Raw genomic sequence first — 72,089 nt, 5'->3', positions numbered from 1 at the left:
GCATGCTTACCATGTGGCTAGATGCTTATGTGATATTAACTGCCTGAATGTCTGTGAGTGAAGGTTGGATTGCTTGAGTTGGAACAACTCATCAAAATCCGTGTTTTAGCCTACTCGCGAGTAGCAAATTTCAAAACATTTTCCAAACCAACGGATATGGGATGCTTTATTTCAAACTAGGCGATCTAGTCTATACTTGTATGCTGTGCGCATCACATAGTAAATCTAGGCTAATAACCGGAGTAAGAACGCATAATGTTTTCAAAACAAGATATCATGATTAGTAGAGGCCGATCTTCGGATCGGGCGAGAGGGGGTGCTCATAGCTGACCTTCCCCAATCGTACCCAAGTTCCCGAGCCGAGACAACTCTGGTGATGACGGACACGTGGCCTCAGGCAAACGAGTCAGGGTTTCCTAAATTCTCTCAAAATAAATTATTTAGGGGGCGACTCTGTATCTGGCAAAGCAGTCCATGTTTGGCACTTCTTTACAAAAATCTGTTTTTCAAAACGATTTGCCGGATTTGGACTCTTTGGTTCAGATTAAGAACCGTGACAATTAGAGTCCGAACTGTAGTGAGCCCAAAACGAACAGAACGGCACTCATCCTCCCAGGGCGTTCGAGGACGTCTACAGTTTCTGGCGACTTTGCTGGGGAGATTAGAGAACTTGACTCGAACTCGTGATATCTTGTTTTGACTACACTTATGTGTTTCTTTGCATTTCATGTGCATTGGTGCGCCTAGGACACCATGTTGGCCATCTGCTATTCCTGAGCGGTTTGCCGGAGGCTTGACTTTGTCAAAGCATGCCATAAGGCTGACTGGTTGCGGGCTCTGCCAGTATGGGAACACAAACCCCGATTATTACCGGGGCACCCTTTTCGACCATTCGACATAGTGCATATTCAGAATCCATAGTGACCATTCCAAACTAGAACAGGTTGCTTACCCGATGTAGGTTGTTTGAAACCGCTGCGTGCGTAGTGAAACCCTAGCTCCTGACAAAATAGGACAGGGAAACCCTACCCCAACATAGGGGTGTTTTGGCTCTCACTTATCTGCTATGTGCTTTAGAGTGCGAACCTACAAGAAGGCGTATATCAGTTTGCAAGTTTGGGCATCAGGCCTACAGGCATCAGTGTTTTTCGGGAATCAGTTATCTGCGGGTATCAGATTCAGACTTAGGGGCAATGATTTGGAAACAGTGATCAGTGATTGAGGAATAGTGTATTCAGCTTATCGATAGTGTGTTGTGATACCTAACTGTATGTTGTGTGTTTATTTTACGCTGTTATGCTGTCCGTTTATCTGGTTGTTTTATTTTCTTATTATCCCTTTATTTATCTTTTTGCTAGGTAGTTTAGCGCGATTGCTTCTAACCCAGTAGATATTCCCCAAGCACTCTAGACTAGAGGTCGTCGACTCCATCGATCTGAGGATCTGATAGACGGACAACCAGTGTACTACCCACTACCCCCGGTTACTAGACAAAGGGCAGTTAGGCAGAAGATATCAGTCCAGCGATCAGTGTAGAGGGCTTTGTCTACCCCACCTAAGCACAGTAGGGATCAGGGCTTTGTTTCTCCCACGGAGAGGGAATATACACTGAAAATTCAGTCAGATCAGAATAGTATGGCAAGCTTAGAGGAGATGGTGCGCCAGCTCCAAGAAAGCATGAAAACTATGAAGCAAGACGCTGTCCAACAGGCGGAGTTCGCCAAGCAATAGGGCACGGTTATGACTGAACAAGCAAAGTTAATCGTGAGGCTACAACAGCAAGCCGGAGCATCTGCTTCGCATCAAGCTCCTCCCCCGCCAGGAGTTCCAACACTCGGGGAGACAGCTAATGTTCAGAATGATACAGACATTCCCACAGGGCCACCTCCGCCCCCGTTCCTACCCCAAATCCTACCCTAGTTATCCAAAACGCCCACCAACTTACCGGACTCCCCCTTTGAGTTCGAGACAGATCCCACAACATTGAAGTTGAGCAAGCTTGAAAAGCTGTTCAAGAGATCCCAGGGGGTCAAGACCATCCCTGACAATGAAGATAGACATACCGACACAGCTGTGACGCTGCCGGATAGATTCAAGATGCCGCACATCGACCGGTTTAATGGATCCGGCGATCCTATGGTACACCTGCGTTTGTTTTCAGACATCTTAAGGCCGATGGGCCTCACCAGACTGCAGAAGCTATCTCTATTCGGCCGGACCCTATCGGGTGTGGCGACCATCTGGTACGCCAAACTAAAAGATGATGTCAAGAGAAACTGGGACGAGATGGCTGAGGCCTTCATTACGTAATACTCATATAACACACAAATCGAGGTTACGACCCGTGATCTTAAGACAACGAGGCAGGAGCCTAAAGAGAGCTTTTCAGAGTTCGTGACCCGATGGAGGGCTAAGGCCTCAATGATGACCCTAAGGCCCACGGATAAAAATCAAATTCGGATGATTGTGCGCAATCTCCAGCCTAAGCTGATGCAGAAAATGATTGTGCTCCCCTTCCCTACCTTTGCTGATCTGCATGAGATGGGAGTACAGATTGAGGATGCCTTGAAGCAAGGCTTAATTGATAATGATCGGGAGCAACCCAGAAGAACTTTCAATCGCAACACCAATGCAGGCCCGAGCGGCGTTACAACTGCAAGAACCTCAGAAGTGAGCATGGTCACCACCATCCCCCCCCTCCATGACCCATGGCAGCTACGCCTTTCTCTGGCACATCCAGAAGCAATACACAAATAGCCAGATACCCACCCAAAAACCAAAGAACCTCTGCACCACTATATATGCCCCTGTCCAAAGCTCTGGGGGTCTTAATTAGAAAAGGGCACTTGAAGCCCCTAGAGCCGCGGCCATTACCGGAAAGACTTCCCCCTACCCACAACCTAGTGAAATATTGCGCATTTCACCAACAGCACGGTCATGACACCGACCAATGCTTCCGATTACGTCATGAGGTTCAAGATCTCATCGATAACGGGGGTGATTTTGCCTCCCGAGAAACCTAATGTTACAACAAACCCTCTCCCACCACACAACCAAGCTTCACATCCCAAAAGAATCAATTTTATCCAGACTAGGGTCGTGTCTTATGATCCTAGCATATATATCACTCTTTCCCACCTACCTAAGCTGGAGGTGTTCCTTCCTGACTGCACTGACTTGTGCATGTTGGACATCTCCAAAACCCAACCTGAACCAACAGTGGTGACTGTCGAAGATAGAACAGGGGAAGTTTCAGAGCAGAATGGGATTGTTGAACCTGAATCTGAGGAATCTGGGAGTTCTGCTGAGGAAGCCTACAATCCGAGTCATTATATTCTGTCAGTAGGTCAGGTTCGGCCCGTTGTAGGATTGCCAGAGAGGGCAGAGCTGTGTATGATCTGAGGGGATGGATTTGAGCAGGGGACAGATAATTTGACGGCTATGGGAAAGGACCTTGCCAACCTCCAGTTTTTCAATGACCAAGATCCAGGGGACGCAACAATCAACTGGTTTGATTATGAGGAATCAGCGGAGGCTACCGGGTGGTTGGATGATCAACCGGATGTTGTGGAAGAGTTCTAACCAGAACAATGCCCAACAGGGGCGAGAATGTCAGTGACGGCCGGAAGGGCCGAAGAGCAGAGTACATCGCCGGAGAGTGCCGGTGTCAAGAATTTCATTCAAGATCAGAGCATTTTGAATACAGAAGTTATTGAACAGTCAGCTGTACTGACACAGTTGGAACAGGAAAGGTTTGAGGATTCTGAAAGAATCAGGAAAGCTAAAGCCCATGAGGGGATTGAAACTGCTATGTACACAGAAACAGAGAATGCTGCGAGCATATGGATGGAGGGTACTGCGAGTATGAATGTAGTCATACCAAAGCCGGACAGGTATCTGTCGGCTGCCGATGGAATGTGGTGGGAAGACGAAGATCTATGTCTTGCCCACACGGATGAGGACTAGGGAAGTAACCAGCCAGACGATACCTGGTACATCGGCGAGGTCGATCATATGACAAGGATTGGACGGTATTTCAAGCCTCCACATCTAGATCAGCCAGAGGCGTCTGGGAAGGATAAGGAAGCTGAAAACAGAAAGAGAAGCAACTTGAAGAAGAAGCTGTACTGAAGCAGCTAAAAAAGATACAAGCAGACATCTCCATCTGGGGACTGCTTATGGCATCGCGGGTGCATCGACAAGCTATCTTATCGGCCATGGACAAGGCCAAGCTCTCAATAGAAACCACGCCAGAGCAGTTGGTGGGATCAGTTTTTTCGGGGGGAGCTACCCTGATGCTGACTTTTTCTGACAAGGAATTGCCACCTAAGAGGGCGAACCACAACAAGCCACTCTACGTTTCGGTGGAATATAGAAACAAATAGATCCCGGTGGTTCTTATTGATACCGGATCCGCCATCAACGTCTGCCCAGCAAGGACAGCGTATGCAATCGGTTTAAAAACCACGGACTTTGTGCTAACAGCCCAGGTGATTCGGGCATATGACAACATGAGCAGAGAAGTCATGGGGACAGTGAAAATTTAGACCAAGGTTGGGCCGGGACAGCATGAGATAGATTTCCATGTCTTAGAGGTTCTTGCAACTTTCAACCTGCTTTTGGCGCGGCCATGGCTGCATCAGGTGAAGGTAGTATCATCCACCTTACATCAGATGGTGAAATACCCCCATGGGAAGGGAGTAGCCATTGTTTTTTGGAATTCGTCGATCCATCCACCACCAGAAGTATCCACGCCAGTTTTGGAAATTGAGCACGGTATGAAGGATTTGTTCATGTCAGGTTTTACCTTAGTTGAGGCTCGGGTTGTGCGGAACATCATGGCCACTAATGAGGGGGTGTATGTCAGTGCTCAAGCAATATACCTCATGAACAAGCTCCAACACATCCCCGGGACGGGATTGGGAAAGAGCGGCCTGAAGGGCATTGCAACGTTGGCCGAAGTGCCACACAACCCACACACTTTGGCTTGGGTCATCTGCCCACCAAAGAGGATTGGGTAAGGAAAGGTAAGGAGATGGCTGGGAGAGCCAAAGCAAAATAGATAGGAAAGCCTTTCGAGTTGATGCCCCGGCCCATCCAGGGTACCCTAAACGGACGCTTCGTCCGGGAGGGGGAGGACTTTCCATTTTGTGGCTTCCCAGAGCCATGGTTGAACGCGGAGAGGAAGCGCGTGCCGGTGTTTAAGATCTTCTTCGACCTGCAGTTGTCTGAGGATGACGTTTCCGAAGAGCAGACGGACCCATTAGCTGAGGCTGAGCAGAGTAAGAAAGTGGAGTCTGAGTACTTTGAAATTGAAATGGGGGTAGCACTGGCTTGTCTACTTTCAGATCCTCCGATCGAATAGAAGTGCTTGGGGGATAACTTCTCGGTGTCCATGATCGGGAATGAAACGGCTGCGGGCCTACCAGCAAACATTTTGGATGCATCCATCGCACCCTCTCTTATTTGGCAGTATGAAGAGGGATTTTTGTCAAGCAGCGTCGGGTCAGGTAGTGAGCCGGAATCTGATTCCACCGAGTCTTGTGAGTCGAAATCAGGTTCCAGCTCAACTGAGTCTGAGTCCGGTATTCCTGGGGGTGATAACCCGGATGCCATAGTCCTATCTAGGTCGTCTTTTTCTTTCTCTTTTGAGTTTGTTGTAACAGAAGAGTCGGATGGTTTGGATGTGCTTAATGAGAATGATGTGGATATGGTTTCTGAGTACTTTTCTATACCTTTGATTTATTGCTTAAATCAGGACTTTCAAAATTTTGATAAAAACGACGAGGAAGAAATTCCCCCGATTTTGCAACGCTTAATTGAACAAGGGAAGGAAAGATTTGTTAAACCTTTAGTTTATGAAATCACTACTGTGAATGTTGGTACTGAGAAAGACCCGCAACTGGTCCAGATCGGGTCCATGCTGTCTTCGGAGGAACGCGAGCGCTTAGTCGCTTTATTAAAAGATTTCAAAGACGTTTTTGCGTGGTCCTACGAAGACATGCCTGGAATCGATCCTGAGATTGTACAGCACCGGATCCCTCTTGACCCCGAGGCCCGACCCATCAAACAGAAACTCAGAAGGATCCGCCCCAACTGGGCTATCAAGATTAAGGAAGAGGTCACCAAGCAAATTGACACAGGTTTCCTACTGGTATCCGAATACCCGACTTGGTTGGCCAACATTGTTCCAATGTCGAAAAAGGATGGCAGGATCCGGGTATGTGTGGATTTTAGGGGCTTGAACAGAGCTAGTCCGAATGACGACTTTCCCTTGCCCCATATCGATGAGTTGGTGGACTTCACAGCGGGGCATGCTTTGCTTTCATTCATGGATGGCTTCTCAGGTTACAATCAGATAGTGATGGCACCTGAAGATTGGGAGAAGACTGCTTTCACCACCCCGTGGGGGACTTACTGCTACAGAGTGATGCCGTTTGGGTTGAAGAATGCTGGAGCTACATATCAACGAGCTGCGACCACAATATTGCATGACATGATCCACAAAGAGGTTGAGGTGTACGTGGACGACATGATTGTCAAATCCAAAGAAAGAGAGGGCCACTACACCGCCTTGCGAAAGTTCTTTCAAAGGATCAGAGAATTTCAGTTGCGGCTGAATACTCAGAAGTGTACGTTTGGTGTTACAGCGGGAAAGATGTTGGGGTTTCTGATTACACAGAGAGGTATCGAAGTCGACCCTTCCAAAATCAAGGCCATCTTAGAAATGCCACCACCAAGGACTGAAAATGAGGTGCGAGGCTTTCTGGGTAAAGTGCAATTCATAAGACGGTTTATCTCAAAATTAACCTTGACTTGTGAACCACTTTTTTGTCTCCTGAAGAAAGGAATGAAGTTCCAGTGGGACGGCCGATGCCAAGCTACTTTTGAACAGATTAAAGAATACTTACAGAACCCACCCGTGTTGTCACTGCCAAAGCCGGGGAGACCGTTGATATTGTACCTTTTAGTGACTGAGACTACAATGGGCTGTATGCTCGCGCAAGAATCAGAGAACAAGGTGGAGAGAGCCATCTATTACCTGAGTAAGAAGATGCTAGAGTACGAGACCTGTTACACACCGTTGGAAAAGGCTTGCTTAGCCTTGGTATGGGCTACCAGGAAGCTGCAGCACTACCTGTTAGCTCACTCCGTAATGTTGGTTTCACAACTGGATCCCATCAAATATTTTTTTGAGAAACCAGCACTTACGGGTAGGCTGGCTCGTTGGTTGTTGTTGCTTTCCGAATTCGATCTGAAATATGTGACGCGCAAGTCAGTTAAAGGAAGAGCAGTGGCAGAATTCTTAGCCGATCACCCGGCAGAAGGGGGCGAAGTAGTTGAGTACTTATTCCCAGATGAGGCCATTTTGCATATCGACGATGAAACTTGGACGATGTACTTTGACGGAGCGTCAAACCAGTACGGGTATGGGATAGGGGTGTTGCTGATAGCACCCGACAATTCTCGTATCCCTCTAGCCTTCAAACTCCGATTCAGAGTCTCAAACAATGAAGCAGAATATGAGGCGTGCATTGCCGGTTTAGAAGCAGCCCTAGAACTAGGGGCAAGACGGTTGGACGTCATCGGGGACTCGAACCTTGTTGTGTCTCAAGCAAAAGGAGATTGGAAAGTCAAAGAATAAAATATGATAATGTACCACCAGACCTTGGACTTGTTGATTCCTCGGTTTGAGAAGTTAAACTTTGTTCATCTAGTAAGAGAGAACAACAGGTTCGCAGATTCACTAGCAACTCTATCTTCCATGATAGACATCCCGTTTGGAGTCCGGATGCGTCCAGTCATTATTGACCAGAAATTTGCGCCAGTCTACAAGTCGATTGCTGCTATAGATGAGGTTCAGGACGAGAACCCCTGGTATTACGACATTTGGAACTTCTTAGAGAAGGAGGCGCATCCACCAGGGGCAAATGCCAAAGATAAAAGGGCAATCAGAAGAATGGCCGTTCAATTCATCATCTATGGGGGTAAGCTGTATAAGAGAGGTCATCTGGGAATGCATAAGTTGTGCGTTGAAGCTAAAGAATCGAAGCGCCTAATGGGGGCCATCCATGGAGGGGAATGCGGTGTACATGTGAACGGGGTAATGCTAGCCAGGAAGATCCTTAGACAGGGTTACTACTGGTCCACCATGGAGGAAGATTGTATCGACTTTGTTCGGCGATGCCATAAATGTCAGATCCATGCAAACTGCATGAACATCCCGCCATCAAAGCTGTACAACATGACTTTGCCATGGCCATTTTCAGTTTGGGGAATCGATGTGATTGGGGCTGTCACTCCGAAGGGGTCAAACGGGCATGAGTTCATCCTGGTCGCGATAGATTACTTTACAAAGTGGGTTAAGGCCCAATCCTATGCGGTGTTGAAGGCATCACATGTTGCGAAGTTCATCAGAAACAACATCATCTGCCGCTATGGGGTTCCAAATGAGATAATTTCAGATAACGGTTCTCACTTCAAGAAGGAAGTGATTAACTTGTTGGAGAAATACAATGTGGCTTTTCACAAGTCATCCACATACCGGCCTCAGACCAATGGAGCGGTTGAGGCCGCCAACAAGAATGTCAAGCGCATTTTACAGAAGATGGTGGAAACCTACCAGGACTGGCCAGATAAGCTGTCGTTCGCTCTGTGGGGCTACCGGACTTCAATTAGAACTTCTACTGGGGCAATTCCGTACTCATTGGTTTATGGGATGGAGGTTGTTCTACCTTTTGAAATTGAGGTTCCGTCTTTGAGAGTGCTGGCTGAGTGTCAGATAGCCGAGGCAGATTGGCAGCAGAGCAGATTTGAAGAACTCATGCTCTTTGATGAGAGAAGACTGAAAGCACTGTACCATGTTCAAGGTTATCTACGCAGAATTGCCCGGGCTTTCAACAAGAAAGTTAAGTCCAAGAATCTAAAAGAAGGAGATTTGGTGCTTAAGGACAACTGAGCTCCCATCCATGACCCAAGGGGCAAGTTCAGGCCCAATTAGACTGATCCCTACATCATTAAGTCGATCTGGTCAGGTGGGGCTGTGATTCTGATGGATCTAGATGGCCTAGAGTTCTCACAACCGATCAACATGGACAAGTTGAAGAAATATTACCCCTTAGAGGCTCGCTAGGCCGAAAACCCGAAAGGGCGACTTAGGCAAAAGTTAGAGCACAAAAAATTAGAAATTATAAAAACTGAGCTAGCAAGGTTGAAAACCCGCAAAAGGCAGCCTTGGCAAAAGTTAGAGCGCAAAAGGAGAGTGAAAATACCCGAGTGAACCCGAGCCTGAACTATGTAAGGCTTGATTCCTATCTTTTGGATACGTAGGCAACTTCATCTTGAAATTCAGCCATAAACTTTTTCCCGATCAACTTTGTCCATTTGATCACCTCGGCCATCTTTGTCTATTCAACATTCAAGAGTTTGGTTATGATCTCCGGTGCAGTGCTTTTTAGACTAGGGGCAACTTTCTGCTGCCAAGAAGTGTTGCGGTACTATTCAGACTAGGGGCAACCTTCCAGTTGCTAGGATCCGAGGTTGTGCATCTCAGTGACAGATTACAGGCATGTCCAGTTCTGATCCATATTGAAAATGACTTTGAAAGGTTTTGATAAAAGTTGACTTTGTTCAAATTAATCTTTTTACAACTTAGACCATTTTTGGACCAACGCGGAAAATTTTTAGTACCCACAACCTTCAATTTCATTGATTTCAATACAGAGTTCTCCTGCTCTTGCATACAAATTGAAGTTGCTTTTTTTATTACACTCAATAAAGAAAACTTGAAAGTTTTAATAAAGCAACAAATCCGGGGCATAGATGAGTCAGGTGCCCCTGCGCCCCCTCCCAGAGCTGGTCGAAGCCTCTGATGCCAAGATGGGCCCAATCTATGCCTCTTCATTGAGTCAATCTATGCACTCATCAGACAAAGTGCAACTGAAAGTGGGAGCGGGGGCTAGGAGCTCTCTAGTCCTCCATGCTGTAGCATACCGGGCAAGCTGTGCGCCTCAGACCGGGAATGTAGCCGGGTACTCTATCCTCTCTGGTGGACAAGTTTGATCATGACCGAACTGGCGCCAGATCTAGAACGGAAAATAGAAGACACAGTGTGTCATGCCAATCAATTGAATCCCAGGTTGACGGGTCATGCTGTAGCTCATCACTGGCAGGTTGGGCCAAGGGCACCGCCAAGCAATGCGGTCTGTGGACAAGCTGCACATCCAATCAAACCACCATCCCTCATCAAGGGCATCAACTAGGCGTTGCCGAAAGAAGTAACCGCAAGCTGAGTATGCTGGGCAAGAGTCCACAACCTGCAACTTGTCCATCAACCACACCTGGAAAGGGATGAAAAACGAGAGAATAAAGAATAGAGAGATGTATGATGTGAGAAAAGTGAGAAAAGTGAGAAAAGGGTTTTGTGAGAAAAATCGAGCTTGAGGGTCGAGTGATGCAAGCCATACAAATGTGAGATTGGGTTGGAAACATTACCTGCAGCAGTAGTGGACTCCCCGCAAATCTGGTTGTCTCTCGGTGATAAAAGGCATCCAAGCCCATCAACGTCTCAGCCAGAGTCATGGCAATGCAGCCCTTGCCCTCCTTCAAGCCTTGGGCAACCTCAATCAACCGGACGTTAGATCCTCCGGAGCCCGAGGCAAACAAGAAATAGGATAGCATGCACAAACAAAGAGCATGTCGTCGGAAGCCTTGCCAATGACGGTCACTGCGGTCACCGGCGTCAGAAAAGCGGCAAATTAAACTCGGAATATCCAACGTCCCGTCACAAATCAAAGAGCGAGCATCGGGTATTGAAATCCCACACATTTGTCCTAAGGCTTGGGCGTGGCTGAAGCGAAGTTGGGGCAAGATTTCCTCATCGCGCTCAGGCTCCATTAAAGCTTGGAAATCTTCGAAGGTAGGACATACCTCTTACCCGCTAAAGCTAAAGACATGTGTTACCGGATTCCAAAACCTTGCCGCAGCATGAAGAAATGGAAAATGTAGCGGAGTGCGACTCAGAGTGAATAGTGCATTTATGTCAAAGCCCTGAAAATTCAGCTTTTCCGAGCCATCCAAGCTGGCAATCCAAGCTGTGAAATTTTGAGCAAGAAACTCTTCCATTTGGAGCAAATCAGTGTGGAATTGAGAAAAACTACGAAGCTGAAGCCTTTTGCGGGGGATAAGGTTGAGTGGAGGACAGATGTCAGCATTCTGCTGGTCTCTGCCATTTATGGCCGGCCGGCCACATATAGTGTCGACCAACCACCATTTTTGGCCGATGGCCATTTCTTGAGGCCGATGGCTTTCCCTTGTGGCCGGTGGTATTCCTTCTTGCTCCCTGAGCTGTTTACATGTTGAACATGCTGAGAATTTGGGGAATGCCACCACTTCCAATGCCCTCCGATAATGATTTTTTGCGGCGTCACGCCCATTTGCTTATCGAGTTGTTGTAAATTTGCTTATCGAGTTGTATTTCACATTCCTTAAGTCTTTGTGTTGCTTATCGAGTTGTACTCACACTTGGCTAGCTTATTGAGTTTCTTTGTCTTGCTTATCGAGTTGTAAGTCGGTTCACTACCTGATTATTGCGATACAAGTGCTCAATTTTCAAACCAATGTCAATTTCATTCACATTGTTATGTGATGCCACGAGATGCGATGCATAAAACGTACAAATGTAACACCCTTTCGAACAAAATGGTTGTTTCATTCCCACCATGTATTTTGCAAAGAGTACACAGTTTTGAAAAAAAAGAAAGAGAAGTAAAACCTGCCTGAGGTAGTGCAATGTGCTTAAACTACCAGTAAAAAGAAAAGTAAAGCAAAAGGAGAGCAGGGCAGCAGAGTATCGGAATTGATACCGAGAACCTCCCCTTGCGGTCAATGCACCTCTCGCGTCCTTGTTTGGGTCAACTATGTGGTTTGGCACCTTCATTACTCGAGACAGTGCAAGGAAGTGCACTTTTGGAACGTTAGTAGACCTTCGAGTTAACCTCAAGCCATGACTTCTATGAGCGATGCCCAGTGCGTGCGAAGAGCACCCCTCCCCGTATCCTTTGTGTCTCTTGCAAATTCCGCAAATCGCTTCAACTATACTGTGTTACAGTGCTTTGCATTTTAACATCATGAATAACATGTCTTTACCATGCTTCAAGTTGAATCTGCCCCTCTTTCCTTTCTATACACATTGCATGCGTTATCGCATTATGCTTTACTTATATGTGTTCAAGTTCCTTTCTATACACATTGCATGCGTTGTTACGTGTGCTTTACTTACATGTGTTCAAGTTCCTTTCTATACACATTGCATGCATTGTCGCGTTATGCTTTACTTACATGTGTTCAAGTTCCTTTCCATACACATTTCATGCGTTGCCGCGTTATGCTTTACTTACATGTGTTCAAGTTCCTTTCTATACACATTGCATGCGTTGTCGCGTTATGCTTTACTTACATGTGTTCAAGTTCCTTTCCATACACATTGCATGCGTTGTCGCATACGCTTTACTTACATGTGTCTATATCTTCACACATTGTGCACGTTGTCACGTGTTCTTTACTTACATGTGTTTAGGCCTTCATAGCATTGTTATGCTTACCTTTAGTCGCATTGTTATGCTTCCCACTCGATTTGCGTTGTCACGCACTTTCAATTGCATTGTCATGCATACTACTAACGATATTACACCTGTTAAGTTTCTCTTTTACAGGCACGATATTGTACGTACGGTTCATTTGAGGCTGGTGCAACCAGACGAACCGCACAGGTATTGTATTCTTCGCGTGAAGCGTAGCGAGGATCACATAATTCTCTAGCACCCTTTCTGCATTGTAATGTATTTGAATTTGTATTTGATTGCTTAAAACTGTTGCATGATATGCTTCGTTACAGCTTTCTTTGCATGATCATAAGTTATGTTCGGCATCTTGCATTGTCAGTTGCATTTTGCCCCTGCCCTCGGGCGCATATCTTATTTGTAGCTTGTATGTTTGTCTAAGTCTTCGGCCTTGTCAAAAATAGGCCGTCTCTAGGCTTTGACACTCACTCCCGTCATTGTTATAACTTTCAAGTTCTGTCAAAGAGGGGCAACTATAGACACCCCATTTTTGACCGTCCTCAAGACTTGGACATCACCGCTTGAACACTCGGTGATCATCCATATTCGTGTTTGTTTTGAGTTCCCGGAGGTCTTGGCTACGCGCCTTGTCTCAGGATCTCTCGACTTGCTTGTTCTGTGCTTGGTTTTACACCAAGGACTTGTTTGTTTTTGCACTTGAGGGTAGAGAGTAGCTTGCTAGCCACCCTTGACACCCACCGGCTTTGGCTTGAGGCCACCGGTCGTGTATTCTTGCTACCGGCCATGGTGAAATATACCATAGGCCGGTCGGCACTTGGTGTGGTTGGCCGACCATCTGTATGGCCGATGGCCTCTTTTGCTGGCCGGTACCACCTTTTTTCTTTTTACAGGCATAATGCATGCCAGCTGTGCCAGCTAGAATGCACAGACCCTCCTCCCCATGCACGAGTGTGGCTATTTTGCCCCTTTTGCACCTTTTTGGTCTAGCTTCTTGAGGAAGCTTGGACCTTTGTGTTAGCTTCCTCAAAAAGCTTGGACACCTGTCCCAGCTTCCTAAGGAAGCCTTGGCCCCTTTGCCTTGGCTTCTTTAGGAAGCCTTGACCCCTTTGTTAGCTTCCCTTGGAAGCTTACCCTTTTTCCATTGTCTATATAAGGAGACCTCCCCTCTCCTTTGTTTTGGTTCAGCAAAATCAGACCTAGAACATATATATTCTGATACATACATCTTCTCTCTCTATATCTCCTTCTCTCTCTTCATTTGTCTGTGTTTAAGGGCCTAAAAGGGTGATTTGTTCTTACTTTTATACTAAAACACACACCATTACACCATACTTTGACTTTGGGAAGTGTTGAGGATTTATTCTTGAGGTTTTAAGCTGGTTTTGATCAGAAAAAGGTGGCTGGACTTGCTGTTCTTGAGGTGTTCTTCAGGGTAACACTTTTGCTTTAGATTCCCCAATCTTGCACTAGCTTTTGACCTGCTTTTCATACTGATTTGAGCTTTGTGTATAACTGAAAAAAGTCTTGTATTTGCATGGTTAAGATACTTCATTAAGGTCATTTTATTGTTTGGGGTCGATCTCCCCCTCTTAGGCCTTGTTTGGCACCTTTTGTGCTCTCTTTGATAAGCTTTGGGGACTTTTGTATATTGGCCTTCTCACCCCTGAAATCCAGTGGATTTTCAGTGGTGAAGAAGGGGTTTTGAGGTCTTGCATAGGGGAGGGACACCCCTCTCCCTTTGTCTCTCTTCTATCCTTGTTTTTGGCTCATAAGGGTAGCATGCATGATTAGTTGTTCTTGACTTCATTTCAGAGGTTTTTGGGTGTTGTTGGGTCATATTATGCCTCTGTTTTTGGTCGGATTAATGGCCTCTTTATGTTTAATATACTTTCTTTATATTCCTCTCTTTGGCCTAGAAGTGCATCATGCATTTAACCTACCATGCTCTCACGTTTTGGCCTAACTTTGTGAAGTTCTTAGCCATATCTTACCATGCTAAAGTAGTTAATTATTTATTCGATATGTATTATTCATTCGGACCCTCCGAGTGAGGGCACAACTGTAATAAGCGTGCGTGTGTGTGATGCATGTCTTCCAATCCCCACTTTTTTCTCCCTTTTACTTACCTGCTTTCAATGGTTAGTATTAGGGCATGTTTCAATTAGCATACTTATACTCACATGTTTGCATCATTCATTTGTCTTGCATGCACCGGGCTCGGTGCATCATACTAACTGCATTGTACTTCAATTCCAAATTGAATACATGGTATATGTGCATCTCATATGCTATCTTAGAATAGTCGAGCCTATATCTTAGTTGCATTTTGCACGTGTTGCATTAGCCATCTTAACATGAACTAGGATCATGCATTGATTACTAATTAGTTTCTGTTTTGGCTTGGAGTACACTGTAAGTATTTTGTGCTTTAGCATCTCGCACGAGTGTGAATGTTAACATGACAGCATGCTTACCATGTGGTTAGATGCTTATGTGATATGAACTGCCTGAATGCCTGTGGGTGAAGGTTGGATTGCTTGAGTTGGAACAACTCATCAAAATCCGTGTTTTAGCCTAATCGTGAGTAGCAAATTTCAAAACATTTTCCAAACGAACGGATATGCGATGCTTTGTTCCAAACTAGGCGATCTAGTCTATACTTGTATGCTGTGCGCATCACATAGTAAATCTAGGCTAATAACCGGAGTAAAAATGCATAATGTTTTCAAAACAAGATATCATGATTAGTAGAGGCCGATCTCCGGATCGGGCGAGAGGGGGTGCTCATAGCTGACCTTCCCCAATCATACCCAAGTTCCCGAGCCGAGGCAACTCTGGTGATGACGGACACGTGGCCTTAGGCAAACAAGTCAGGGTTTCCTAAATTCTCCCAAAATAAAATATTTAGGTGGCGACTCTATATCTGGCAAAGCAATCCATGTTTGGCACTTCTTTACAAAAATCTGTTTTTCACAACGATTTGCCGGATTTCGACTCTTTGGTTCAGACTAAGAACCATGACAATTAGAGTCAGAACCGTTGTGAGCCCAAAACGAACAGAACGGGACTCATCCTCTTGGGGCGTTCGGAGACATCTACAGAGGCGCGCAGCTAGCTCGGTATGCCGCAACATGGAGGACGAGAGAGCTTCTGGCCCCCGCTCCCACTTTCAGCTGCACCCTCTCTGATGAGTGCATAGATTGGCTCAATGAAGAGGCACAGATAGGGCCCACTTTGGCATCAGAGGCTTCCACCAGCTCTGGGAGGGCACGCAGAAACACCTGACTATGCCTCGGATTTATTTGCTTTAATCAGAACTTTCAAGTTTTATTTATGAATGTAATAAAAAGCAACTTCAATTTGTATTCAAGAGTAGGAGAACTCTGTATTAAAATCAATGAAATTGAAGGTTGTGGGTACTGAAAATTTTCCATTTGGCCCAAAAATGGTCTAAGTTGTCAAAAGATTAATTTGAGCAAAATCAACTTTTATTAAAACTTTTCAAAACCATATTCGATATGGATCAGAACTGGACACGCCTGAGATCTGTCACTGAGATGTATAACACGGATCCCAGCAACTGGAAAGCTGCCCCTAGTCTGAATAGTATTGTACCGGAGATTACAACCAAGCTCTTGAATGCAAAATAGACCAAGATGACCAAACATGATCACATGGACAAAGTTGATCGGGGAAGTGTTTATGGCTGGACTTCAGGATGAAGTTGCCTACGTATCCCAAAGATGGGAATCAAGCCTTAAGTAGTTCGGCTCGGGTTCACTCGTGTATTAACACTCTCCTTTTGCGCTCTAACTTTTGCCAAGTCCGCCCTTTCTAGGTTTTCAACCTTAGGAGTTCAGTTTTTATAATTTCAAATTTTTCATGCTCTAAGTTTTGCCTAGGTCGCCCTTTTGGGATTTCGGCCTAGCGAGCCACTCAGGGAAAGTATTTCTTCAACCTGTCCATGTTGATCGGTAGGGAGAACTCTAGGCCATCAAGGTCCATCAGAACGACAGCTCCACCTGACCAGATTGACTTGACGATGTAAGGACTAGTCCAATTAGATCTGAACTTGCCCCTAGGGTCGTGAATGGGAGCTCGGTTGTCTTTGAGCACCAAATCTCCTTCTTTCAAATTCCTGGACTTAACCTTCTTGTTGAAAGCCCTGGCAATTCGTCGTTGATAACCCTGAACATGGTACAGTGCTTTCAGCCTTCTTTTATCAAAGAGCATGAGTTCTTCGAACTTGCTTTGCTGCCAATCTGCCTCAGCTATCTGACCCTCAGCCAGTTCTCATAATGACGGAACCTCAATCTCGATAGGTAGAACGGCCTCCATCCCATAGACCAAGGAATACGGAGTCGCCCCAGTAAAAGTTTGAATTGAAGTCTGGTAGCCCCACAGAGCAAACAGCAACTTATTTGGCCAGTCCTAGTAGGTTTTCACCATCTTTTGCAAAATGTGTTTGATGTTCTTGTTGGCGGCCTCAACTGCTCCATTAGTTTGTGGCCGATATGTAGATGACTTGTGAAAAGCCACATTGTATTTTTCCAACAAGTCGATCACTTCCTTCTTGAAGTGGAAACTATTATCTAAAATGATCTCGCTCGGGACCCCGTAGCGACAGATGATGTTGTTTCTGATGAACTTAGCGACGTGCGATGCCTTCAACACCACATAAAATTGGGCCTCAACCAACTTCATGAAATAGTCTGTCGCGACCAGAATGAACTCATGCCCATTGGACCCCTTCGGAGTGACAGCCCAGATTACATCAATGCCACAGACTGAAAATGACCATGGCGAAGTCATGTTGTACAGCTTCGATGGCGGAATATTCATGCGGTTTGCATGGATCTGACATTTGTGGCATCACTGAACAAAGCCAATACAATCCTCCTCCATGGTGGACCAGTAGTAATCCTGTCTAAGGATCTTCCGGGCTAGCATCACCCTGTAGACGTCTCCAAACATCCCGGGAGGGAATCTCCCGTTTTGTTCATATGGGCTCACTATAGTTCAGGACTCAAATGTCACGGTCCTGTATCTAATCTCGCAAAGTGCAATGCAAGACCGATGAATCATCAAAGAGTCCAAATCTGGCAAATCGTTTTTGAAAACAGATTTTGTTGAAAGAAGTGCCAAACATGGACTGCTTTGCCAGATACAGAGTCGCCACCTAAATATTTTATTTTGGGGAATTTAGGAAACCCTGACTCGTTTGCCTAAGGCCACGTGTCCGTCATCACCAAAGTTGCCTCGGCTCAGGAACTTGAGTACGATTTGGAAAGGTCACTTCGTGAGCACCCCCGCTCGCCCAATCAAAGATCGGCCTCTACTAACCATGATATCGAGTTTTGAAAACATTATGTGCTCTTATTCCGGTTATTAGCCTAGATTTACTACGTGATGCACACAGCATAAAAGTATAGACTGGATCATTTGAGTTGGAACAAAATATTTCATGTTTGTTTATTTGAAAGATGGTTTGATGGTGCTACTCGCAAGTAGGCTAAGACGTGGATTTGCCACCCTCAAGTGGGTTTAGAAAACATGATTTTGTCGCTCTCAAGTGGGCTTAAAACTCTTATTTAATGCATTGTTCCAATTCAAATAACCTAACCTCCACCCACAGGCATTCAGGCAGTTATATCACATAAGCAAATAGCCTCATGGTAAGCATGCTATCATGCCAGTCACTCACACGCATGCAAGTATGCTAAAGCATAAATACTTACTGAGTACTCCAAGCCAAAAAAAAAAGCTAATTAGAAAACATGCATGAATCCTAACTATGCTGAAATGCCTAATGCAACACATGCAAAAATGCAATTAAGATAGGCTCGGCTATTCTAAACATGGCATATGAAATGCAACAGATAGCATGTATTCAACTTTGAAATTGAAATACAATGTAGTTAGTATGATGCACCGAGCCCGGTATATGCAAAACAGATGAATGGATGCAAACATGCGAGCATAAGTACGCTAATTGAAACGTGCCCTAAACTAACCATCATAAGCTAGTAAATAAAAAGGAGAAAGACATGGGGTTGGAAGACATACATCGCACACACGCACACTTATTACAACATTGCCCTCGCTCGGAGGGTCCGAATAAATATTACACAACCAAACAAATAATTAACTACTCTAGTTAATTAAATGTTTCAAAATCCTAATTAATTAACAAATGAACTAAGAAACGAAATAAATCCGTGGACCAACTCAGCTCTATTCTGAATGATGAAAGATGCATGCATGCTCGAGTCGCCTTGTCGGAAAATTCCTCGCGATGCCCCAATTTGCCTCTGTTTGCAATTGAACCCGGAATGCTGTACCAAGCTCCAGAAGGTTGTTGACCAGTTTTGCTGTCGGTTTCCGGTTTGCTGCAATAGAGAGCAAGAAAGGGGCATGGCAAAGTATTTTCACATATGTATGCATGACTACTCTTCCCGTCATTGCATGAGCTCTAGGGAGTGTAGACATCGATCCTCGTGCCACCAATCACGCATCTCGATGCATATCGAGGACTCAGATTGCATGACTCGATGTAAAATGAATGCACATATGAACATAACAAGGCCTAAACTCCATCATGGGTAATCCGGAGTGTCGGCAATCGGGAATTGAGACACGTTTCGTCACTTTGAGTACGAAACGTCCCTCGTTTCCCGTGTTTGGACTAAACCCTACTCCAAACACAAAGCAATGAGATGGCATACACAATGCGACTAACATGCAACCTAGCATACACAATGCTATGGGCTAAAATGGCATACACAATGCACGTGACATAACATGGCATACACAATGCACTTACGAAGACTATCATCCGCACATGAACTAAATGGCATATACAAATGCAAGATGGACTTACACCAATATGAGTGGACTTCAGCCACACTCACATCAGTGGCCATATGATAGAAATGAGACAACCGAAATACATGCAAACATGCGCGGATGCAAAGGATCGATCCTAAGGCACAACATGCAGCTCTAACTAAGCATCGCAAAGGATGAAGTATGGCATGCAAACACACATTTTCCAGCTCTGAAACATAATGTACAATGGTCCCGAATCATGCAAATATGTCACACAATGCATGCAAGATGGCTCGAATACCGAAACTAGTGAAGCGGGTTACACTAAAGGTACACAAAGCAATGTACAAATGGCAAGACCTGCCCTAAATAGGCCCTGGGCAGGTTTGAAACAGTGGGAAAATGGCCCAAAATGATGACTCAACATGCAAAGAAACGAAACTCATGCAATGGTCCGAAAACGAGGCATTTATGCACAACTCTCAAACACGTTTAAAGAGTGGAAATCATGGGAATACGACATTCATATAAGCTCTGAAATATGATGTATAATGACCCCAAAGCATGAAAACACCTCAGTATATGCATGCAATAGACCTCAAATCTCAAAGCTAGGCATGGATATTGAACTACAAGCATGCAAAACAAGCATCATTCGACCATGAGACCCAAAAACAGAGTTAAGGCAGTCCAAAACATGCACAAAATCAGTTTAAGGCATGGCAAAAAAATGCTAACATGAAGGGCCAAAACAACATGCAACATAGGCTAGTAAGCATGGTTTACACTACATGTATATGAATCACATGAGGGGCCACCAAACCAGCCAAAAACAGAAACATGGCATGCCAAAATATGACCAAAAATCCACTGAAACTCAGTCAACACATGTTAGAATGAAGCGTTCCTTTGAAAGGCCAATGAGAGGGTTGTTCTACACATGTATGATGGACACACAAAATGAAAAAACTACCTCTAGACAGAGGTTATGAGGGCCCTAAAACTCACTGAAAAGGGCCTGAAATGAGTCTAGGAAGCATGCAAGTAAAGGCCCCTTTGGAAGGCCTTGAAGAGGATTACTCTACACATGCATAATAGACATTCAACATGGCAAAAAGTGCTCTAGACAGAGCCTATGCAGGTCACAAAACTCACAAAAAGTGGCCTGAAACATGACTTTGAAACATGCAAATAGGGGCTCCTTTGTAAGGCCAACAAAGCTAGTAAACAAAACAAGGGGTGAGAGGGTCACCCCTCTCTGATTTTGATACTCAAAAACATATGTTAGCCACTGAAAATTCGCTGGATTTCAGTGGCTAAAAGGCCAAACCAAGGCCAACACAAATGCTCTAATGCATAGCTCAAAACAAGAGGAAATGAAGCATGCAAGGGGGTAGATGACCCCCAACAGAAAAATAGCCTTAAAAAAACATGTTTAGAAGCTTAAAACAAGACTTTTTTCAGTTTATGACAAAGCATAAATATGCTTGCAAATAGAGCTAAACTTTGAAGCAAAATAAGGCTACAAAGAGGGAAATAGAGACTTACCCTTGTAGAGAAGAAGGCCAGCAGCTTCTGGACCAAAATAGGAACTCTTCAACCTCTAAAAATGAGCTCCTAGGTGCTTAGGTTGGCCATGGAGGTGTTGTGCTTGGAGGTGTAGTGCAATGGGGCCAAGAACTAGGAGTTTTGGACACCAAAAGAGGATGATATATAGAGAGAGAGGTGTATGCCTTAACCAAAATTTCTCAACCTTGGGTCATAAGGGAGAGGCTCCCTCTTATAGAAGAGGAGGTCCATAGCTTCTCTAAGAAGCTTAGAGCAAAGAGGCCAAGCTTCTAAAGGAAGCTAAGCCAAAAGGGTCAAACTTCTTAAGGAAGCTAGACCAAAGGGGTCAAACTTCCTCAAGAAGCTCAACAAAAGGTCAAGCTTCTCTTAGAAGCTAAGAAAAAGGGACCAAGCTTCTTTAAGAAGCCAAAACAAGAGGGTCAATCCTTGAAGGATAGGGCAAATGCCTCCCAGCTAGCACAGCTGGATAGCACTCAAAGAGACAAAAAAACAGAAGGCTGGCCCACTAGTTCAAGTGGTCGGCCGACCACTTGCCCTGGTCGACCGACCAGGGGTCAAAAGGTTTAAGTTGAAAAGGTGGTCAGCCTACCCATATTGGTGGTCTCCCAGGTGAATGCAACTCAATGGTGGTATGGGAGACCAGAAATTATGGCTCAAAAGTGAGGGAGACCATTTACCTGTCAAGAAAAACCGGTCGATCGGGGAAAGGTGGTCTCCAAGAAGAAAAGGTAGTCTCCCACCCTACTACCACCTTCCTAACAATGAAACTAGGGTCCATGCCAAAAATGGACCAAGACGGATGCAAAACGAAGGTTCGGGGGCCAAAACGCGCGGTCGAAGGCCCCGAAAACTGACTGTTAAGCATCGAATGTGGCGTGCGACAACGAAGGTGGTCTCCCGGGCCACAGTTTCCCTCTAGAGAGAGGAAACAAGGTGTGTGCCAAAAACCAGAGCGAACGGAGAAAGTTAAGCAGTCTCGAACTAAGGCACGCGGCCGACAGTTCTGAAAATCGAAAACTGGTCTCCAAACAGAGTAGTGGTCTACGACCACGAAACGTAGCCTACGGCCACTGAGAGATGGTCTACGAGACCTCTCCTTCCCTTCAGGAAGAGAAAACAGAGCCTGGTTCGCAAACCAAGGCAAAGCACAAAAGAGTTCCGAAGTCTGGAGGCAAGGCTCTCAGCCGCGGCTCCGTAACCTCAGAACGAGCACAACATGCGCAATTACCGAGTGCTCAATCGATGACGTCTGAGTCTTAAGGTCGGTCAAAAATGGGGTGTCTACAGTTGCCCCTCTTTGACAGAACTCGAAAGTCATAAGTGACGGGAGTGAATGTCAAAGCCCAGAGACGACCCATTTTTGACAAGGCCGAAGACTTAGACAAACAGGCGAGATAAACGAAGAGATGTGCCCGCAGGCATGCCCGCAGGTAGGGGCAAAATGCAAGATGACGTGCACAAAGCCAAACGAAACTCATGATCATGCAAAGCAGCAAGCTGTAATGAAGCAAATATTCACAATAGATGCAACAGTTTTAAGCAAGAATGCAAAGCAACATCTACATTTCATGCAGTAAGAATGTAAGAGAATCACAATTCTCGCTACGTCTCACACGGAGAAGATACAATACCTGCGTGGTTCGTCTGGTCACACTAGCTTCAAATAAACCGTACATACAATATCGTGCCTGCAAAAGAGAGAAACTTAACAAGCACAACATAGTTAGCAACACATGTTCAACACTACATCGAATGCAGACAAACATGGTACCGATGGGAAAGTGCATCGCAATGCGAGAGAAGCGCGCGTGACAATGCAAGTTAAGCATAGAGGTATGACAACACCGGTGAAACGTGCACCACAATGTAATCGATGTTCATAACAATGCGAGTGGCATGCATAACAATGCTGGATAAGTGCGACTTTACGAGCATGTTTAAAACAAAACATTGAGCAAAGAAATGCAAGCTTCGACGAGGACAACTCAAATCGTGACCTCCGGTTTACCTCCCAGAAGGGTCACAACGTATTCAAAAAGGATACACCTCGCTCTAGGCGAGTAGCAATGAAACACGCATCGAAAGTTGGAGTTGAAGTTCCCGCGGAGGGATTTCATGCTGAAAAGTGCACTTTCCTTGTACTTTCTCGAATGCCGGGGACTCCGATCACCACCAAAATTTGCAGGGAGCTCAAAGAAGCATTGGAGACCACCTTGGGAGGGCCACCGACCAGGTTTGGAGACCACCGACCAGGTTTAGTGAAAGGGTTGGTCGGCCTACCAGAAAAGGTGGTCGGCCGACCACCTATCCAAAAACAGGGGCAGTTTGGTACTTTTGCACTTGTTTCTTTAAATATACTTGGCCAAACACTTTTTGCTCACAACTTCAGGCCCGAAATTAGCTCATCCTCCTTCCTAGACCATTTTCTCCCTCAGATCTGCGCTCTATACGCGTTTTCCAACGCCCCACGCAAAGTTGTTTCGTGAAATCTTTTAGTTTTCTTCACTTTGAACCGATTAAAATTTGATTTCGGAGCTTCTTTCTCCATTTTCGCCACTTGAGGCAAGTTTGTCTCAACGTTTGAAACATTTTCTCAAGAGTTGACTTTTGTTGACTTTTCATTTCCCGAGAGTTGACTTTCGTTGGCTTTTTCCAATTTTGGCTCATTTTGCTCATTTTTGCTCCTTTTTGCAGATTTCTCGAAATGGAAGGTCATTTTCCTCAGGGCGGAGGTCCTCCAGGTGCCGAGGGTGAGCCAGACATTATGTCTTCACCTCCGAGGATTCGGTCATTTATTCCCGAGAGGTATGACCCTCCGGCGCACATCCTTCCTCAGGCTGTTTTCTACCACTCCACCGACTTTGATGAGCGAGCACCTGTAGATCTATTACTGCGGGAGCCAGAGTCCCACCTCTCTTATCAGGCATGAGAGGTATGTACTTCACTTTTACATTTTCTGCAATGTATTCTGCATTTTTCGTGCATTTCATGCTTTTGCTATGTATTTTTTATCTGCTCGTTTTGAACGCGTTCACACACTATACTTCTACTTATTCTAGTACACAGCTCACAGCATAGTATTTTGTTAAGTTGACACGCAACTCAAGCACTCGAATTTCTGAACACACAACTCACACTTTGACGATGAACACACAGCCCACTATTTGACGGCGAACACACAGCCCACTATTTTCTAAAATCTGAACACACAGCCCAAACTTGTTGATTATGAACACGCAGCCCATTGTTTTTGAAGTTTGAACACACAGCTCAAACACTTGATGTTGAACACACAGCTCGAACCTTAAGATGAATACACAGCCCACTGTTTTGAAATTTGAACACGCAGCCTAAACTTTGATGTTGAACACACAGCTCACACTTTGATGATGAACACACAGTCCACTGTTTTTGAAGCCTGAACACACAGCTCAAACACTTGATGTTCTGAACACGTAGCCCAAATTTTGAGGTGAACACACAACACACACTGGTTGAGAGTTGAACACGCAGCCCAAACTGTTGTATTTCTGAATACGCAGCCCAAATTTTGAGGTGAGCACGCAGCACACACTGGTTGAGAGTTGAACACGCAGCTCACTATCTTTGAAGTCTGAACATGCAGTCCGAATTTTTGATGTTGAACACACAGCCCATATACTTTATGTTGAACACGCAACTCACACACTTCAATTCTGAACACACAGCTCATATACTTTATGTTGAACACGCAGCTCACACACTTCAATTCTGAACACGCAGCCCATATACTTCATGTTCAACACGCAGCTCATGGCATTGTATCTGATTTAATTTGCACACAGCTCATATACTTTATTTTGAAATTGAATACATGTGTTCATTTTGAATACAGGTATCGTCCCGTATTACACGAAGATATGGATCGATCATCGCCAAGAGTGGTACGCGGAGCTCCCAGAGGCCATTTGCGATCTGGTTGACCAGGCAGGGTTCGGACCCTTCTGCACGGGGATATCACGTTATCCAGCGAGCAGGACCCTGATGGCGTCCTCATAGAGAGATGGTGGGACACCACCAATTCCTTCCATTTCTCAACTACCGAGGACATGACGATGACCACGTTCGACTTTGCCGTGCTGACGGGCCTTGACTCGGGAGGCCGGTCGATTCCCTATGACGCGGACATGGGCGAGTGGGAGGCAGCTTGGATTTATCTGTTGGGAGCTCGCCCACCGGTTGACAGATCTTCAGGCCGAGTCCGGTACACTTGGTTTTCCACACAGTTCAGGGAGACTGTGCCCGAGACTCCCGATGAGATAGCACAGTACACTCGGGGATTTTTGATGTTTCTTTTCGAGACCACTTTGTTCTCCAATAGGGGGAACACCGTTGGACTTTATCTGCTGAGTGCTCTGGTAGACCTATCACAAGTCAACCAGTATGACTAGGGTGGCGCCGGCTTGACTACCCTCTACTGCTACATGAGTGCGACCTCCCGCGAACGGGGGAACATAGTTGGCAGCTATTGGAGAGCCTGGGAGGTACTTTCTGCCCTCTTGATTTACATTTCTACTTTTCGTTATCAGTACACTGCACACATGGCACACTTTACATTCTGTACTCTGCATTCCGCTCTCAGCATTCTGCATTCTCTGTACATTCTGTATTCACATTCTACACTCAGCATTCTGTATTCTTATGGCTATTGCCCTGTTTTCCACAGCTATGGGTTTTCGCGTACTTTCCGACGCTAGCCCCAGAGCTTGAGGTGGATGTGCCTTCATGATTCCTTACTCGCTTGTCTTTGAGGGCCAGTACCGACCGAGGGCTCGGGAGACCCTGCCCTACCTGCAACAGTTTTTTAACACGGTGCAAGCGACCGAGGTACTTCAGAACTCTCAGTTCTTCATGTTTTCATCTTTGATTCATCTTGCACATTTACGATTTCTAATCGGCTTATGCATTGGTTATCCGCAGATCACATGGCAGCCTTGGGCACCCTTGGGTGGAGATACCCGATTTCAGTTTGCTGGAGGATGGGCTGCTTCTTGGTATAGGATCTTATTTGAGGGGCCCGTTGGTAGGGCCTGGTTTCTGGGGGGCCACTTCATGCGCCAGACTATGGGCTTCCCCGAGCAGAGTGTCCCTGCAGCACCTCCGGACAATATGCGGTCTATTGAGAGACTCACTCCCCAAGAGGTTGATATGGCTATGTTGGGCACTGATGCGGCTCTGCATATGGAGGAGGGGGAGTATGCGACTTATCGCCATACATACTTGATGCCCCCATTGATAGGTGTCCGCACTCCCACGAGGAGGTCGGCTGGCATGCCATCGTTGAGCCGAGCCCAAGCTGCAGGTGCCCCTTCGACTAGCAGGGCCGGTACATCAAGAGGTGGGGCTAGACTGGTCCCTCCGATTCCTCTGACTTATCATCACGCCGGATGGCCAGATATCTCGACTAAGCTGACAGGTTGGTGGCATGGGCCGTCTTACCTGATTCCATTGGAGCCTCCGCTGCCTGGTCACCGATATGTCAGAGACCCTGACTCGCCACCGGTATGCTTTATAGTTTTGATTTACCACTCAAATATTTGGACATTCATTCATTTACTGATAATTTGCACTTGCATCTGCAGCCTCCCATGGAGTATATGGATGGGATGCTCGGATTGGTAGCCTCGCTCGAGGGCATGGTCCTGCGGAGAGAGACGCAGCTGTTCATTGCCGGTGTCCCAGTACTCTTTAGTTTTCTTGCATTTATCATACTTCTGATAACATGGTGAACTTAAACATTTCACTGCATTGATTGACTGTATCTGTAGAGCACATCTGACACACACCACATCCATATGTTGCATCTGCATGCACCCTCTTTTTGCATCTGATATACATATTGGCTAATGTATTCAAATTGCCCTCTTTCTTTTAAGATGCCTCTGCTACAGACTAAGCCACAGGCCGGGCCATCCGGGCCTGCTCAAGGAGTTGGGAGAGGGGGTTCTACTCACAGTCGAGGCAGACGCAGAGTGCCTGTCATAGAGGAGGAGTGCAGTGAGGAGGATGAGTCTACGCATCCCTAGTCAGAGACATCCGCTGACAGAGAGGGTGACTCTGGTTCCAGTTCCTGTTCCGGTAGTGGAGATGATGTCAATGAGGGTTCCGAGGATGGCAGCTCCGATCCAGATGATGATGATGGTGCAGAGGCTGTTCCGCAGAAGAGGACGAAGAGGGCCTCTTATTTCTGCAGTTGATAGCATTGATGCAGCTGTTCCCTGCTTTATTTGCCTTTTTTACTAGTAGTTGTAGCACATTGTACATTATTAGGCTGTTTTATTTTCTGTAAAACTTGTACCCTTGCCGTAAAATGTTGTAACAAAGGGAAGCATGATGGAATGAAACAACTTTTGTTCAAAAAAATGTTGTATTTTATGTTCTTAGCATCGCATCACATCATTTTCCACGAAAATAAGATTGAATGGAATTGTGCATTGAAAATTGCCAAGTCAGGTAGTGAACCGATGCAACAAACTAAACAACTTAACTTACTAAGAAACAACAAAACCTTAGCAAGTTTACAACTCGATAAGCAAGACACAACAACGTTGAGTAAACAAAGAGTAACAACTCGATATACAAAACTCGACAACTCGACAACTCGACAAAACCTAACGACTCGATAAGCAAAACAACTCGGTAAGCAAAACAACAACTCGATAAGCAAAAACAACAACTCGATAAGGACTTAACAACAACTCGATAAACAAATGCATTTCGGACGATCTGGGTGACGGAACGTATCCGAAACTGAGGTAAACTCGAACCTTCAACACTCCCGACGTATGGAAATGCTAGGAACTCTCTTCTAGAAGCTAGGATAAGACCAAAGCCCTGTTTCTCTCTATGGCCGACCACCTAAGGAAGCTGTCCGACCAGCTTTTTTCATTGGAGACCAAGGGGTGGTCGGCCTACCAGAAAAGGTGGTCGGCCGACCACCTGGTTTGGCAACCACCAGTTTTTCGACACGTGTCCCCCGAACAGTGCCTTATCCTCTTAAAAAGTTCCAGTCTCGTGGTTCATTCATTTCATCTCAGTTTTGCATCAAAATGGAAGCGTTCCTCATCCAAAATCTCACAGCTTGGATTGCTTCTCTGGATGGCTCGGAAAAGTTGAACTTCCGGGGCTTCGGCTTGAATGCACTGTTCATGCTGGGCTGTACTCCGCGACATCTTCCTTTCTTCCATGCCGCGGCAAGGTCTTGGAATCCGGTAACACACATTTTTAGCTTTAGCGGGCAAGAGATGTGTTCTACTTTCGAAGATTTCCAAGCTTTGATGGAATCCGAGCACAATGAGGAAATCTTGCCTCAACTCCGATTTGGCCACATCCAAGCCCCAGAACGAATGTGCGGCCTCACTTTGCATGATGCTCGATCATTGATTCACGACGGGGAGCTGGACATCCCAAGCTTGGTTCGCTGGTTTTCTGATGCCGGTGACCGCGACGACCATCATTGGCAGGGTTATCGGCGACACGCGCTAATGTAAATGGATTTTGCAACTTAAACATTTCACAATTTAGTTAGATTCAACTAATGTAAATTTCTTGTAATACACAGAGGATATCACACAATCAGAATTTACTAAACGTAAATGTTATTTAATTTTGAATTGTATTTAATCTTAATTTTCTGAATTGGTATTTAATCTTAATTTTTTTTTTTTAAAAACTCTGAACTTGATTTTGTGTTTCAATATGAAAATTCATTGGTTGAATTTCTTGAAAGAATTTGCAACGTTTGATTTATTTTCTTTACCAAAATGTTTAAGTCACAAATTTCTAATGTTTGCTTGATAAGTTTGAATTTCTTATTTTTCTTGCATGCATATAATCCAATTAGATGATACTCCCATTTTGTTATATTCTATTTCCCCTCGTCCCAATTAAAGGATCATATATTGTTTTTCCTCTCAATGAGTTTCATATTCTTTATTTTTGGTTACTAATTAACTAAATTTTCCTGCTATCTATCTTGTATGATTTCCTCAAATTACAGAATTTGACAGTCATGTGCTATCTCCGTACTAAAAAAATTGTTAGTATAGTTTAGTAGACTCTAATTTGAATACCTGCCACTAACAAGGAAGTTGGATAGTGGAAACTTGGAGGCAACCCACATCAGCCCCCACCAACTGAGACACTGAAACCAAACCTATAGAAGTTAATCAGAGTGGGAAAATGGAAAAATTTAGAATAATAAAAAAAAAAAAAGAGATTTTGAATATAATTTTATTGAATGTACTATAAAACCTTTTAAACAAAGTGATACATATAGAAACACATTAAGTTTTATTTTCCTTGCAACAAGGAAAAAAAAAATTTAAACAAAATACAAGAACCTTATAAAAGAAAAATAAATAAATGGAATCACACATGAAGAAACCTTAACACAAAAATACAACTATAAACATAGTTCATCTCACTAGAAACCCCCTTCAATCTCTTCCACAAAAGCCCTAAGATTCTTGTCAGATGATCCACCTTCCTTTGCAGCTTCCTTTGCTAAATACTTCCATTTTTTGGCATTCCTCCTTATTTCTTCCCCAATCTCTCCATCTCCCATAACCAATTCAATGCACCCCTTGATCTCACCAGCTTCAACTATTCCTTCTTCATTTTTTGTTGCCCTTACCCCGGTCTTGAATTCGTCTTCTAAAAGCTTCGCATTTGTTGGTTGGTCTGTAAATTGCGGTAAACACACGACCGGAATGCCCAAAACCAAACTCTCCAATGTAGAATTCCACCCACAATGAGTCACAAAACATCCCACCGAAGGGTGCGAAAGAACCTCCACTTGGGAACACCATGGCACTACCAAACCTTGTTTTTCCAATTCTTCTTTGCAACTTAGTTTATCTTCTTGATTCTCACCGTCTCCCAAAGCTCTTAACACCCACAAGAATGGCCGATTGCTTTCCAGCAACCCACGTGCAATCTCTTCCATTTCTTGCAATGGCAAATTAAAGAAGCTTCCAAAGGAAATGTACACAACCGATGATTGGGGCTTCGAATCCAACCACTCAACATAATCCCTGGATTTTTGCAATAGGTCTCCCCCGAAAGCATTATCAGAGGGATCTTTTCCATCTAAAAATGCTGATGGGACTAGTGGACCTATTGCAATCAAGTTGTGCTTCCCAATAGCCCTTAATGCCTCGGATTCCAAAGCATCAAATGTGTTGACTAGTATTTTCGGGTTAACTTCTGCATCAAGTGCATCTAGCTGCTCTTTAAATCCTGGTAACCCGATACTAAATGTATTTGAAGGAAGCATGAAAGTGGGAACATCGCGACTAGTGAGCTTTCCCAACCCAGGTAATTCAATAGCACACGAAGGGTCATCGCAAATTTTCTTAATCAATTCACCATACCCATTAAAATAATAGAAATACAGAGCGAAAATGGTGGCAGGTTGAACCCAAAGAGGTGCGGAGGGAAGGTTGAATTCACGAGCCACTTCAGCTGCCCATTGAAGTTGCATTGCATAGACCACACCTGTTACAGGGCAGCCTTCTTCAGAGCTGGTCTTGATGAGTTCTGAGAGGGCTTTGGAGCCACGACACTTGTACTCGGACCTGAAGAGTTCCTGATTATCACTCAATTTGATTCCATCATCGTAGCCATCAGAGAAGGCAACGAATGTTAGGCCATCTGGGGTTGAAGAAGAGGCTTTTGTCATGCGATTTTGGGCAAAGACACTAGACAGTATGGTGACCTTGACACCCATTCTTTTGATGTTCTTGGCAAATTGGATTATTGGATTTATGGCTCCTTGAGCTGGGAAAGAAATGAGGACTATGTGAGTATGCACCATGTTGGGTAATCAATGGAATGAGAGAATGAGAAAATGAGAAAATGTTTGTTTGGATTGAAAGAAATTTGTGTGGATTGAGTTCTCTTGAGTGAAGAAGACATATATATGGAGCAGATTGAGACTTTGTGTGACGTTTGGGATGACGTTTGTTTAGTTTTTTCTTAAACTGTATTTGAAAATTCAGAGCGCAATTTGGTTGACTTGTTGGATAAATGTTGACATTGCTCTGACTATTTGGATGAATGAGCACATTATTCTGTTAAACGAAGTTGTTTATGATTTTGAATGAGCACAGTATTCAATTAACTTTGAATTTTCATAATATCTTTTTAATGCATATATATATATATATATAAATATTTTAGCTCAACTTCTCTCTTTTTTTTTTCTCAGCTCGACATTGATGCCCTATTCCTTCAACTTTGGATACCCTTCCCCAACCGGGATGATGCACATGGACAGTTGACTTTATTTATTTATTTATTTATTTATTTTTGGTGATAACTACATTCAAGATTCTTGTAAATGAAATCGTGTTCACTTAACAATTTTTCTTTGTATACGTAGTTATTATAAATTTTTTTTATCATATCATCCTAATCATAGTAACGTCAATAAATTTTTTAGATATGATTTTAAAATGGAGTTGATAGATTTAAAATTTATGGAGGCGTCACCATTGAAATCAAACTCAATTGGTGCATCTGTGACAATTCATAGAATATATATACTAGTGGTTGGCAGATGTAATGTGTGTGTAAGTTAAATAAATAAATATAAAAAATATTTGCTATATGTTTTATGTAACTTAAATAGTAAGAGCTTTGTTTATTAAATATGTGATCTTAAGTTCAAGCTTAAGTCACACATTCTTTTTTATTTTTTTTCCTCTGTCTTTTTGTAATTTGAAAAATTTAACACTTGACATAAAGAGAGAGAAAGTTTCAAGACACCAAAATAGGTGCTTACGTATATAATAAGATATATGAGTTTTTCCAGGACTTTCTTCAAGTTCTTCAAGTAAAATTATCATTTAGGTACAAAATATCATGCTGTATTTCTTATGTCATATTTTTTGCAAACAAAAAATCACAATACAAATTAGATAGGTCATTGTTAGTTAAAAAAAAAAAAAATTAGGCTTTGATTGATAGAGCCTTAATCAAAATCTTACCAAACAACACAATGATCAAGTAAATGTGTTGAGGTTCTATGCCTTAAAAGTTTTAAGGACTTCCTTGGAGTAAAAATAATGACAAAAAGAAGAAGAAGAAGAAGAAGAAGAAGAAGATGATGATGATGATGATGATGATGATGTAAATGATTGAATGAACAATCAAATACAAGTAAAGTACATTAAGACTACTCTTATCTAAGTTTAAATTACTCCTGTGTAGATTAAATCTACTCCTATGATAGAAATAAATGAAAGTCAAGTCATGTATTGATTTGTTGATCCATTACAATAGAGCCATTAATGGCAATTTGTATAAAAAATGAAGGAAAAAACTTCCATTAACCATCACCCAAATAACTACTTTTAATTTCTTAAATCTTCCATCTTTTTTTTTGCACAATACCATGTGTTTTCTATCCATTGAATCTTCAAAACTTGTCTGTAACTTCTCTTTAACCTCCAAGATTTTCCTGCGTAATAATAATAATAATAATAATAATAATAATAATAATAATAATAATAATAATAATAATAATAATAATAATAAGAGGAAGAAGAAGAAGAAGAAGAAGAAGAAGAAGAAGAAGTAATAGAAAATTTAAACTTAGTCATAACTGACGAAAAATTTATTTATGATGCAAACAATGCCCCCCAACTCTTTAAGAATGAGAGCACTCGAATTCTTGAAGAATTGTATGAACATAAAGACATTAAAAACTATGAAAATTATAATCAATTGGCTATATATATATATTTTTTTTTTTTTTTGTGTGGCCACATTGAAATGCTCCTCTATTACTGTTATATAAAAAATAGAAATAAAATTCAGAATTTCTTTTTGTAAATCACTTCATCAAAATTAATTTTTGATATGAACCACAAAGCCATCGTGGTTGTTGGATGATAGAAATCCTAATGTCAATTGACTTTAGAAAATTAATTTTTTTTGACAAAACTAACAATATCAAAAAATTCAAATTCATCAAATGTGGATTGTTCATCATTTTCAGCCATGTTTGGCTTAAAATCATAACCCTCTAATTGGATTTTCACCATCATTTTGTGATGGTTGTTTAACAAATTTAACCATGTTTGGCTTAAAATCATGCCCTCCAATTGGATTTTCACTATTGTTTTGTGATGGTTGTTCATCAAATTTAGCCATATTTGGCCTAAATTCATGCATTCCAATTAAATTTTCACCATCATTTTGTGATGGTTGTTGAACATTCTTTGTCATTTTTGACTTAAAATCATACCTCCCAATTGCATTGTTAACAATAAAATACTCTACATCCTTTGGCAAAAGAAGTTGGTCTTCTTTTTCAATTAATGGCTTGAAAAATTGCCTCCACCCCCCCTCCCCCCCGACATACCATTTTCAGAATTTAATTTTTCCTTGACCATGACTTTTGTGGATAGAAAGTTTTGTTTGGAAATGCCTCTTAGCAACTTATAAAATTTTTGCTTTTTAAGATTCTCTAATTTTTTACTCTAATGTTGAATTTCTCCATCAACTTAACAATTAAGTTGATGAATTTTTTTATGAAAGCAATTTATACTTTTTTTGCATCAAATAATGTGGCGGTGATGAAATTATTTGAAATTTTTGCCAATCAAGATAATTAATTGTTCGTTTGTAGGGCCAAAATTTCACTTTTGTATCAATAAATTTCATCCTCACAATGCTGAATCATTCTTTCCATTTCATTTGTCATGCCAAAATGTTGGCAATTGGCAATAGAATCATTATACATAGAAGAGAAGGCATTCTAATAATAACTCATACCTATTGGAACATTGCCACTCCATTGGTGGTTCGCATCCATGGGTGTACAAGATGTAAACATGCCATTTGATGATATAATTTTTTGATATTTTGTTTGTATCATTTCCTCCAAGTTACGACGATGTCCCACTGGGCATATCAAAAATTGTTAATAAAATTTTTGTTAGGCTTAGATCGATAGAGTCTTAACCAAAATCTCACCAAAGAATATAATGATCAAGCAATTGTGTTGAGAATCTATGCCTTGAAAGTTTCAAGGACTTCCTTGGAGTAAAAATAAAAACAAAACAAATAAGAAAAAAGAGAGAAAGAAGAAGAAGATAATGATGTAAATGATTGAATAAACAATCAAATATAAGTAAAGTACATTAAGACTACTCTTATTTAAGTTTAAACTACTGCTATGTAGATTAGATTTACTCCTACGATAGAAAAAAATTGAAAATCAAGTCATGTATTAATTTGTTGGTCCTTTATAATAGAGTCATTAATGACAATTTATAGAAAAAATAAAGGAAAAAACTTCCATTAACACCACCTAAATAACTACTTTTAACTTCCTAAATTTTCTATCTTCTTTCTTACAATGCCATGTATCTTCTATCAATATTTTCAAAACTTCTATTTAATTTCTCTTTAACCTCTAAAAATTTCTTGCATAATAATAATAATAATAATAATAATAATAATAATAATAATAATAAGAAGAAGAAGAAGAAGAAGAAATAATAATAAAAAATTTAAATCTAGTCATAATCAATGAAAATTTTATTTATGGTGCAAACAGTCATATATTATTTGTCAACTATTTAATAAAAGTGAGTTAGTACTATATTAGTTATAAAATTTCCAGTTGCATTATTGATGTATAATACCATACAAACAATATAGCATAATATTCCCGAAATTACTCACAAATAATTACCCTTCCATATTTTGTTAAAAAAAAATTGGTGATTGTCTAAACATTAGAATAACATTAAACATGAAAGAAAGTGAGAAATCAAATATTAAAGGGTGGCAGGCCAAAGAAATGATAGGAGTAGGCTGACATTTAAGAGTGGTACGTTTCTGTTAGGGGTGTGATTTTGGCCCGAGCCGAGCCATGTCAGGCCTTGCGGACTCCCGCCAAAAAATCGGGCCGGGCCGGGCAGCCTACGGGCCAAAAAAACTAGGCCCAGGCGCTAGCCCAGGCCCAGGGGTATTCAGGCTTTGGGCGGGCCAATGGGTTGGGCCCCTTGGCTTGGGCTTTGGGTTGGCTTAGGCATGCCTAAACAATTTTTTTAATTTTTAAAAATTTTTTCCATCAAAATTTTATTATTTTTCATTAAAAATAACATTTGGCATCAGGCAGGTCGGGCGGGCCTTGAACGGGCCAATGGGTTGGACCCATTGGCCGGGCTGGGCTTGGCTTCAAAACGATGGCCCATGCCCTGGCCCAAGACCTCGGGCTAGGCTTGGGCTCGGGCCTAAATGGGCCTTAACAAGCCGGGCCTACCTCGGGTCAAAATTACACCCCTAGTTTTCCGTGTAAAATTGGTCTTGGATGCCAACATATTTCGTGATGAAAAATAATATATTAGTTTACTTTTTATATTAATGTTTAATAATGGGCAAATAAAATAATTAATTAATAATTAAAAAATAAATAAATAAAAAGAAAAAATTACTCATAAATCCCATTTGGAGAAAAGTTATTCCATTTAGCCCTAGAAGTTTTCTTTCAAACCAATTAGTCCTTTTTTATTTTGGGTATATTGTAATTCCTTGATTTGGGGTTTGAAAGTTTACTTGTTTACCCTTATGTGTAATTTTGTTCTATTTTTTCCTTATGTTGGGTGTGTGTGGGTAAGGTAGGTTTTTATGATTCCATTTTTTTTTTTTTTTTTGGTGGAGATTTAATGGAGTGATTTGTAGGTGGATAATGTTATCCCGTTTGTGGTATTATTAGTGTGGTATTCATTCATTTTTGTGGTGTTCGTCCCTATTGTAACATTGACATTATTGTTGGACAATCTTCACTTTATTACGAATAAATTATGTTTGTATACTTAACAACAAACAGAAGAAATAAAGAAAGGAGAGAGATTGTTTGATTATAAAAATCAAACCAAAATATAAAATAAATAAATAATAAAAACAGATTTTTATTTTGTTACAAAAACAAAATCAAAATCTAAAACAAAAAAAATTAATAAAACAGAAAGTAAATTAATTACTTACCAAATTAATTTGTTGAACAAATTTTATTGATCAAGTCCAGTGTTTAACATTGTGTCTTTAAGACAGATTCGTCCTCTCCACGGTGCTTTTAGATTATGGACGTCTATCTCCCAGAATAAAATAATCAACTACGTATAATTGCAGCACTACAAATTATTCGCACAACGAACACACTTTGTGTATACACTCTTTCTCACAAGAAAATTAAATGCAGCAAAATTCAGAGAGTAATTATAGAGGGAAGAACGAATTTTTCTGAATGACAAAAATCAATAGATGGTTTGTCTATTTATAGGAAAATAATGTGACTATTTGGTTTGAATTAAACAGGTGCAAACCTGTTTGAACAAGTATTATACCTGTTCGGTTTGAATGAACATGTAAGGAACCTATTGGGTTTAAATTCAAACAGATATGAATCTATTTGGTTTAAATTCAAATAGATATTCATTTATTCAGGTGGGAAAAAAACCGGAGCCAATTTTGAAATTAATTTTCAAAATTTAAATTTCAAAAAATTAGAATTTAATTTTAGAAAAATAAAATTCAAATGTTTTTTGGTCCAAAAAGATAGGTATTAGATCGAACAAGCCTAACCCAACCTCACACCACGCACCCGCGCCCAAGCTCAGGCCCGGACAGGCGACGGCAACAGTGACGCGCGCGGGCAGATTTCTTTTGGGTCCAATAGGTCTAGCCTACTTTGCTCATAACCTCCCTCTCTACAAAACTTGGGTGCCCCTTGGGGCTTACCCCAAGTTCCAAACTTAAGCCTTATAAATCCACTCAAAGTTTGCCCACCAAATCAATGTGGGACAAGCCTTAAACCAAACCTTTAGAAAATTTCACCAAAAACACCATTTTCATAGTGCTTTCTTTGGCTTCAATTTCCTATTCATCCGATAATAGTTTTGAGCAACCAAATATATCACGTGAATCACAACGCGACATAGAACACATTACTACTTAGACCCGCCAACTTTGGCGTATGGGTCTCACCTAAAAAATAGACCAAAGTTAAGGAAAAATCATATTTTCCAAAACCATTTCTTACAATCTCCCACATGAATGGAATTTGATGACAATGGAAATGCAACAATATGCAGAATTTGGCGAAAGAGTATAAATCGAAAATATCTTGCATCAGGATAGGTAGCTTTCGGCCTTGAACCTTTCCTAGTGATAACCTATTGGACTTACTAGCTAACCAATGAATGCGATGCCTTGCATTGTTCAGCCGTTTGCGTAAGCCAAGACAATAGATTTCACACAAAATATCTTCTAACACATTGTAGTTCTCACGGTTGTGTTCATTTTGGCCTTGAACGCTCCTGGTTGTTCATGAGTGCTTCTAGAGAATTTAGCCTTTTTATTCTCATAGAATCGGCTTCAGTTCGACACTCATATAGGTGATTCTTATTGTGAATATCTCCTTTATACTTGTCTTGATTTTTATGCCTAAATCATGATATAAGTAATCATTAAAAGCAAAGCTTATCCTTAAACCCTTGCATGCAACACATGTTGCATATATCACTCTTACCATAGAAATGGGTAAAGAATTTTTAATCCCTTGGTGATTTCTGGTGAGCCACACATAACTTAGTTGTCTCTTTGAACTTAGTTCTTGGGATCTCCAGTCATATAAGTAGGGTTACCATTATGATGACTCTTATGTAATAGGCTTTAATCCCATCTCCTTTGATGAACTATACACTTGCTCTTTAGTCAAACCTTTTGTTAACGGATCGGCAATATTCTCTTTAGATTTTATATAATCTATTGAGATTATTCCATTTGGGAGTAATTGCCTTAAGGTATTATGTTGACGACAAATATGTCGTGACTTATCATTATACATATGATTTTGTGCCCTGTCTATTGCAGATTGACAATCACAATGCATGCAAATAGTTGGCACAGGTTTTGGCCACATTGGAATGTCTTCTAAGAAGTGGCAAAGCCATTCTGCTTCTTCTCCTACTTTGTCTAAAGCAATGAACTCAGATTCCATTGTGGATCGTGCGATGCATGTTTGTTTTGTAAACTCCTAAGAAGCAGCAGCGTCTCCCAGAGTAAAGACATATCCACTAGTAGATTTTGAATATTTAGTATTCGATATCCAATTGGCATCACAATAACCTTCTAGTACTTTAGGATATCGCGTAAAGTTCAAACCATGATCAAGGGTAAATCTTAGATATCTAAGAACCCGAATAATCGCTTTCCAATGGTCTTCTCTGGGATTACTAGTGTGTCTACTCAATTTACTGACAACATAAGCTATATTAGGACAAGTGCAATTCATTAGGTACATTAGGCGCATTAGGCTTCCAATGATTTGGGAGTATTCTAGCTGAGACACCGCATTACCTTTATTTTCCGATAAATAAAGACTGATGTCTACAGGTGTACTTGCTACATTCATATCATCCTTCATATATTTACTAAGAATTTTCTCAATATAATGAGATTGAGATAATGCATATCCATCAAATGTTTTAGTAATTTTCATTCTTAAAATTACATCTGCGACTCCCATATCTTTTATATCAAATTTTTTATTTAACATTTGCTTAGTTGATTTGATCATGTTTTGACTGTTTCCAATGATAAGCATGTCATCCACATAAAGATAAATGATGACATAACCTTTGTCAATGTTTTTGACATAGACGCACTTGTGACATTCGTTTATCTTAAACCCATTAGTAAGCATAGAATGATCAAATTTTTCATGCCATTGCTTAGGTGCTTGTTTTAATCCATAAAAAGATTTTACAAGCCGACAAACTTTTTTTTCTTGTCCTGGCACTACAACCTTTTCAGGTTGTTCCATATAGATCTCTTTATTTAGATCACCATTTAAGAAAGCTATTTTAACATCTATTTGATGTATCTCTAAATTATACAATGCTGCTATGACAATAAGTATGCGGATGGATGTTATTCTTGTCACAGGAGAATATGTGTCAAAATAGTCCAGGCCTTCCTCTTGTCTGAAACCTTTTACCACAAGCCGTGCTTTATACTTGTCTATTGAACCATCTGCTTTCATTTTTCTCTTGAATATCCATTTATATCCAAGTGGTTTAGAACCAGGTGAAAGATCCACCAATTCCCAAGTATGATTTTGCATAATGGATTCAATTTCATTATTAATAGCCTCTTTCCATAAAGGTGCTTCAGGACTTGTCATTGTTTCCTTAAAGCTTTGAGGTTCATTTTCTAATAAGTATGTCAGAAAATCTGGACCAAAGGATTTTGATGTTCTTGCTCTCTTACTTCGTCTTGGTTCATCATCAATTAAATCCTGTTGGTCGAGACCATTACTAGTCTCTTGTGTTTGATTGTCATTAGTCTCTTGACTTTGTGTACAATCATAAGTTCCTTTCTGTGAACTTAATTCCTGTCCTTTCTTGTAAGGAAAAACGTGTTCAAAAAACACAACATTCATTGACTCTATAATAGTGTTCACATTTATATCAGATATTTCTTATTTATAAGTCAGAAACCGATATGCACTACTATTCTGAGCATAACCAATAAATACACAATCCATTGTTTTTGGTCCTATCTTAATCTTTTTCGAAACAGGAACTTCTACCTTTGCCAAACATCCCCACATTTTTAAGTATTTGTAGGAAGGTGGTTGACCTTTTTACAATTCATAAGGAGTGCTTTTAGTTTTCTTGTGGGGTATTTTGTTAAGAACATAATTAGTAGATAATATTTCTTCCCCCCACATGTTCTGCGGTAAGCCTGAACTTAGTAACATGACATTTATCATTTCTTTAAGGGTTCTATTCTTCCTTTCAACAATTCCATTTTGCTATGGAGAATAGGGTGTTGTAGTTTGGTGAATAATGCCGTATTGTGAACAAAATTCATTTAATGGTGCATCACATTCACCACCCTATCACTTCTAACTATTCTAATGGTTTTACCGAGTTGATTTTCAACTTTAATTTTGTAGAGTTTATACATTTCCAAGGCTTCATCTTTACTTCTAAGTAAGTATACATAACAATATCTTATGCAATCATCGATAAATATTATGAAATACTTTTTACCTCCTCTAATTTGAACAAATTTAAGATCACATACATCAGTATGAATTAATTCTAGAGGTTCGGGTTTTCTTTCAACCGATTTAAATGGAGTTTTAGTTAATTTTGCTTCTACACAAATCTCACATTTGTGATTACGATCAATTTCAAACTTTGGTATATAATCCAAACCAATTAATCTACGCAAAGCATCAAAATTTACATGTCCTAATCTATCATGCCATAAATTCGACTCAAGAATATAAGCAAAAGATGTGTTATTCTTATTAATAGCAAGTTTTGGTACAACTGTTATTATATTCAACTTGAAGATACCATCACTCATGTATCCCTACCAACATACATATCATTCTTTGTTAATACAAATTTATTAGACTAAAAAATAAGTCTAAAACCATTTTCACTTGACAAAGAACCAGAAACTAAATTCTTTCAGATATTTGGTACATGTAGCACGTTGTTGAGGTCAGTTCCTTCCCTAATGTCATCTTTAAGACTACTTTCCCTTGTCCAGCCACAACAGAAGTAGATGAATTTCCCATGAATAGTCGCTCACCATTTGCAGCCTTATTATAAGTAGTGAACATCTCCTTGCCTGCGCAAATGTATCGAGTTGCCCAAGTGTTAACCCACCATTCCTTGGGATTTCCAATCAAATTAGCCTCAGACACCACAACAGAGAGATTGATGTCATTTATCCTGTTGGAGATGTAATCAAGTTCTGTCACATTGGCTTGATTGGTAGTCTTCTTGCTTAAACTTGAGAAATTACTGTCTGGGAGTCTACCATAACAAAGTCTAGAAATTTACCGACAACAAATTTCTTTGTGTTGACATCCTCTGTCTTGCATTTTTTCTTCAAAGAATCCCACAATTCTTTTGCTGTTTTCAGAGGGCTGTAAACATTATACAGCATGTTGTCAAGGCCATAGAGGATATTGTTTCTGCACAGAAAATCAGAATGTTTCCAGGCATCTACAGTGACAACAACTTGCCGATCACTTTCACCCTCTTTAAGTACTGGAGCTTTTTCACAGAGAAACCGAACTAGATTTAGAGTTGTAAGATAAAACAGCATTTTCTGCTATCATCTCTTAAACTCAGTACTGTTAAATTTTTTCAGTTTTCCCCATGATTTATTGGAACTTGAACATGGTTCTAGATAGGGACCGGAGTCGTTGTAACAATTGGATTTGGAGTATTACTTTCAGCAGTCATAATATCTTATTACAAAAAATTAGAAAAAAATCAAAACCAAATTAATTTTATAGTTACTAAAATCAGAAAATAAATTATAACACAAAATCATTTTACTTTTCTTGTTACTAAAACTAGAAAAATAAAATACCACAATAATTTTCTGTATCACAAATTAATATTCTGAAATGGTTGATGACATCAGTATATTACTATTAGTTGTCAAAGAAAATAAACAGTATATTACTACTATTTGTCAAACAGTATATTACTACTATTTGTATTTTTCAACCAAAATATCACTTTGTGAAAGCACAGAAAAATAGATACAATGAAGACACCAAAATTAATCTGCCTTAAGATTGTTGGATAATTTTCACTGTATTATGAATAAATTATGTTTGTGTACTTAACAACAAACAGAAGAAATTAAAAAAAAAGAAGAGAGAGATTGTTTGATTACAAAAATCAAACCAGAATATAAAATAAATAAATAATAAAAACAGATTTTTATTTTGCTACAAAAACAAAATACAAAAATAAAATCAAAATCTGAAACAGAAAAATAATAAAACAGAAAGTAAATTAATTACTTACCAAATTAATTTGTTGAACAAATTTTATTGATCAAGTCTAGTGTTTAACACTGTGTCCTTAAGACAGATTTGTCCTCTCCACGGTGCTTTCAGATTATGGACGTCTATCTCCCAGGATAAAATGATCAACTGCGTATAATTACAGCACTACAAATTATTCGCACAACGAACACACTTTGTGTATACACTCTTTCTCATAGGAAAATTAAATGCAGCAAAATGCAGAGGGTAATTATAGAGGGAAGAACGAATTTTTCGGAATGACAAAAATCAATAGAGGGTTTGTCTATTTATAAGGAAATAATGTGGCTGTTTGGTTTGAATTAAACAAGTGCAAACCTATTTGAACAAGTATTTTACCTGTTCAGTTTGAATGAACAGGTAAGGAACCTGTTAGGTTTAAATTCAAGCAGATATTCATCTGTTCGGGTGGGGAAAAAATCAGAGCCAATTTTGAAATTAATTTTTGAAATTCAAATTCCAAAAAATTAGAATTTAATTTTAGAAAAATAAAATTCAATTTTTTTTGGCCCAAAAGATAGGTATTGGGCCAGACAAGCCCAACCCAACCTTACACCACACACCCGATCCCAAGCCCAGCCTTGACAGCTGACGATGACGGCGCGCGTGCGCGGGTTTCTTTTGGGTCCAATGGGTCTAGCCCACTTTGCCCATAACCTCCTCCTCTACAAAACTTGAGTGCTCCTTGGGGCCTATCCCAAGTTCCAAACTCAAGCCTTATAAATCCACTCAAAGCTTGCCCACCAAATCAATGTGGGATAAGTCTTAAACCAAACCTTTAGGAAACTTCACCAAAAACACCATTTCCAAGGAGCTCTCATTGGCTTCAATTTCTCATTCACCCGATTATGGTTTTGAGCAATCAAATATATCACGTGAATCACAACGCGATTAGAACGTGTTACTACTTAGACCTGCCAATTTTGGCGTATGGGTTCCACCTAAAAAATAGACTAAAGTTAAGAAAAAAATCATATTTTCCAAAACTATTTCTTACAATTATAACATTGATAGTAATTAACATCCAAACGTAATACTAATGTAACACATAAAAAAAACTTCTTATTATACTTTTTGTAAATGTAACACTTCAATATAACACTCCAAAAAAACTCCTTAGTGTAACATTCTAAAGTAACACACAAAAAAATTTCTTATTGTAACACTCTAAGTAATATACAAAAAAACTTCTTAGTGTATTTTTTCCAAATGTAACATTTTAATATAACAGATAAAAACACTCCTTAATGTAGCACTCTAATGTAACACACAAAAACTTCTTCGTACAACACTCTAATGTAACATACAAAAAAAACTTCTTGATGTACTTTTTTAAAATATAACACTCTAATATAATACTCTAAAAAAACTCCTTAGTGTAACACTTTAATGTAACACATAAAAACTCCTTAGTATAACATTACAATGTAACACACACAAAAACTTCTTAGTGTACTTTTTCCAAACGTAACACTTCAATATAACATTTCAAAAAAATTTCTTAATGTAACTCTTTAATGTAACACACAAAAAAATTCTTTGGTGTACTTTTTCCAAACGTAACGTTCTAATGTAACATAAAAAAAAAAAAAAAAAAACTTCTTAGTGTACTTTTCCTAAACGTAATACTCTAATGTAATACTAAAAATAAAAAAAAAATGTGAGATTCTTCAAACCATTCCAAAAGAAGTACAAATATTCCTTAGTAAATTTTAAACAAATGTATAATTTCAAACTGTGAAGGTTATATTTGAAAAAAGTACATGGAGTTTTTTTTAGTATTTTTGTGTGTTGCATTGGAGTATGTTACATTGGAATGTTACGTTTGAAATTACACTAATTGAAGTATTACATTTAAGAAAAATACACTAATGATTTTTTTTATTATTATTTTAACATTGGAGCGCTACGTTTAGGAAAAGCATACTAATTTTTTTTCTTCAAGTATTACATTGTTACGTTTGAAAAAAGTACACTAAGAAATTTTTTAGTATATTACATTGAAGTGTTACGTTATTAGAATGCTAGATTAGAGTATTAGATTTTTGTTCGTAATGTGGGATTTGTTCTAAAATGAGGAAAAATCCAAAACTTTTATAGTGTAAATTGCCTAAATATGTAATTTTACATTTTGAAAAAACCATTTTTATCCCTAAAACATTAAATCCAAACATGTAAGTGACTACCCTTTTATGTAATTTTCACTTTAATGAGACTTTTGGGTTTATAAGAAAAAAAGAAAGACTAACCCATTCAAAAGATCACATTTTAAAATTTATTGATGCTTTACTAAAAAAACTTAATTTAGATTTTTTAATTAAATATCACATTATTAAATTTAAAAAAATGAGTTTAACTTTAATTCTAAATAACAATACTCCTTTGTCAATATGTGTGCCAAACGATACAACAGTCAAATGGGCCGCAAATTTAGTTCCCATATTCGTCTAGAACAAATATATTTTGTGAAACATGTATACAAAATATCTACTCAATTGACAAAGGCGCATCATATATCACATTAAAGATAAGTCTACACGTAAATAGTTAAGAGTAATACTATTTATATGTAATCTTAAGATGTTTGTTTGGAGAGATTATGATACAAGTAATACTATTAAAGATAAGTCTACAAGTAAATAGTTAAGAGTAATACTATTTATATGCAATTTTAAGATGTTTGTTCAGAGAGATTGTGATATGAGATTGGATTCTATGTCTAACATTTTAATTAGTCCGTTATTTAGTTTGAAAAATAAATATTGATTATAAATCCCTCATATGTGAAACTATTCTATCTTAAAGATAGTGGTGAGATATGCAAAAGAATAGACAATTTATCTTTCAGATTAATTAGGAAAATGATGATTTTGAACCCAACTATTTAATACCTCTCTCTCATTTTTATTATTATTTTTATTGATGTTCATTTTTTATTTACAGAACAAATTTGTCCCCAACTATTTTTTTTTTAAACAAAATTATAAAATATCAGCATTTACAAATTTTATTAGTGTTTGATTTAGCGTTATGTATTGCACTTGGGGCCATCAATAAAGTTTGTTTTTGTACTGATTAACAAAAATATTTAGTAGACTTTCAAATATGTTACAAATGATACACAAAAAATAAAATAACTTTTTAAAAATATTGGCATTTTCAGTATTTAGTAAACAACTTAAAAAGATAAAATAGTCTTTTGAATAATTATTCTTTTTTTATAATTTTTCAAAAAATTCTGAGATTCACTTAAATAATTATTTCTAAACATCTAACAGTTTTTTCACCCGTTGTGGCAATTCCTAGGGCACACCAACGGTAATAATTGGCTCCAAATTTGCGCTCCACCCCATGCTTCAAATGATGACATGGATTTGGCTTCAAACTTTGGATTATTTTGAAAAAATAGTTAGAAGTTAATTTTTTAACTTTTTTTTTAACAAAAAATATGTAAAAAAAATAAGAGATGATGTAATCCAAAATTGATTAAAAACTAATTTTTTGCTACTAATCTACTTTCCAAAAGAGTCCTTTGTACTGATTTTTTATTTTATATATTTTTTTTTGAAACAGTGAAGTTTGGCAAATGCCAATTTGGCACAACCTTTGAGCCTAAAATTTAAAAAATCATTAAAAAAATGGTGATTTAAAGCTAAGTCCTGTTTTAGAAAATAACGGTACATTAAGTCCTATTTTAAAACTTTTTACCAGTAAGTCCCATAATAAGTTTAAATGACAAAACTACCCTTACCAAACCAAAACACACAAAACATAAATTGCGCATTCGCCATTTCATTCTCATAGTTCATCCTGCCATTTCTCACACTCACAGATTTCATTCTCACTTTCATCAATTTGGCCTCACATTTCGTCTTACTTCATCAATCTCGTCTCAGATTTCAGAAGAACAAACTAGATCATTAAACATTCTCCGATCTTAACAACCAAAAATGGTGAAAACAAGATCTTAAACCCTAGTTTTTGCAAAATCTTTTATTTTCGAAACTTTTGTTTTTGATTTCCATTTTAGTTTGAATGTTGAGTTCGAAACTTTTGTTTTTGAAACTTTTGTTTTTGTTTTTGTTTTTGTTTTTGTTTTTGTTTATGAATCTGAGAACATTCATTGTAATGGCACCAAAATCATGTTCTCATTCTTTCAGTTTAGGTTTTATTGTTTGTTTTGGTACGATTGTTGTGAATGTTCGTAGATTCTGAATCAATTTGAGTGAAAAACCCTAGTTAATCATATTATCTTGTTTTCAATTTAGGTTTCAATGTTGATATTGGTACAATTACTGTGATTGTTCTCAGATTCGGAATCAATTTGAGTGAAAAATCCTAGTTAATCATATTCTCTTACTTTCAATTTAAGTTTCAATGTTGATTTTGGTAGGATTGCTGTGAATGTTCTCATATTTTGAATCAATTTGAGTAAAAAATCCTAGTTAATCATGTTCTCATACTTTCAATTTAGGTTTCATTGTTGATTTTGGTACCATTGCTGTTAATGTTCTTAGATTCTTAGTGAATTTGAGTGAAAAACCCTACTTAATCATGTTCTCTTACTTTCAATTTAGGTTTCAATAATGATTTTGGTGCGATTGCTGTGAATGTTATCATATTTTGAGTAAATTTGAGCAAAAAATCCTCATTAATCATATTCTCTTACTTTCAAATTAGATTTCAATGTTGATATTGGTACAATTGCTGTGAATGTTCTCAGATTCTGAATCAATTTCAGTGAAAACCCCTAGTTAATCATATTCTCTTGCTTTCAATTTAAGTTTCAATGTTGATTTTGGTGCGATTGCTGTGAATGTTCTCATATTTTGAATGAATTTGAGTGAAAACTGTAGTTAATCACGTTCTCATGCTTTCAATTTAAGTTTCATTGTTGATTTTGGTACCATTGCTGTTAATGTTCTCAGATTCTTAGTGAATTTGAGTGAAAAACCCTAGTTAATCATGTTCTTTTGCTTTCAATTTAGGTTTCAATGTTGATTTTGGTGCGATTGCTTTGAATGTTCTCATATTTTGAGTCAATTTGAGTAAAAAAATCCTCATTAATCATATTTTCTTACTTTCAAATCAGATTTCAATGTGGATATTGGTACAATTGTTGTGAATGTTCTCAGATTCTGAATCAATTTGAGTGAAAAGCCCTACTTAATCATATTTTCTTACTTTCAATTTAAGTTTCAAAGTTGATTTTGGTGCGATTGTTGTGAATGTTCTCATATTTTGAATCAATTTGTGTGAAAAACCCTAGTTAATCATATTCCCTTGCTTTCAATTTAGTTTTCAATACTGATTTTGGTGCCATTATTGTTATTGTTTTTAGATTCATAGTGAATTTGAGTAAAAAACCCTAGTTAATCATATTCTCTTGCTTTCAATTTTGGTTTCAATGTTGATTTTGGTACGATTGTTGTGAATGTTCTCATATTTTGAGTAAATTTGAGTGAAAAATCTTCATTAATCATATTCTCTTACTTTCAATTTAGGTTTCAATGTTAATTTTAGTGCGATTGCTGTGAATGTTCACATATTTTAACTCAATTTAGTAAAAAATCCTCATTAATCATATTCTTTTACTTTCAATTCAGGTTTCAATATTGATTTTGGTACAATTGCTGTTAATGCTCTCAGATTTTGAATCAATTAGAGTGAAAAACCCTAGTTAATCACATTCTCTCACTTTCAATTTAAGTTTCAATGTTGATTTTGATGCAATTGCTGTGAATGTTCTTATATTTTAAATCAATTTGAGTGAAAAGCCCTAGTTAATCACGTTCTCATGCTTTCAATTTAGGTGTCATTGTTGATTTTGGTACCATTGTTGTTAATGTTCTTAGATTCTAAATCAATTTGAATGAAAAACTCTAGTTAATCATATTTTTTTGCTTTCAATTTAGTTTTCAATATTGATTTTGGTACCATTGCTGTTAATGTTTTTAGATTCATAGTGAATTTGAGTGAAAAACCCTAGTTAATCATCTTCTCTTGCTTTCAATTTTGGCTTCAATGTTGATTTTGGTGCCATTGCTATAATGTTCTCAGATTCTTAATGAATTTAAGTGAAAAACCCTAGTTAATCATATTCTCTAGCTTTCAATTTAGGTTTCAATATTGATTTTGGTGCGATTGCTGTGAATGTTCTCATATTTTGTTGAGTGAAAAATCCGACTTAATCATATTCTCTTGATTTCAGTTTAGGTTTCAATATTGAGTTTGACAGGATTGTTGTGAATGTTCTCAAGTTTTAAATCAATTTGACTGAAACACCCTAGTTATTCATGTTCTCTTCCTTTGATTTATGTTTCATCGTTGATGTTGATACGATTGCTTTGTTAGTCAATTTGAGTGAGAAACCCTAGTTAATCATATTTTCTTCCTTTCAATTTAGGTTTCAATGTAAAGTGTGCTACCATTGCTATCAATGTTCTCATATTTTCAACCTGTTTGAGTGAAAAATCTTAGTTAATCATATTCTTTTGGTTGCAATTTAGGTTTCAATGTTGATTTTGGTATGATTCCTGTGAATGTTCTCATATTTTCAACCAATTTGAGTGAAAAACCTTAGTTAATCATATTCTTTTGGTTGCAATTTAATTTTCAATGTTGATTTTGGTATGATTCATGTGAATGTTCTCAGATTCTTAGTCAATTTGAGTAAAAAAACTCTCGTGAATCATATTCTCTTGCTTTCAATTTAGGTTTCAATGTTGATTTTGGATTGATTGCTGTTAATGTTCTTAGATTTTTAGAGTGACAACCCAGACTTAATCATATTCTCTTGATTTCAATTTAAGTTTCAATGTTGAGTTGGACATGACTATTGTGAATGTTCTCAAGTTTTGAATGAATTTGACTGAAAAACTCTAGTTAGTCATGTTCTCTTCTTTTTTATTTAGGTTTCATTGTTTATTTTGTACCTTTACTGTGAATGTTCTCAGATTTTGAATGAATTTGAGTCAAAATCCCTAGTTAATAATATTCTCTTGCTTTTGATTTCAGTTTCAATGTTGATTTTGTTTTTATAGCCGTGAATGTTATCAAATTTAGAATTCATGAGAATGACATTGGATTGATTCTTTTAGGAAATATTCTTAGTGTTAATATGTTGTCTATGTTGATTTTCCTTACTGAAAATCAACTCATCAAAAGGCCAAGACTAAAGCGTAATGCAAAGAAAACAATAAGAAAACGTAAAGAATCAACTTCGAGAGAGCAAATGTAACGCCCTCAAAATCACCCATTATATATATATCATTGACATGTAATATTTAAAGAAAACAATTCATTCATCAGAGTATTACTAAATAAAAGCATTAGATGTAACAAATTAAATGCCCTACGGGCTAACATCTTTCCAAGCCGACACTTGGACACAAAATATGAGTTCTAACTCAAATACAAGTAAAGCCCTAGGCTTGAATGTTTACATGTACTAACAAATAAAAACAATTAACTAAAGATAGTCTTCAAAATCCAAAAGCTGAATCCTCTCAAGCTAAGTCCTTGGAGGTAGCTTATCACCTGAACCTGAAAATGATGTTCCCATACAGGGTGAGCCACAGCCCAGTAGAAAAATACTAAACCAAATATAAGCATTGAATAAAGCTACAGAATTCAATAGATGGTTAACCAAGATAATCAATTATAACTTGATACTGACTCATGACACTAATGTCTATGACATGTTTCAATTCCCATTATTATCAATATGGCTCAGAACCTGGCCAAACTTATAACATGAACTATATACCACATTCACATTACTTCCAACATCAACAACACAAATGAGACTCAGGCTCATATCAAAACACTTCATACTTCCCGTTTGATACACATTTTAGTGATGTATCAATAACATGTAAAAACACTTCAATATAATAAGCACACATAATAGTGATGCTAATGGAGTCCATCCCCTATCTCCTCCCAAACAAAAATCCGGTTTAGAGGTCCATCCCCTATCTTCCCCTAAACCGTGGAGTACATCCCCTATCTCCTCCCAATCAATATGCATATGCAATGCTCAATCAATACATGTATTTTCTGTATTAATTCTATAGTCTAGATTTATGACTTAAACAAATTGATTAGTTTCAATTTTCCCTAATCCACATGCAATGTCTACAATAAACACGACTATCCTCCACCGATAGCCCAAAACAGTTATTTCTAGACTGGAAATAAATATATCAATAATTTAATAGGCGAGTGATTTAAATTGTCCAACTACACCATTTAATCAATGAATTCCTCAATTTCATGAATTTAACCAAATTCCCCAATTTCCTTAAATTAATTATACCAATTAATTTATTAAAACAACTAGGGTTTCTCCCAAAATTACCAAAGTATCCCCAACATATCAAAATACCAAGACTTAGAACAAAACTTATAAGATGGAGTAGGAAATCCATACCTTAAAGAGAAGAACTCAAATGGAGAAGATGATGAAAGTCCAAAGTGCCCCAAATCCTCTCTTTTTCAGATTAAAAGAAAGCTCTCGCGAAGCTCTACCTTTCTTCCAAAGGAATTAGGGTAGAAGACCACAAAGAATAGATCAAATCTTAGAGAGAAGGTGAGAGTAGAGAGAGAAACTCTCAAGTGGCGATTTTTAAAGAGTTAGGGAAAAGAAGTAGGTCAAAAAGTGATCCAAAAAGTGAAATCACGGACTGATGTAGTCGATTCCCCGCTCGAGTGTCAGACACAGACTCACGCTCGAGCGTGAAGAGAGACGCTCGAGCGTCGATTGCACACTTCCAGAAGTTTTGCAGGCGATGGTATCCGCTCAAGCGTCAAACTATCCGCTCGAGCGTAAGGACAAAATCAAGGGGTCACGCTCGAGCGTAAAAACTACCGCTCAAGCGAACTAACTGCAGAGTAAAGTACTGGGAGATGGAAAAACACGCTCGAGCGTTAAAACTCCCGCTCGAGCGGAGAAGCAACAACGAAGAGCCCGCTCGAGCGTTAAAACTTCCGCTCGAGCGTGAAGGCCAAAATCTGGGCATCACCTTTTGGTTTCAAAGTGCAACCAACCTGTTTCAAATCTGCCCATCACAACCCAAAACTCAAATACAAAGAGATTAAAGGACAACAACAACCAATATATAATGACAGGATCCACGGAACCTAAGTCCGGATACAATAATTTAAAGGGAAAAGACCGGGGTCGCTATAACCTCCCCTCCTTAAAAGAATTTCGTCCCCGAAATTAAGCATAAGGTTTTGAAAACAAGTTTTTCTCAAATTCCAACAATATAATAACTCAAAATAAACAACTTGACCCAACACCGGCCATTTCATCTCCTATCAAGAGGCATTTCAACATATGCAATGTTCCATTAAACTACCATTTCGAGACAAGTTCTAACATATTTCCATTAACCAAAACATTCTCAATGTTTTACAGCTTAAGACATATATAAAGCTCTAAAGTTCAACAATATCACAAATCGATAAACATGTCCGGATATTTCTCGCGGACTTCTAACTCACGTTCCCAAGTGGCTTCCTCCACCCTGTGATATTTCCACAAAACTTTTACCAAAGGAATGGTCTTGCCTCGCAAGACTTGATCCCGCCTATCCAAGACCCGAACCGGTCTCTCCTCATACGAGGCATCCTCATCTACCTCTAAATTGGTCCAATCCAATACATGTGATGGATCTGGCTCATACTTCTGAAGCATACTCACATGAAACACGTCATGAACTCCGGACAACTGTGGCGGTAAAGCTAACCGATAAGCAACCTCGCCAATCCTCTCAAGGATCTCAAAAGGACCAATAAACCGAGGGGATAACTTCCCACTCTTCCCAAACCTCATCAACCCCCGCCTAGGTGATATTTTCAGAAAAACATGATCACCCACTTCAAACACCAAAGGTCTCCTCCTACAGTCAGCATAACTCCTTTGGCGACTCTGGGCTGTAACAAGCCTCCTACGGATAAGCTCAACCTTCTCCGTCGTCTCCCTAACCAACTCCGGACTCAACAAAGGTGCATCACCCACCTCGGCCCAACAAACTGGAGACCTACACGGTCGGCCATACAAGGCCTCGAACGGTGCCATACCGATACTAGACTGAAAGCTGTTGTTGTAAGCAAACTCCACCAATGGTAAGTGTCTCTCCCACGTCCCACTAAAGTCAAGGACACAACCCCGAAGCATATCCTCAAGGATCTGAATAGTACGCTCGGACTGCCCGTCAGTCTGCGGATGATAAGCCGTGCTAAAGGTCAACTTAGTGCCTAAGGCACTCTACAAACTCTGCCACAACCTGGCAGTAAAACGAGGATCTCTATCAGAGACGATCGTCACTGGGACCCCATGTAACCTCACTATGTCCCGAATATATAAACCGGCAAGATGGTCTACCGAATCTCTCACGCGCATAGGAATAAAGTGCGCCGACTTAGTCAGCCGGTCTACAACCACCCAAATAGTGTCACTACCCCGCTGAGTCCTCGGAAGACCTACAACGAAGTCCATAGTGACATGTTCCCACTTCCACTCGGCAATAGGCAAGGGTTGTAACAAACCCGCTGGCCTCTGATGCTCGGCCTTCACTTGCTGACAAGTAAGGCACCTAGACACGAAAGCTACCACATCTCTCTTCATACCCCGCCACCAAAACTGGCGACCCAAATCCCGATACATCTTAGTGCCTCCCGGATGCACCGCAAGGCGTGAATGATGAAACTCTCGGAGTACCTCCTCTCGACAAGACTCTGGCACAAACAGACGGTCTCGGTATCTCACACTAAGGTCGGGATACACCGTTAAACCCTTCTCAACCTTCCCACCGGAAATCTTCTCACAGAGGGATTCTACCTCAAGGTCACCCCCCTGAGCCTCTAACACTCGAGTCACAAGTGTAGGCTGTGCAACAACAGAAAACAAGGCCGCAGCCTCAACGGATTCGCCCAGAAGTAAATCGAACTCCCCAAGTGCACCCAACATCTCCCATTCCCGGATGGCTATACTAGCTATGTCACCAACAGATTTCCTGCTAAGGGCATCGGCCACCACATTGGCCTTCCCCGGATGATAATGCAACTCGAAGTCATAATCCTCAATAAACTCCATCCACCTCCTCTGCCTCAAGTTCAAGTCTTTCTGTGTAAATAGATATTTCAAACTCTTATGATCCGAGAATACCTCAAATCTCTCACCATAAAGATAATGCCTCCAAATCTTCAAGGCAAATATCACAGCTGCTAACTCTAAATCATGCGTAGGGTAATTCTTCTCGTGAATTTTCAACTGACGTGAGCCATAGGCAACTACTTTCCCTTCTTGCATCAACACACAACCCAGACCCTCTCGTGAGGCGTCACAATAGACTGCATAACCCAACCCCATCTCCGGAATAATCAAGACTGGAGCGGTGGTCAGTCTAACTTTCAACTCCTGGAACGACTTTTCACAAGTCTCACTCCATACAAACTTGACTCCCTTCCGAGTCAAACTAGTCAAAGGTGAAGCTAACCTGGAGAAATCCTTCACAAATCGGCGATAATACCCAGCTAAACCCAGAAAACTGCGGATCTCAAACACACTCTTAGGCTGTGCCCAATCTTGCATGGCCTCAGTCTTGGATGTATCAACAGACACTCCTTCCCTAGAAACTACATGGCGTAAAAACTTGACCTCTTCTAGCCAGAACTCACACTTCCCAAACTTAGCATAAAGCTTATGGGCTCTAAGTAACTCAAGCACCACTCCCAAATGTTCCTTGTGCTTCTCCTCAGAAGGTGAATAGATAAGGATGTCGTCCACGAAGACGACTACAAATCCATAAATACTGCCGGTGCATTGGTGAGCCCAAATGGCATCACCAAAAACTCATAGTGGCCATACCGCGTACGGAATGCCGTCTTCGGAATATCCTCCTCCCTGACTCTCAACTGATGATAACCCGATCTCAAGTCTATCTTCGAGAAACAACGGGAACCTTTCAACTGATCGAACAGATCATCTATACGAGGCATAGGGTACTTATTCTTAACCGTAGCCCGATTCAATTTCCGGTAATCTATACAAAGTCTCAAAGCACCACCTTTCTTTTTAACAAAGAGGGCCGGTGCTCCCCATGGCGAAACACTAGGACGTATAAAGCCCTTATCTAGCAACTCCTGGAGTTAGATCTTCAACTCAACTAACTCAACTGGGGCAAAACGATAAGGTGCCATAGAAATCGGCGTCGTGCCGGGCACTAAGTCAATAGAGAACTCAATCTCTCTGTAAGGTGGCAAACCAACAAGGTCCTCGGGAAAGACGTCCGAGTACTCACAAACCACTCTTGGCAACACAGTCTGGGTCTCACTACACTCACCACTCGCAAAGCTAACAAGTAAACCACTAAGCTCGCTCCACCCTCGCGGATCATACCCCGGTGGCAAAACACTACCAACCCGGTCCCCCAGAAAATGAAAACACTCCCCGCTTAAGGTACATAGTGTGACCCTCTGGCGGTAGCAATCGATAACTGCCCGGCACGACGATAACCAGTCCATACCCAAAATAACATCGAAGCCCTTCATGGGCATAACTACAAAAGGAAACGGAAGTCTATGATCGGCGACCTCTATATCACAACCCCTGACTCCTTGTTTCATGATCAATTCACCTCCAAGAGGTGACACTACACAAATAGGAGACGCTAACTGTGCTAACTCCAACTCCAAAACAGATGCAAATGCAGCAGACACAAAGGAATGAGATGCACCCGTATCAATCAAAACATTAGCAACCGAATTGCAAAACAAGAAAGTACCTCTCACAACAGATGGAGCCGGTACAAGATCCTGCGCGGTAACAGCATACACGCGCCCAGACGACCTCTGATCAATTTGCTCACCCCTAGGAGCAAAAGACTGCTGCACCGACTGGGACGATGAAGCCCCTTGATTGGCCCTCGAGGCCTGACCCGACTGAGCTGGCTGCTGACCCTGAATCTGCCTCAAACCAGATGCACCAGGTGTGCCACCCAACTGAGGGCAATACCTCTTCATATGCCCTGGCTGACCACATTGATAACACGAGAGTGGCTGGCCTCTACCCTGACTCTGGCTCTGAGATCGAGCCAAAGATGATGCTGCTCTCTGCACTCCTCCCCTCTGAGGACAAACTGGAGACTTGTGGCCCAGCTGGCCACACTTGAAACAGGTAATGTCTCCCTGACTGCCTTTCCCCGAACTAGCACTCGGTACAGGAAAAGTTGATCTAGAAAAGCTACCCTGAGACTGCTGAGGATTAAAACCCTTCTGTCTTCTACCATCACTCTGGCCATCCTGACTCCTCTTGGAGCCCTTCTGTCCTTCCTCCTCCTCCTGCATCATGATTTCCATGTGGGCTGCAGCATTAACCAAATGCCTATAATCCCGAATCATAGTTCTCCCAATTCGCAGCTTGAGGCCACGCCTCAACTTCTTCTCAAACTCGATACAACGTCGTTCCTCAGACGCCACCAACTCAGGTGCAAACCTGGACAAGCTAGTAAATGCAGCCTCAAACTCGGCCACTGAAGAACTCGACTGCTTAAGCTGGCAGAACTGGTCTCTCAGCTTCTCCCTAACTGCTGGAGATAAGAACCTCTCCTGGAAAGCATTCACAAAAGCCTCCCATGTACCTCCTATACGACCCTTAGTGAACTTCCACCACTGACCCGCATCCCCCTTCAACTGGAAAGATGCCAAGGTCACTTTCAACCCCTCGTCTTCGATGCCAAGCATCTCAAACATCTTCGTTGTCTGTTCGAGCCATTCATCTGCCTTAAACGGCTCTTTAGGATCACCCACAAATTCATCCGGGTTAGACCGGAAGAACTCCCTCTTCAGAAAGGAAGGTCCTGCATCCGCAACAACAACCCGAGCTTGATTCTCAGGTCTGAGAATGCCTACTGACTCCCTGAATGCCCCTGCTATCTCTCGGGCTAGAGCGCCGATAGCCTGCTGGCCTACTGGCTCGGCCACATTGGCCTGGCCAAATCCCTCTTGAACTGCCGGAATCTCTTCTGGCACAGGCACCTCCTGCCTACCCGGCCTACCACGCCTACCGCGTCCTCGTCCTCGTCCTGACATTCTAATAAAGGAAACAAAGACGTTAGCATATTAATAAATGTGCCGAAGCTAAACACTCGCGTTCTAATGCATTGGACAACAATAATTCATTCCACGTAAGCACATAATCACATAAGCACCTACGAATTTCATTCCTGGATGATGATAGTCCCGAAGCGTTACTATAGTTCCGGTTGGAAGCAGCATTGATCAAGTGCCTTTCCAACAAGACTACTAGAAACTCAAGGGTCCAATCAACATCCAAGGAACTACATTCCATACCCACATAGTCACATAAACATGTTATCATGTAAGCATATAACATTACACTAAGTCTCTATCACACGAGACGAACCCCCCATTGTGATACTAATCACTTCCCACGTACCCAAAGTATTCAAACCCGATACGCTCTGATACCAAGTTGTAACGCCCTCAAAATCACCCATTATATATATATATATATTATTGACATGTAATATTTAAAGAAAACAATTCATTCATCAGAGTATTACTAAATAAAAGCATTAGATGTAACAAATTAAATGCCCTACGGGCTAACATCTTTCCAAGCCGACACTTGGACACAAAATATGAGTTCTAACTCAAATACAAGTAAAGCCCTAGGCTTGAATGTTTACATGTACTAACAAATAAAAACAATTAACTAAAGATAGTCTTCAAAATCCAAAAGCTGAATCCTCCCAAGCTAAGTCCTTAGAGGTAGCTTATCACCTGAACCTGAAAATGATGTTCCCATACAGGGTGAGCCACAGCCCAGTAGAAAAATACTAAACCAAATATAAGCATTGAATAAAGCTACAGCATTCAATAGATGGTTAACCAAGATAATCAATTATAACTTGATACTGACTCATGACACTAATGTCTATGACATGTTTCAATTCCCATTATTATCAATATGGCTCAGAACCTGGCCAAACTTACAACATGAACTATATACCACATTCACATTACTTCCAACATCAACAACACAAATGAGACTCAGGCTCATATCAAAACACTTCATACTTCCCGTTTGATACACATTTTAGTGATGTATCAATAACATGTAAAAACACTTCAATATAATAAGCACACATAATAGTGATGCTAATGGAGTCCATCCCCTATCTCCTCCCAAACAAAAATCTGGTTTAGAGGTCCATCCCCTATCTTCCCCTAAACCGTGGAGTACATCCCCTATCTCCTCCCAATCAATATGCATATGCAATGCTCAATCAATACATGTATTTTCTGTATTAATTCTATAGTCTAGATTTATGACTTAAACAAATTGATTAGTTTCAATTTTCCCTAATCCACATGCAATGTCTACAACAAACACGACTATCCTCCACCGATAGCCCAAAACAGTTATTTCTAGACTGGAAATAAATATATCAACAATTTAATAGGCGAGTGATTTAAATTGTCCAACTACACCATTTAATCAATGAATTCCTCAATTTCATGAATTTAACCAAATTTCCCAATTTCCTTAAATTAATTATACCAATTAATTTATTAAAACAACTAGGGTTTCTCCCAAAATTACCAAAGTATCCCCAACATATCAAAATACCAAGACTTAGAACAAAACTTATAAGATGGAGTAGGAAATCCCTACCTTAAAGAGAAGAACTCAAATGGAGAAGATGATGAAAGTCCAAAGTGCCCCAAATCCTCTCTTTTTCAGATTAAAAGAAAGCTCTCGCGAAGCTCTACCTTTCTTCCAAAGGAACTAGGGTAGAAGACCACAAAGAATAGATCAAATCTTAGAGAGAAGGTGAGAGTAGAGAGAGAAACTCTCAAGTGGCGGTTTTTAAAGAGTTAGAGAAAAGAAGTAGGTCAAAAAGTGATCCAAAAAGTGAAATCACGGACTGATGTAGTCGATTCCCCGCTCGAGCGTGGAAAACCCCGCGCGAGCGTCAGACACAGACTCACGCTCGAGCGTGAAGAGAGACGCTCGAGCGTTGATTGCACACTTCCAGAAGTTTTGCAGGCGATGGTATCCACTCAAGCGTCAAACTATCCGCTCGAGCGTAAGGACAAAATCAAGGGGTCACCCTCGAGCATAAAAACTACCGCTCAAGCAGACTAACTGCAGAGTAAAGTACTGGGAGATGGAAAAACACGCTCGAGCGTTAAAACTCCCGCTCGAGCGGAGAAGCAACAACGAAGAGCCCGCTCGAGCGTTAAAACTTCCGCTCGAGCGTGAAGGCCAAAATCTAGGCATCACCTTTTGGTTTCAAAGTGCAACCAACCTGTTTCAAATCTGCCCATCACAACCCAAAACTCAAATACAAAGAGATTAAAGGACAACAACAACCAATATATAATGACAGGATCCACAGAACCCAAGTCCGGATAGAATAATTTAAAGGGAAAAGACCGGGGTCGCTATAGCAAAAGCTAAAGGAAAACGTAGAGAATGGAAAGTACCTTTCAGATCAAACATGGTGACAATAGTAAAGCTATTACAACACATCAAACTCAGGAACGAGCATATTAAAGGGTTGAAGAAAGCCCCATTCTGGTTATTGTTTGATGCAATATTGAAAAACAAGTTGAATTATAAACAATGTAAAAAATACGATGATATTGCATTCAAAATAATTTAAACATACCAACCAAGCAGCAATGGTTCTTTCCAGTTAGGACCAGAAACTGTAAAGCTAACAACAGAAGACATCAAGTCCATCTTTGGTATATCTTGTGGAGATGAGCCGATGCATTTTGGTTATGGAAATAAAAGTATATCATCATTCCTGAAAAGAAGATCCATATAAACTGAAAGGCTATCGAGCACAACCATCAGGGACTTGTTGCAAAAAACATTGAAAGGCAACAAGAAAGAAGACATCGAAGATGTAATTAGGATGCTGTGTATATATACTTGTTTGAAGATTTTTTCTCTAAATCAAGAACAACAGTTGGATGGGTATTTCTTAATTACATGGAAGACATAAACTCAATGAAAAAATACAATTGGGCAGAAGTAATAAGGAACACATTGATGTCTTCAATTGAAAAGTATCACAAAAATCCAACATAAGTCATAGGATGTGTTATGGCTCTCCTAGTAAGTACATCTTTACTTTATTCTATTAGTTTGTTGTTAATAACAAAAATTATTATTTCTTATTCAAATGAAAAAAATTCTTTACATTTGCTTTGCAGTATTGGGTTGTGAGCACACGCTGATCATCCACCTAGAAGTTAGCAAAGCATGCTCAAAGGTGATCAAGTGGAATTTTATCAAATTACATAAACGTTTAAAAGTCATATCACTACATGAGCTGACAACAAGACATGTCACATCTTCATCTCATTTGAATTTCAATTCAAGTTAGGAAAAATCCCTATTTTTAAACACAGAATTATTACTGAGAAACTTTTTAGTTTCCTAAACTTCAATTATTTTAAAAACTAATATCTACTGTATATTGACCTACAGGAAACTAGTGCTCAATTGAGTGAGAAAAGTGATGAAGAACTTGATGACACTGAAGAAGAAGAAGAAGAAGAAGAAGAAGAGGAAGAAGAAGAAGAAAAAGATGCTAAAGAAAAAAAAGAAGATGCTGAAAATATTAAGGAGAAGAACAAGAAGAAGAAAAAAAAGATGCTGGAAATACCGAAGAAGAAGAAAAAGAGGAACAAAAAGAAGAAAAAGAAGAAGAAAATGCTGAAGAAGAAGAAGAAGAAGAACATGGTCAAGATGTTAAAGAATGCCACCAAGAACAAAAGGCAGCAAATAAGAAATTATAAAATTCTGAAAGCACAGAAACTTCCAGTTACATGAGGGATGAATGGGATGTCAATCAACAAGACACAAACGGAGACTTTGATGGCTTGTGCAACATTATGATCAATGATGTACCTGAGGAAGAAGAACACATTCATCAACAAACATTTGAGAAAATTCAAACTGAGAACAACAATTTGCAACTTGACAACATAGTGAAGACCGTCTACATAAATAGACTTAAAGAGGATAACAGGCTGCTCCTAACATAAATACAACAATTGAAAGATGAAAATTCTCAATTGCATAACCAATTGGTTGAAAAGGAGGTCCATGACATAACCCAAGAAGTTTGTGGAGGAAAGAATTTTGGGACAAATGCAAAGAATGAAGGTCATACAATAAAAGATGAAAATTCTCAAGTGGTGCAGAAAAAGGTCCATGAAAATTCTGAAGTGGTAGACAAAGAGCTCCATTAGAAAGAGGTCCATGAGATAACGCAACAAGCTTTTGCAAGAAAAGATTGTGAGACAAATACAAATGCAAAAGATTGTCAAAATTCTCAATTGCAGATTTAGTTAGTGGAAGAAGAGGTCCATGACTTAACCTAACATGTTTGTGCAATAAAAGACGATGATCTGACAGAATCAAGACAAACAAATTTGCAGAATTCCATGATTAAAAAGATCAAAGCTAAAGCAAGGAAGACTACTGAGATACTAGATTATGAATATGGAGGCAAGAAAGTTAAAGTTGATAAAGAGAAGGAACACAAAGATAAGACAATTTCTAAAAAGTATGTTGTGGCTCAATTGCGACCTCCTGAAGATAAATATAAACTACAAATTCTTTCGAAAGGAAAGCAAACAGAATCAAGGTATAATCTTACACAATTCTTGCAATTTTTCATGTAGTACAAAATATGAAATGAAATTGAGAAATAACTCTGTTTTCTAAAAATATTTTGAATTAATTATTAACACATTTTTCTGTTATTTTGTAGTGCTTGTATATGGTTTGGCGCAAGATATGTGTTTATTAATGATATCAAGAGCTTGGTAAAAGGGAACAGCATATCCAGCTGTGTACGTATAAAATTTGTAATATTTTAACATTGAAAAACTTCTCATTAATTTATTAACATCACTTTTGTGTTCCCATTTCACAGACAATTCATGCATATGCTGAGATTCTTAAAAGAAAGCCATAAGCACAAAATTCTGGTGATGGAGTAGAGCACAATGGCAAGTCTTTCGTACTGTCAAGTCTATATTGGGTAAGGAATAAATGTGCATGTGTCAATTCTATACTTTATCTTCCTTTCGATTTTGGTTTCAAAGTTGATTTTTTTTGTGTTTGTTATCATTGTTGTGAATGTTCTCAAATTTTGAGTTTGGTATCATTGCGGGGAATATACTCAGATTTCGAAAAAAATTGAATGACGAACCGTAGTTAATCATGTTTTATTGCTTTTGATTGGGATTTGAATATTGAGTTTCATACCATTACTGTGAATATTCTCATACTCTTTTTTTTTTTTTTTTTTGTAAAAAACAGCCAATGTTGAAAAATAAAACTTCAAAAAAAAGGAAAAAGATTTTGAAAAATACTTTGCAAGAATCCCTCACATGTAGGTACATCCATATCCCCATCCACAATTCCAATCATAGGACATTATTTGTTATCGAAAAATACTTAAGGACTTGGAAACATTTCAACTCTTTGAGACCAAGGAAAGGAAAGGACAAGCACTACAACATTGCATATCAACTGGTAAGTTAAATTTCAGATTACCATTACAATAATCATATGTAAATCATTACATACATTATATTGATGTTTTTTACACACAAAACAAAATCATCAATGAATACATGAAGGATACACCTTGTCAAGCAGAAAAAGCATGGAATCCTGATGTGAAGATTGAATCAGTCAAAAATTGCCCTCAACAAGAAGCAATGATATATGTCATGTTTATTCTAACTAACAAACTTTAATATATTTTTCAAATTTTTTTGTTTTTTCCCTAACTGTGTCAAAATGATTTATGTAGGGCTGACTATGGAATTATTGTTTGCTACATCATAAGACAATACATAAGGCATCAACCAATTCCAAGCACATTACCACCAGGCACATCTACAAGACTGAGAGCAGACATAGTACATGAGTTCCTCAATGATCCACAAAGATCAATTAGAGTCAAGTAGAGTCAAGATTGCAACATTCAATGAAATCTTTTTTGATATGTAACTCAATGAACTCTTTTTTGTCACACTCTGATACAATGACTAATGTTTTTGTTGATAGTTGCAAGCATATTGCCTCACAAACATATTACAATTTCTATGATGTGTAATGAAATATTTTGTCATACTCTCAAAGATATATGCACTAGGGCTTTCTTGACGTTTTTGTTCATATTTTTAGTTCTATTATCCTATTCGTCACACTACTATTTGGGAAAAGTAAAAATAGTGTTACATGTGAGAATAGTGGACACAAGACTTTACTGTATTACAATCAGTGCTTTGTTGATGTTTTTGCTTATATTTTCAATTTTTATGTAGTGTTTTGTTGCTCACAATATTATCTCAATCACTTATTTTGAAATTAAAAACTTAAAACTAAGAATATTTTCAGTTTTATACAATGTTCACTCAATTCTCAAAACAACAATATTATCACAACAATTTATTTGTTGTCTCACAATATTATCACAATGTGAAAAACTAAAATTAGAAACAGAGAATATTTTCACTTACAGTCCATTGTTACTTTATTCAAAACATAGAGCATTGATCACATCTATTTAGAATATTAATTCACATTCATTCAATTGATCACATTTATAACTAGTTCCAATTCATAACAAGAACCTCAACATTATTATCACAAAATTAGCTATTTTGAACTAAAAACTTAAACTGAGAATATGTTCACTTTTTATATAATATTCACATAATCTTCAAAACAAACATTCAACAGCCAAGTTTATTTACAAAAGCCAATTAAATAAATAATTCACATTAAAAACAAACACAAAACCAACCAAACAATATTATCACAAACAATTTCAAAACTAAAATTTGAAACAAAGAATATTTTCACTTTTAATAAAATGTCACTTTATTCAAAACATAGAAGATTATTACTCAGCTCTCAGCAGTACAAACTGCTACTTCAAGAAATTTATGAATATGAAATTTTTACAACCACAAAACAGCTACAAAAAATCACAAAGCCTCCTTACACTATTTCTTGTTGTGACTGCCAATCTTCACATATCTACCACAAGTAATTTGCCTTACTTTCTCACCATTGGAACGAATCCTCTTCTTATTTGGCCTTCTCGGTTGCTTCCTAGACAAAAGCGGAAGAACAACATCACTATCACTATCACCATCAACATTACAATCTGATTTCCGAATTGAAGGAACAGGATATATGGGAAAAGAATAGGACTCTCAATAACTTTGAACATAGAAGTATTGATCAACAAATAAACTCAAATCATGTCCACTCTTTTGTATAGAACCAACTGCATGTTCACATGGAAACCCTTTCAACTGCCACTCGCCATAAGAACATATTCGGCTACTAATGTCAACTGAAACAGATGGATGTGAATGCATCTCATAGACATCATTCCCAAATGAACTAACAAACCATGGCCTCAAAGTATTAAAAGCATCATGCAACTTGGACTCCATTTTGGAGCATATCACACCATTCCATTTATTAACAAGTTCCCTCCTCTTTGCAATTTTCTTTATCAACTTAATTATCAATCAATTTTGTGATAGGCAAATGACGTTCCTCCCGTATCCATGCATTACTCCAATGATCATATGGTATGTCATCTAAAAACTTTTCAACTCTTGACCCACCTTCAGTCTTTAACTCACACAAACATTGATGAAATGTTTCTTCAGTTGGAGCATATGCACATTTCCCTAACAAAGTGATCAATTTTTCCTTCAATCCATGAAACATACCACGCAAATGATGCCTCAAGTTCATCTTCAAATGATATAAACAATAAGGATGGAAAGCCATTGGGAAAACCTTTGGCAAAACTTCAACTAATCCAAGGTTACGATCTGACACGAATGTAATATTTTGTTTTGGTGAAATAATTGTACTCAAATGCTCCAAAAACCAACACCAATTATCTTGATTCTCTAAGCCAACAATTGCAAAACAAACAGGAAAGAACCCCGCATGTACAAAACATAAAAAATGAGAATATTCTATTATTCTTAGAAAATGGTAACACTTTAACATTCAAAATATCAAACATTGAAATGAATAACTATAAAAATAAAAAATGCATATACAATAACAATATTACATAAAATTTAAAACGTTCAATCATATTTCTAAATTGAGAACTTTCTCAATTTCAGAATAGAGAAAACAGATTTCTTGTGTACCTTGATTTCTATCTTTTCTTGTAGCAACAAGTAAATTTCCTCTAAATCTTTCCTTCAAAAATGTGCCATCAAGGAACAAGAGAGGTCCATAATAATCAAATCCACTAATAGAACCACGAAAAATAACAAATAATCTCTCAAACCGTTTAGTATCATCGTCACACTCAAACTCAATGTAACTCTCTGGATTGCAACTCTCTGCAACGTCAACATACCATCTTAACTGGTTAAATGACATTAAGTAGTCTCCAAAAATATCACCCTTTGCTTTCTTTACCCCCAGCCAAGCTTGGCGATAACTAACTCTTAGCCCATACCCCAACTTAAAATCCCGAACACCATGAACTGGATGTGTCAATGGATTATCACGAGCACCTTTAACAATCAAATTATCAACTAAATCAGAACTCATACAAGAATGATTCATTGTATGTACTTCAGCACTACATGTGTGGACGTTGTTGAGCTTCTCTATATAAAAAAACCCATTAGCATTCTCCACTCTACCATAAACATTCCACATACAACCTTCTATCTCTCTAAACAAATATTGTGCGGTAACACAAAATTTATCATTCTTAACAAATATGAACTCAAATCAACACTCAATAGAAAACTTCGATAATGCATTACGAAATTCAACAATTCCACCTTCAAATTTTTGTCCTACATGTGTAATACTAACTGCCCAACCAGCAAACAACAGTACTTTTTCTTTGTGTCGACAAAATAATGATAACATATCAACCTCTTCTTCAACCTCAAATCTTGAATTCCTCTTGGAGGATATAGATGCTCTATTTGACAAGTTCACAGACTTACTATTGTCATAAGACAATGCAATATCACAAACTTCAAGCTCCAACATTAACTCTCTTTCTCTATAATCCAATCTTTTCTTCAGATAACCACAGTCAATGGTTTAGTTTTTTCCTCTGACAATAACATCAATACATTTTCAATCAAAATACACAACTAATGCCAACAACAATTCTAACTCCTCATTGTTGTCCAACGTACAACTAGGATGTCCAGGCAATGAGTAAGATAGGAAAATGTTATCAGATTGCAAACTGTCCTATTTCAAACATAGCTCATCAACCAACTGATCATATGTAACATTTTGATCAATCTTAATTGCAAATGTGCAACCATTATACTTGCACAACAAAAAAATCGGGACACTCGTAGAACCTTCACTCATCTTTCAATCTAAACAAAAAAAAGATAGCATCAATAAAAACTAGAACAATTCTCAGTTTATTCAAACTACAAAACCAGAACAAATACTTTATAACAATACTAAGAACTTTCTCAATTTTCACAAATCACATTTTCATTCCATAAAATACCAAACACCAAACCGAGAAATCATCCAGTAAATCACATCTTCAATTTGTAAAATCAAAATTATTCAACATATTCTCATAAATAAATTCAATTAAAACTAGTGAAAATTCTAAAAACACGTAATATACAAAATCAAAACAATACATACCTATAAACTAGATCGAAAATCAAACATCCAGCAAATCAGTTCTTCAATTTATAAATCGAAATCGCACATAACAAACTCCAATAGATTTCAACTAAAAAAACCTCAAATACGAATCTGTCAAAACCGAGAAATCAATTTATGTGTAATAGCAAACCAAACCAAGAAATCCTTCGTGATTCGAATCTTCATCTACTTCCATAATTGATTTGTTAACTAATTTGTTTTTTGATTTGTTTTTTTCTTTCTAGTAAATAACGACAATACTATTATATATACACTTGTTTGGGTTAAAGGGCAAAAACATCATTTTACCTGTAAATGGGATTTATTTATTCAAATTTTTTTTGACAGGACCTAAGCTACTATCAAATGTATAGATAGGACTTTTAGGTAATTAATTCTTAAAAAAATTAAAATGACAATAAATTATACAAAAAAAAGTTAAAGATTTTTTTTTCTCTCAATTTTTATAAAAAGTAAAAAAAGTTATTCTAAACATACTAATTTTTTTTACCTCATATTTTTAGCTAAAAAATCAGAAAATTACTAAAATATCTTGTTTCCAAACGAGACCTAGTAAAATAAAAGAGTTTAGAAATTATTAATATAAAAAATAATATAATAATAAATTTGGCATAATGATACAACGCGAAATGCATAATAATAACAATTTAAAATTGTTTGATCCAACAAGAATACTAGAAGTAAGATTCTTCTGTAAACTCGATTCATAAAGAATACCGGGAATAAATGCTCAATAATGGTTGATTCACAAAGAATATCCAAAGTTAGAACAAAGGAGTATAAAACTTAAAATATATTAATTATAAAAAATTGAAGATCCCTAAGGTTTACATCCATTATTTACAAGCAAAGACATGCCTAACTTAACTAAGAAATAACCAGAATTGGCCAAAATCATAATGCAATACGGAAATAAGAAAATATAATGAAAATTACCAAAAATAGAAAATATTGCAATAAAATAAAGAAACTACTAATATATGCTTCCACGATCATGGTAGATTTTTTAGAATGGGATTCTGAGGTCTGTGCTAGAAATAATTGAAGTTTCAAATCTTTCCAAAAACGGCAAATTCGTGACATTGACCACCCAAATGATGGAATATGCCCAAAATCCATTGGGGTCCATGAACATTGACCCACCAAATTTCACGCGATTCCGAATCTAACCCATTTGTGTCTTTCCCTTGCTTATCCATTTGATCCAAGAATTGTATAGTCATGTATGCTACATCACATAGCAAGTGGAGCACAAGAATGTCAAATTGGTAGATGACAATTTACACCAAAGCCTTACACTATGTTTGGGAAGTTAGGAGAGAAAAGAAAAGAAAAGAAATAAATGATTACTTAAGTTATAAGAGAAAAGAAAAAAAAAATGATTACTTAAGTTATAAGAGAAAAGAAAAGAAATGATTGTGATTTATCTGCTCCTTGTTTGGTTAGATTTTATAAGAGAAAAGAAAAGAAACTGTTTTATGTTATATTATCAAAATAACCTTTTTATATTTTGAGGACATGAGTGTCAATCATTTTATTTCTTTTATTTTTACAAAGACAAAATTGGTATTATAAAAATATAATAATCTGTTGGTTTTTTTTTTTCTCTTCCAATCTCTTTACTTTTGGAAAGATTGAAAATGAGGGTTACAACAAAAATAGGTTTCTCTTCGTTTCTCCCTATTTCTTTCCACTTAAGTTATCCAAACAATTAAGAGAAATACATATCTCTCAATTTTTTTTCTTTTCTTTCCAAATCACTCAATCCAAACATAGTGTTAAAAAAATTTGACATATCAAAATTTAAAATTTTAAGTGGAGACACTTTAATCCCATTCCAAGCACAAATAGTCCATAACATTATAATCCCCATATCTAGTCCATCCAAATATGACACGAGTAGTGCTCATATTCTAGACTGTACCTTTGAAAATCAATTGAATACTCTTCAAACTGTTTGGAGAAAACAAACAAAGGGCCAATTCAAAATATCCGAATCTGGCACAAAAATAGCAGAAGTAGTTTATTCTCCCTCTTTGTGTGAACTTATTAGGAAACAATTTAATAGAGCACAATATATTCTGAAAATAATCTGAAAATGATGATCCAACAATCACACAACAAGGTGACAACAATTTTTTAACGTGGAAAACCTTCCCGATGTGGAAAGGAAAAACCACGGGACCGTAGTCTACTAAATATCGCCACTATCAACAAATAATGGGTATACAAGAGTTCTCTCTAGATAGAACTAGAGGCAAACAATCAAGAACAACTTACAAATAAGCTTTCTTGGTAACCAAAGATCAAAATACAAAGTTTAGGAAAGATCTCACCAAAACAGGTACTGTTCACGGGCCAAAAATCAACAGTAGAATACTCCAAATCTGATCTCCATCGTCAGAATTTGGAGTCTTGAGTTGTGAACTCGCCTACCAAATTTCAGCTCAATTGGACCACAAATGCTTGTTGATCGGATAGCTTGATCACTGCTGGACAAAATTTCTGCAAAACCCTTGGCCTCTCATCTCCTCTCTATTTTGGTGGCTGCTATGTCTCATTCTCTAAGTTACAGAGAAAGGGTTTATAAAACTACTCATGGGCTAGAACATATGGGCCAAAACATTTCAAAAAACACAACCTCTCCATGTGGGCTTTGGAACTCACATAGGTTTTACTAAATATTTTGGGCCATCTTTCACATAGGAGGGAAACCCAACCCAACAAATCTCCCCCTTTCCGACTAGGCCGAGGGATTCTCCATCCCGGTAATTGAGCAACACGTCTCAAGCTTCTCCCTTACCAGAGCTTTTATCAACATATCAGCACCATTATCATTAGTATGAATTTTTTCAAGTTCCAACAACTTATGATTAAGAATTTCTCTTATCCAATGGTACCTCATGTCGATGTGCTTCGACCTCGAATGGAATATAGAGTTCTTAGCCAAGTGAATAGCACTTTGGTTATCACAAAACAACACATATTGTTGTTGTTTGAAACCAAGCTCCGTCAAGAACTTTTTCATCCATAGAAACTCTTTACAAGCTTTCATTGCCGCAATAAACTCTGCCCATGTTGTAGAAAGTGCAACACATTTTTGCAACCTTGACTGCCAAGAAATAGCTCCACCTGAGAAAGTGATCAAATAACCTGAAGTAGACTTACGGGTATACACATTTCCTGCCATATCTGCATTAGTGTAGCCAATTAAAATTGGTTTTTCATTTCCAAAACTGAGTATCAACCTGGAAGTGCCTCTAAGATATCTCATTATCCACTTTACTGCATTCCAATTCTCTATTCTTGGATTTGAAAGAAATCGGCTAACTACACCAACTGAATGAGCTATATCTGGCCTTGTGCAGACCATTGCATACATTAAGCTTCCCACAGCTGAGGCATATGGAACTCTTTCCATATCTTCGTTCTCTTTATTTGTAGAAGGGCTTTGATTAGTGCTTAACTTAAAATGAGTAACAAGAGGTGAGCTAACTACTTTAGCATTGTTCATATTGAATCTTTCAAGTACTTTTTCAATGTACTGCTCTTGTGACATGTGCAACTTCTTCTTTTTTCTGTCTCGATAGATTCGAATTCCAAGAATTTGCTTTGTTGGCCCTAAGTCTTTCATGGCAAAGAACTTGCTTAGTTGCTTCTTTAATTTGTCAATTCTTGAAAGATTCCTGCCAACAATCAACATGTTATCAACATAGAGCAGTAAAATAACAAAATCATCATCAAAGAATTTCTGCACAAATACACAATGGTCAGAAGTAGTTTTCATGTAGCCTTGCTTCCCTATAACTGACTCAAACTTCTTATACCACTGCCCGGGTGCCTACTTCAGACCATAAAGACTTTTCTTTAGTTGACACATATAATCCTCTTTTCCTTTCACCCTGAAACCCTCTGGTTGTTCCATGTAAATCTCTTTCTCCAAGTCACCATGAAGGAAGGCAGTTTTCACATCCATTTGCTCAATCTCTAAGTCTAGACTAGCAGTTAAGCCAAGAACCACACGAATAGAAGACAGTTTTACAATTGGTGAGAAGATCTCATCAAAATCAATGCATTTTCTCTGACTGAACCCTTTAACAACTAGTCTAGCTTTGTATCGTGGTTGTGAAGTGAGTTCATCATGTTTCACCCTGTACACCCACTTGTTCTTTAAAGCTCTCTAGCCCTTAGGTAGCTTCACCAACTCAAAAGTGTAATTGTCATGCAATGATTGCATCTTATCTTGCATCACATCAGCCCACTCCAGCTTATGGTCATTTTCCATGGCTTCTGCATAACACTCGAGCTCTCTCCCATCAGTCATTAACACATAGTCATCTGCAGAATACCAAGTCGAAGGATGTCGAACATCTGGTGGTATCTCTGGTGTTGCCAACTGCTCAAGAGTCTCATCACCTGTCTCAGCCTGTAAGGGGTCATCAACATCACTTAGACCTTGTTGGTCATCCTAAACATCATATTCAACCTGTGCAGGCAAATCTGTCAGAGGAACCGGATCCAAGTCAACTAGACCATCATTATGTCAGGACATTGTGTTTTTTGCTTTCTCAATATCTTGTATAATTTGATCTTCAATAAACACAACATCTCAGCTTCTCACTAGTTTCTTGTCAACTGGATCATATAACCTGTAGCCAAACTCATCTAGGCCATAGCCTAGAAAAATGCACTATCGCGTTTTCACATCGAGCTTAGACTTCTCATATTTGGGAATATGAACAAATGCCTTGCATCCAAAGACACACAAGTGATCATAGGAAACATCCTTGCCAGTCCAAACTCTATCATGTACATTGAACTGAATAGGAACACATGGTGTGAGATTAAGAACATGTACAACTGTGCTCAAAGCCTCACCCCAAAAGGCTCTTGGCAACTGTGCCTGTCAAAGCAAGCATCTAACTCTTTCAACCAGTGTCCTGTTCATCCTCTCAGCTAAACCATTCAACTGAGGAGTGTTCGAGGGTGTCTTTTGATGTCGAATACCCCGTTGTCTGCAATAATCATCAAAAGGGCCGCAATACTCTCCTCCATTACCTGTTCTGATGCACTTGAGCTTCTTCTTAGTCTGTCTCTCAACTAAGGCTTGGAACTGTTTAAAAGTCTGCAACACTTGATCTTTGCTTTTTAAAGTGTAGACCCACAACTTCCTTGAATGATCATTTATGAAGGTCACAAAGTAACGGAACCTACCAAGTGTTCTTGTCTTCATAGGACCACAAACATCTGAATATACCAAATCAAGTATATTTGGCTTTCTTGAAGGAGGGGAACTCTTGAAGGAAACTCTATTTTGCTTTCCTACCAAACAGTGAGTACACCTTTTCAAAAGTGCATTCTTTATTTCAGACAGAAGATTCTTTTTAGCCAATGTTGCCAGGCCTTTCTCACTCATGTTGGCAAACCTTTTATGCCATAATTCCACTGTAGACTCATCATCCACTGCATTAATAACTTCTTTGGGGAGCCTTATGTAGACGCGCCCCGAACGTCCCGAGCTCCGCGTGCGAAAATGGCGCGGGATTTCGTTTTGTCCGTTAGGCTTACTACAGTTCGGACTCAAATGTCACGGTTTTGAATCTAATCTCACAATGTGCGATGTGAGACCGATAAATCACCAAAGAGTCCAAATCCGGCAAATCATTTTGGAAAACTGATTTTTATAAAGAAATGCCAAACATGGACTGTTTTGCCAGATACAGAGTCGCCACCTAAATATTTTATTTTGGAGGAATTTAGGAAACCCTAACTGGTGCCTAAGGCCACGTGTCCTTCATCACCAAAGTTGCCTCGGCCTGAGAACTTGGGTACGATTAGGGAAGGTCATGTAATAAGCACCCCTGTTCGCCCGATCAAAGATTGGCCTGTACTAAGCATGATATCTTATTTTTGAAAACACATGTGTTCTTATTCCGATTAATTAGCTAATCTTACTATGTGATGCGCATAGCAAACAAGTATAGATTAGATCGCTTAATTTGGAACAAAACATTGCATGTTCGTTTGAAAACAGTTTGGAGTTTGCTACTTGTAAGTAGGCTAAATTCAGGATTCAATGAATTGTTCCAATTCAAGTAATCCAACCTTCACCCACAGGCATTCAGGCAGTTAATCACATAAGCAGTTAGCCTCATGGCAAGCATGCTAACATGGCAACATTAACACACGTGCAGTATGCTAAAGCGTAAACACTCACAGTGTACTTCGAGCCAAAACAAAGAATTAGTTAGAAATCATGCATAATCCTAGTTCATGTTAAGATGACTAATGCAATACATGAGAAAATGCAACTAAAATAGGCTCGGCTATTGTAATCATGTCATGTGAAATGCAACTTGATAAATGTATTCAAATAGGTATTGAAATACAATGC

The 72,089-nt window shown here is 39.0% G+C and overlaps 2 protein-coding genes across 2 annotated transcripts; both read right to left on the bottom strand.

Annotated features, from left to right (window-relative positions):
• Positions 1-29,235: 29,235 nt before the first annotated feature.
• Positions 29,236-31,118, bottom strand: LOC114312900 (crocetin glucosyltransferase, chloroplastic). The gene has a single exon (XM_082875123.1). The coding sequence runs from the start codon at positions 30,832-30,834 to the stop codon at positions 29,443-29,445; it is 1,392 nt and encodes a 463-aa protein (XP_082731249.1). The 5' UTR covers positions 30,835-31,118; the 3' UTR covers positions 29,236-29,442.
• A 31,873-nt stretch (positions 31,119-62,991) lies between these two features.
• LOC114312908 (uncharacterized) lies at positions 62,992-64,696 on the bottom strand. The gene is made up of 3 exons (XM_082876576.1): positions 64,174-64,696; positions 63,628-63,921; positions 62,992-63,155 (listed from the first exon to the last, which is right to left on the bottom strand). The coding sequence occupies exons 1-3, from the start codon at positions 64,694-64,696 to the stop codon at positions 62,992-62,994; spliced, it is 981 nt and encodes a 326-aa protein (XP_082732702.1).
• Positions 64,697-72,089: the final 7,393 nt, after the last annotated feature.

The sequence above is a fragment of the Camellia sinensis genome, chromosome 6 (genome assembly GCF_055761805.1).
Source record: "Camellia sinensis isolate YWXY chromosome 6, ASM5576180v1, whole genome shotgun sequence".
NCBI lineage: Eukaryota > Viridiplantae > Streptophyta > Magnoliopsida > Ericales > Theaceae > Camellia > Camellia sinensis.
Note: the sequence above shows the minus strand (reverse complement) of the source record. Positions and strands in the feature narration are given on the sequence as shown.

Coding starts and splice junctions, on each gene's coding strand:
- LOC114312900 (XM_082875123.1), bottom strand. CDS start 30,834: ATGGTGCATACTCACATAGTCCTCATTTCTTTCCCAGCTCAAGGAGCC.
- LOC114312908 (XM_082876576.1), bottom strand. CDS start 64,696: ATGTGGAATGTTTATGGTAGAGTGGAGAATGCTAATGGGTTTTTTTAT. Junction 63,922..64,173: donor AAGAAAAGATAGAAATCAAG/GTACACAAGAAA, acceptor TTGTTGGCTTAG/AGAATCAAGATAATTGGTGT. Junction 63,156..63,627: donor GTGTGAGTTAAAGACTGAAG/GTGGGTCAAGAG, acceptor TTCGGAAATCAG/ATTGTAATGTTGATGGTGAT.